This window comes from Strongylocentrotus purpuratus, unplaced genomic scaffold, assembly GCF_000002235.5.
Source record: "Strongylocentrotus purpuratus isolate Spur 01 unplaced genomic scaffold, Spur_5.0 spur5_scaffold_7, whole genome shotgun sequence".
Lineage (NCBI taxonomy): Eukaryota > Metazoa > Echinodermata > Echinoidea > Camarodonta > Strongylocentrotidae > Strongylocentrotus > Strongylocentrotus purpuratus.
Window position 1 is genome coordinate 6,000,439 of NW_022145613.1, and position 72,089 is coordinate 6,072,527.

Below are 72,089 nucleotides of genomic sequence, written 5' to 3' on the forward strand. Positions count from 1 at the left end.
TGGTTAGATTAATGTTTTTGGTTTTTTCCCATTTATGAACCATGTACAAGTAACAAGTAACTGGTCATTATTCTAATTCAGATTCTACCAGACTATACGTTCATCACTATCATCTCCATTAAATATCATCTCCGAAAAGTTGCTGCATTTTTCCTCCCTCTTTATTTTCTTGGAGACCTTCGATTTTCGTTTCCTTTAATTTTTCTGAGCTAACTGAGGCCTCCATTATTTTGATTTAAAACGGAAAACAAAAACTAATCTCGATAATCAACATCAAATGGTGGTCGGTCTGATGAAGGCTCTAGGGAAGACGGACAAAATACTTTTTTTCTTTTTCTTTCTCAGTGCTGACTTTTCATCTTTGGTCTCTCGTTCTTGTAAAACTCTTGACCTTTTTTTCTTTCTGTGCACTTCTCTCGTCCGCAATTAAGTTTTCTCACATTGTAACACTGCCCCTCTCCCTTTCTCTCTCTTTCTTTTTTCTCTATATGAAATGATCTCTTTTTTTCTTCCATACTCCTTTCTCTCTCTCTCTCTCTCTCTCTTACTCTCTCTCATAAATATATATATATTCATTTGTGTATTTCTTCTTTCCTCTTTTTTCTCTTTCACTATGCATGTAGTCTCCTTCTCCTGATCTCTCCATCCTTAGTCTATTCCCCCTCTCACTTTATCTCATCATCCGTCCTCTCTCTCACCCATACTCCCTTTCCACCATACTGATCAATTTCCCACTTGGTGAGGCTATATTTCACCCCCTTCTTGTCATCCTTTATTTTCCACCAATCTTAACGACTCATCAGCGGCAAAACCTAACTAGGTCGGGATAATAAAACAAACAAAAAAAGCGAAAGTTGCAATATACTGCGAAGGTGATATGGTGCGATGCGAGAGAGTGGATAGCGTATGCAATTAAAGTATTACGTAACGAGGCGAATTTTGTTTGCCGAGTCGCTTTGTGAAATACATATATATTATATATGCCCTTCGTACAAAGATAATTAGAGGCTCCGAGTAAGTGCACGCACATCCAATTATTGGAAAGTGCTTTCTGCCCCAGTTCACATGAAAAACATAGAATCTTAACGATCATCAGACACTAAGATAAATCATTGCAGTTTAACAATACTACCTGGTGTTTTATACAACGTTCTCGCATAATTATATTGTTCATTGTAGTAATCACTTTATATATCTTTCGCAAATGAGAATTTGTGTAACAAAGTCATTTCGTTTGGGGGAGGAAGTGAGGGGTGGTGTCGGTCCACCGACGCAGGCCTATTATGTGATGGCTCTAATGATCACACATGATAATTATGTTGATTGTTGAAATTTAGATTTGTGATTCGATTAGTATATTAGAATTATGATATCTTTTCTAATCGCAATATTTTAGAGATCACGAAATAGGCCACGAAATCACCGAAAACACTCTATATTTTGAAAAAATGATATATTAACTCATTCAAACGTGATTATGAAAATAGCGCAAATGTAATTTGAAACAATTTGACGTCTACTATGAAATTGATCATGGCGGTGATGATGAAGATAATAATGACGATAATGATGATTGATTGATTAATGATGATCATGATGATGTTGATTGTAATGATGACGACGACGACGATGATGATGATGGGAATGATGATGATGATTTATTGATGATGATGATGATGAGGGTGATTTATGATGATAATGTTGATGATGATTATGATGAGGACGATGAAAATGAAAATGATGATCGATCAATACTTCGTCCAAACGTAAGGGAAACTTTATGATGGATACATACGAAGATACAAGTAGTTGTAATTTGTTTTATTTGGGCTTTTTAACCATAATTATGTTACATATTGTTAATACTATTTTTTTTCTTCATCTTTATCAATGTCACAACATCTCTTCCGATTCAAGTTTTCAATGTGAAGAGGGCTGCAAGTGATACGGGAGAGGGAGAGAGTATGAGCGCGAAGGAAGAGTTAATGTTTGCAGTCGCATATAGCCGGATCTGTCGCGGCCTTGCGTAACGATTCAGCTCCCTGGCTACTGGTCACCGCCTCGCATCCCCCTAAATCAGGGGTGTCGCTAGAATAATTTAAAAGGGGGAGGGTGTGTTATTCAACATTTTCTGATGAGACGAAATCATTTTTTTTTCCACCAAGCAAGTAAACGATAAGGGTAGTGGAAATAAGTATATCATCATATTCGATATTTTGTCGACAGGTGAAAAGAATAATGAATCATGTCATCTTGAATTGCCGGAAGAGGTTTCAACTTTTATTCTTGAAAATACTTCCCCCTCCCCCCCCCCGGCCTCCGGCCACCCCCCTCTCTCTCTCTCTCTCTCTCTCTCTCTCTCTCTCTCTCTAAAATAAGGGGTATTCTTTATTGATTAGCCGGCATAAATGGGTGGAAATCTTTTATTCAAATTGTACAAATTTGCCATAATTGGTAAACTATTCGCCAATAACACCGCGATCGCAAAGACTTTAAAGAAATCAACAGGACAATTTCAATATCGTGTTCAATGGAAAGTTTGAAATTGCTTGGGGCTACAACCCTCACACCACCATCAGCGACGCCCCTTGTCTCACTCTCGCATCATTCTCTCTCTCCTTCTCATTTCGTTCGCCTGGCGATGGTCGTTGATAAGGAAGACCAGCGTGGCATAATGATGATGATCATCATCTACCGCGCTCAATATTTTGGGGGCTAATTACTTGGGTATATTGAGTTTCCAAGGGCACGATATCATGAAGAGTCTGATGATCTCCAAACAAGGAGGGGCGTAACCAGTATTTTTGTCTTCAATGTAAGGAAAACCCCAAATGTTTGTAATATCATAGCCATCTTCATAATACTTTTATTGACGTATCTTATCTTTGTGCTTTCATCTTCTTCAATTCGTCATCTTTTGTTTTTAATATATTGTGAAATTTACATTTACATGTATATATTTTGTTGTTGTTTAAAATAGTGTAAGTAGACTATAATTCATGCCATTGCTGACCACTTGTTAAGTGAAGAAAGTATTTTGAAGGGCTATTTTGAAGATTGAAAAATACTAAACTTGAGACGTTTATTACCGCAGTTTCGATACGCACTATTCACCAGCATATCTAAATTGCTGTATGAATTTATCAAGATATAAATGTAATCAAAATTATTTTAAGTTCAATTTGAGACCCAAAGTATAGACCTCTAATAGTGAAATGTATAGGTCTACACAAGTAGAGTAAGGCAATTTTAGCACTGAGTCACCCTTTTACACTCAGTCTCTCGGCGCATTGTTCATAAATTCAAAACAGTTTATACACCTGTTTCACCATGGTTTTACCCCTTGACATGATGGACAAATCTTGTTATATACGCAACCAACAAGCTCTAAGACGATATATCTACATTATTCTGTAACAATTCTTTTTAACCAGATTAGTGGAGACGCGTGCCTACTTTGAATAATCCCGTCTTCCGTTGTCGCTGCGCTTTTGTTATACAAAACAAGTTCCTTCGCTGGTTTTCTCCTTTCTTTATAATGACCGAGCTCTTTACTAATTTGCCACGCGCCAGTCGAAGCTACTTAAGATGGACTTAAAATGGTCGGATCCTAAAAACTTGATGATATCGATTTAGGAATCCTTTGTTGGAGAGATGAAAGGATGGGAGACATCTTCTTCTTTTGGGCTTTGGGGGGGGGGGGGAGGAGGCGGAATAGAAAAGAAGCGTAACATCAGGGGACTGTCAAAAGTAACAAAGTGACATTCATAAAAGTTTTTTTAAAACTCTGCTTTCTCCTTTAATATGTCAGATAAATTGAATTGACTCCAAATGCACCATATTCTTATCTTTAAAGAAAATTGAATTTGAAACTAAAATATGTAGGCTATTAAAAGTGCCGAAAATACACATGAACTGTTCAAATGGTTTACAATAAATCTTATCCCTCAATAAACGGTACACAAGGCAAGGGGGAGGGAGGAAACTACGGAGATATATATCAAAATACAGAGACGGGGAGATATAGAGTGAAAAGAAAGAATACGCGGGGGTGGGGTGGGGAGAGGGGGAGATGGAAAGAGAGGGAGAGAATGGAAGGGATAACAAAAGCTGAGACGAGAAGTGAAATTCCAATATTGGCTGAAAGGGAGGACTAAATTGCCACTTGAATGGCACTACGAAAAAGAAGGAAAAAGGACAAGAAGGCCACAAAATTGAAAGAAGGGATGAGATTACGCGAGATGAAGGAGATAATAGCTGTACCTCCTATTAAACAAAATCATCCCCTCCAAATGTTCTTTGGCGGAGCATTAATCGACTCGTCTTCCCCTGAAGACAAAGGCGACACAGCGAGGCGGCGCGTGGCGCTCGATCAAGCGCTATATCATAGCCAGTTTGTCGCTACCCCACTGGGATGCAAATAGGCTCAATTTACAGAAATTGGCTTGTCCCTTACGTAATATGCGTTAATGGGAGAGTACAGTTCCAATGCAGCGTGAGAGTATAATATACATTCGGGCTTCTTTATATTTCTCGGTCCCTTTCTTTCTCACTGCCTCTATTCCACCACACCATTTAAGCATTAGGATCAACCACATACATCACCATCTCAGCACCTTTGTTTATCAGTACAATTCTTTGGTTTCGACTCCCACTCTCTCTCTCTCTCTTTCTCCCTCCTCTATCTCTCTCTTCTTTATTTTCCCCCAAAGCTTTGTTTGTTTAGGAATCTTGCATACTCTCTGTCTCTCATTTTCTCTTTGATTCTCTTTTCCTATTTCAATAATATATTTTCTTTCTTACTAAACATCTCCTTTTACAAACTCTCCCTCTCTCTCTCATTTTCATTATTTAAAAAAACTTTTTACCGTTTGTTTGATGTGGAAATCTTGCATCATCACTGTCTTTCATTTTTTTCTTTCACCTTTTGAAGTACATGTATTAGTTTTCTTTCTTACTAAACTGGACCTCTAGGAAGAACAGAACCATTAAATTAATGGTTCTGAATAGAGCAATCCATCTGTATCATTTTTAAGTAACTTCATGAATCATTATTTTTTAGGGTTATAAAAATTATGTATGTACACACGTTTTTCATAATGTAAATAGAACCAAACCAAACCAAACTATAGCTCCTCACTCGCCTTTCATTCTTACTTTTGCCTCTCTTTCCCTATCCTCTCTCAATATATTCTGCTTTCCCATCTCTTTACCACTTTAAACTTCTGTGAGTACAAAAAACAATGTTTACGCCATATCAGAAGAACATTCAGTTTTAAAAAAGGCCTTTATATCAATCCAAATTGTAACAAAAATGTACAAGATTCTTGTCTTTGTAAACAAACAAAACACAATTTCCAAAATATATACACAAATTGATTGTAATTCATGTTTAGGTAATCCCTTATTTCACTGTCAATCTGTCAATATGTTTGTAATGACCTATATAAAACAAAATTATAACAAGGAGGAATGCAGAACACAAATTTTTCCAAAGAATGAATGTTTTGAAAGAATTGAATATAAATCAACAGTAACACATAATCTCCCACCTCAGTATTTCAGCTGACAAGATGAATTAAATTTTCCCATTGGGATTATATAATTTTCCTCTTAAATTACAATCATTATTCTTCTTTTGAGCCAATTATCTCAATTACTTGTCTACTGGATTATATGCAAGATGAAAGTCAAAAATATACAAAAATTAAGGTATGTAATCCCCTTTATCTGCTACAGTACTCAACAGTAGTTCACAAATTATCATCATTTACTGCTTAGAAGAACCATTTCTTTTACAGATGGTGACCATTTAAATTCTTTGTGTGCTTCCTCAACTTATGATGAAAATTTAGACACTTTCATAATCATAACAAAGTACACAGTTTTCTTTTACTTAGCTGTTCATAATTTTGTGGAATAGTTTTGCATCATACCATTATAATTCTAGATATTAAATTGAAAGCTCATTTACTAAAAACAAGTCAAGAACATACCTGATATAACAATCTGGTTTGAAATTTATTTTTTCAAAATATAATATTTGATTTTTTTTTTTTTTGGGGGGGGGGGATCTTTAACACTATGAAGAAAAAAATAAGAAAAAAGAAAAAAAAAGAAAAAAAAAAAATTTACATGCCACTCAAACTGATTTTGAATACTATAAACTATGACATGAACCTCTTGAAAAATGTAATCAATTGATGGTTAATATTGTGAGAAGCTTCAGCAGATTGATTGAAAACGTAGTGCTGTAAAGAAATCATCTTTGAAAAATAAATGTGGAAGTGCAAAACACACTTTTTAACCTATATGATTTATGACACTGGGGGCAGCAACACCAAAACCAAAGATAGGCATCTCCATTTTGCAATGATACACTTCTATACCAAACATGAAATGCATCTACTCAGAGAGTTATTGTGAAAAGAAACGTATGCACAAGGAAAGCCATGCATAAGTTGGAACAGTGAGGGCAGCATCACACACAAAATAATAACAGGACAAAATTCCATCTACACAGCTACAAAATGATTTGTCAGTTACCTCATCTTTTTTAAAATCATTACCCTGTGGTAGAAGTCTAGTAACATTGTACATGTAAAATGTTTGATAATTGTTTGACATGACCGCTAAGAAAGCATGTGTATGCTTTGTAAGTAGGCAACCAGGGGAAAGATGGCTTCAAGTCCTCTCCGAGGGACATGGTAATGAGGATTAATGCCTAACTAAATGGCACGAGCCTATTGACTTGGTTTCAAACCTGGACCTCCCGGTTACAAGACCAATGCTCTACCACTGAGCCATTGCACCTCCTTCTTTAATCTTTTTTTAAATGTTTGCATGTGTCATATATAAGTCAGTAGAAATGATTTATCCCCTGTGCATGCTTGTATCAAGCGCAACAGTATTACTGATCGTATGTTTGGGTAGGCATAGTCCTGTATGCCAATATCTGAGGGCTTAGCTACATGTATTCATTAAGACTTAATCTTTTTAATATGATTTCAATAGTTCCCAAAGCTCAAATACACAACCACTCACATTTCATACATAGTGAACCGATGAGAATAGCTTCTCACGTAAAATTGTACCATAAACACTCAACATCAACTTATACACACAACAGCATGGGCACTGTAGGATGTTTGTTGCCATTTTGTGACAAAAACATGAGTGTTGTTGACTAACATTTAATTAACATAATTGCACCCCCAAAAATATGTTCACACCACATTTTAACACAAAAAATGACGGACTAGGGTTGAAACCTTAAGCATTACACTACTTTCACAGGTACAGAAAACATTTCATTACAACCTGTCAACAAAGAAGTTTGTTTAAAGAAGCATTTTTTTGCTGTACACCAGCAAGCTTCTTCAGACCCATGTGTGCGCTCCTAAGGTATTTTTACGTAATAATCTTTGAAAAGCACTTTCTTAGTCATAGTTATGAATTAATTATTAGTATTATTATTATTCATGACGTTTGAACTTGATTATTGCCAATTTACGGCTTTGGAAAGATACTTAGTAATCAAAATTGCTTCTCCAGTTACGTTGTGCCCTTTGGAGTTGCATTAGAAGCCACTTGTATATGAACCCCAGGAGCAATATTTCCTCCAACACCGCCTACACCGGTTTTTGAAACAACTACAGGGGCAACACGAGGAACGCTAATAGAGCTTACAGCAGTATTTGTAAAATCGGGCAAACTCATAACTATCTGCTTCGGGCTTGGTGCTGAACCAGGTGCCAGTCTTGGAATCATGATCTGCTTCTTACCGACAGGTTGAAGGTTCTGTACCAGATTGCCGGTCGGGATCGTAGCAGGGGTAAGTTGACCCTGAGAGGGTAAACTGCCAATCATGACTGGCACATTGCCGGCGGTCTGATTAGGTTGTGTTATCTGCGTAACCTTGACCATGTTGCCTCCCTGCTGTGCAGGTGTCAGCTGAATGACGAACTTGCCACCCTGCTGTAGGGGCTGCTGTCCAATCGCCTGGACCAATGAGGACATACCGATCTTGTTTGGTCCCATCTGTAACATGGTAGGAGAGCCCTGATTCTGTATCCCACCGGTGCCACCGGTAGGAGCCTGCATGGTCAGGTTGGTAGGTACCCGCCCCTTTATCCCTGGCTGGTTAGCTCCCACATAAACCACATTGGCTGGCGTGGCCATCTCATTCTTGGGACACGTCACAAACCTCAGAGGCTTCTGACCCTGGTTGATGATCACCGATTGTCCTCCAGGTAGATTCTGACTCATGACAGGCATATTATTCTGTTGTACTGGTGGTCTTGGAATGTACACCTGCAAAGCAATGAAAGACAAAACATAAGTTCCATGTCTCATCAACGAAAGACACTACATGAATGCAACATGTTTTTCTATGACACATGTATATTAAGCCGACATTAAGTGTCGTGGACAGCGAGGTATCCCCAAAAAGAAACAAAGAGTAAGAGAATCATCAAAAGTATAACTTCCCCTTCCCCCACAAGACCCACACATGTTTGATATCAGCACAATATACAACGTAAAATAGACAGCCTGAAACAGAGAGGTAAAATGGCCTGAATCAGTGAATAGCACGAAAAGTGGCATTCCGGAGGCACATGTAATTATGGAAATAATGTTTTGGTCTGTATCAAAGGGAAATTAATTTACACCAGAAAAAGTTGATAAGGACATACCCCTGAATAATTATTATGATCAAACTTCCACTTTTTTCCCAGCATGTATTCATAGATTAGTAAACAACTCAAACACAGGAGAAGCTTTTCAATTTTCTTTATTCATCCTACGGGAACAATAATGACAAACGCATTACAAAATTAAATTTCCTGAATGTAGTCGATTATTAAAAACAAACAGTTGGATCATGCATAATTATTGCTAAGTAGTGACAGGAACACTCTCTTTGTAATAAAATATGTGAAAATTTCTGTCATGAATAATCTTTTTCAGAGAACATGTTCACTGCAATGTAAGTGTGTCATAAGCTCACAGGCAAGTGAACTTGCATCTAAAATCTAAAACTAGAAATGGGGAAAATAAAGACAAAAGTCACCATTTTGGAGGAAGTCTGTGTGTTCATCTTGGGTGCAGTATTAACCAGCTGTTGATTGATTCCTTTGGGCATCCACGCCGCAGAGTAGTTGAATTTTGGACGAGCTGTAAGACTTCCTGAGGGCTGGGTCAAGGTGCGATTGGGCTTGTGTTGGCTAGCAGACCACTGCTGGTTCAAGACCTTGGGGTTATTATTAGATGAGCTTCCAGGAAGCGGTGTATAACCTTTCTTTGGATGAACCATGGTAGGAAGTTCCTGCAAAGAATATAATTTTGTTGGAAAGATTTGTGAAAGGGAATCTTCAGCTTTGGTTTTGAAATTGTAAGCATTCCCTACAACAAGGGAGCATACAAGTGATATTGGAAGTTGTTATCATAGAATGAAATAGTGCATGTAACTGGGACTGAAGTTATCACTCAACGAATAGAAATTCTTCATATGTACACAGTACGGCAGATGGTCCATCGAATCAGGTTCCCTCCAATCTTCTCAAGCTCTTGCACAAAACTTTATTTTACATGTTTCTTTCAGTAATTATATGGACTGTATGACAAGAACCATATAATCGACTGTCCCTTACACAAGGCTCAACACTAGCTTTGATTTGAAGAAGTCATTCTGCTATATCTCTTAATTGATTGATCATTCAAATATGAGGTCATTTACAATAACAGGCCAGTTTCCTTGGAACCACCTTCTGAATAAACCATTTGTAAATTGTCAAACACACATCTCAATTATGTTTTACAGGGCTAATTTTCTTGCCAGCCTGTCCTTTCCTATCATGAGCAGTAATTTAAGGCAAAGCAGGCTATGGATAAAAGAGGTCCACTTTTTAGAATGACTGTGATAGGGCGGGGCTGGGGAGGGAGAGGAAGGCTCACCCCTGGCTTTTAAAGCCAGTCTGTACTAGTTTGGCAAAGAGGGATATGACCATCCAGCGTCGTCACTGACAGGTGGTTATCTCATCAACTCGGCTCTCAATTAACTTAAGAAAAAGAGGATCATGGGGACCAACAGGCACCGCTTAGGCATTGTTTTCTATATAGAGGGAGCAAGTAGCTACAAGTAGTGCAGTGGGGCTTTAACTATTTGTGAAGTTCAAATGATTCATACCTCTGGGGTTGGTTCCCAAGTTGGGTCTCCATCGTCGCTTTCCTCGTCAAAACCATACTCTCGCAGCCAGGCTTGCTCTTCCTCTCTCTTCTTCTTCTTTTTCTTCTTCTTCTTGCGGTAAGGATCAAAGCCCTGATAAGAAAGAGACATAAGGATAGAAAACAAGGAGATGCTAATCGTTGGTAATATCGTACAAAGAGCCCCTTGTAAATAGCCCAGGCCTGGTTTTTTGAAAGCTCCCTCATTTTGTGTCAAATCTGACTTGTTCTCATTTGGAAAGTAGCAAACTATGTGGGACAAACATGCTCATTTCCAATCACACATTGCATAATCCTAAAGTTTGTATATGGTTGTCACTTCATATCACTACTTAGAGTATGGAGCAAGGGAAGCATTCTAAATATAGTGGGAGTGTTGTGGTCGAGTGATGCGAAGGTCGAGGGTCCGAATCACAATACGGCACTAATATCCTATGGCAAGATATTAGCCTACACCTGTTAATCTCCACCCAGGTATTAAAATGGGTACCCAGTAGGATGCGGCCGTCATTGTTGGTCAAACAGTTTTTGAGCGTCAAGTAACGCCTGGCTGGAATGCTCCCCAGGGAGTGGAGATTGTGCACACAGTGTGAGGGCAAGCACTGAATCCAATAACCGGGGTAAAAGTATATGTGTAAAGTGCCTAGAGACGTCCGAGATGTATTAAACTCTATATAAAAGCTGAATATTATTATTGTTATTAATATATAAGAAACATGAAATGGTACCACTAAAATTTATATAAAAAATGCAGATTGTGTTCGATATGTTTTTAAAAATAAATCTCCCCTTTTAATAACATTGCTTATTTCTTTTCTTTTGACAATATTTTCTATGTATGGAAATGTTTGGCATTATTAAAAAAAGGGTATTAAATTTCCTACTTCTTTGTATATATAAAATTTTGTAATACAAATCAAGCAAAAACCATCAGCAGGATACAAATTAAATCAATTCAATGTCCCGTTGTTTCATCCACATTCAGTCCAACTTCATCAAAGATCCAGACTTACCGAGCCAGGATGAACGAAGGGGAAGTTCCCAGATTTCTGCTGGCATTTTCTCTCATGCCTACTCCAGTGCCGTTCCTGACAATCGTAGCTACAGTAGCTTGTGTTCCAGCAACAGAAATAGTTTGCCTCTTGGGAGCAGCTAACACACTGTAAGTATATAGTTATGTTTGTTATTTCAAATATGATTTATATTGACCTTTTTCAAGATTATCAAAGAACAACACCAAACAAAACCAAAAACAACAGGAAATTCTTATTTATATCACTAATAAGTGTACCAACAAAAATTGCAGTTTTAAAGCATTTTATGGAGAACATGACAGAAATTCATGCAAGTCTAAGTTGATGAGAGTCACTCTTTTGTGTAAGGCATCACTCTTCAAATCATTAAACAATAACACAATATACATTTTCTCCCCAAAAAATATTATCTTATCAAAGCTGAACTTCCTTCCAGTGTAACTGTACAAGGATTGGACAAGTACACTGCACTGCCAAGGTATGAAATACATATGTGACAAGGCCTACTCTCATTCACAACAACTTCCAAGTTGAGAGCTACATATAATTGAGCTATGGAAAGCTCCAAAATTGATCTGGAAATCTCAACAGTGCTGTGGATTTAAACAAGAGAACATAATTATAGTCACTCCTAGTTCTGAGCAATATCTCAAGAGAGCTCTTGAAGATGAGAAGGTACATTTTACACTGGACACAATTCAACTGCCTTTTATTCTCACATATCATACAAATTCATTCTCTAGTTACTTTCTTCCTTTCCACTCACCCATTGTTTTCCTTTGGTGGCAAAGATGGCATCTCGTCTCTGCTTGTCGAACCTTCTCTTGACTTTGTTCAGCTTGCAGTCTCGACTGTATTCCATCACTTGGCGGATCTCCGCTGCAGCAAGCTCTAATTATCAACCAAAAAAATCAGGACGGTTACTGCCGTTTCTATTTTACAGCACATCATCAATTTTTTTTAATTCAGCCCATCTCATATATAATGCATATTCTAGACTCTTTGACACAAGCCCTTAAACATTATACTGAAAAAGACAGCACTTATTGTTACTGCATTGTACATGCACAACTTGGAACTACCCACTCCAAGTACCTTGATATTATGTGCAGATTTAAGTGTGCTAATGAGCTTCGGGACATTTCACAAGTTGTCTTTGTCTTGTTCTTCGCGCATTACCACGTGAGATTCCTCAGTTTGTATCCATATGGTAAACAAGGGAATCATCTTTTTTTTAATAGGAAGCAATTTCTTTGACTGGGTAGATGGTTACACTGCGTAAAATCTACATAAAGATGCTAAAAATTACAATGTACAATAAATGTACAAAGCTCATTTAATTTCTTTATCATTTAATTACAAATAGTGAAATTAAGGCCAAATGCAGAGCCCTTTGATGGTGGCAGCAACAGATTCTGCAAACAGAACGAATCTAAACTTACTGTTGCAGTGCAGCAACTCGTTCTCTTGGAGCTCCTGCTTAGCCTTGAGTGAAATGACCTCCCTTTTAAGATCGAGTACAATTTTCTTGAGGTCTTCGCTGGCATCTGCAAGACTCAAATCAAGCTCTTTGAAGGACTTTATGGCATCGTCAACGACCTAGAATGAAGAGAAGCATGTTGGAGATGTTACGGTGTCATCTATAATACAAGTTTTACCATTGCTAGGCTACAAATGCCAAGGGCTTTTTTATGTCAAGGATATAGGGGCAGGGTTAGGGTTCCATGTGCCTTTTTGTTAGGTTTAGGGTAAGGTATACAGCTTGGTCCATATTTGGAGTTCAAAATATGCATAGTTTACGTACTTGACCCAAGGGGGTTGTCACTGAAGAATGTGTCATAAAAACCAGATGTAAATATTGCATGGTACAGACAAACTTACCTTAGTACCAATTTCTCTTTGAAACATGTCTGCAACTTGTATAAATACTGAGGTGTTAGTTGTATACATTGCAATGAATAAAATTGTTTTACCTTGGCAATTAACTTTTTGTAGTCTGGGTCTACTATCACTGGCTTTGGAGTTCCCAGCAACAACTGTTTGGCTGTCTCGGACAAGTTTGCTACTTTATTGCCTTCCGCTCCCGATAGCTTCCTGGCATCCTTGTCACTGCTTTCCTTGCCCTTTGCTTCTTCCTTCTTTGCTTCAGCCCCTGCTGATTTACCAGGGACAGTGTCCTGTATGAGCTCAGGGTGCGCTTCTTTAGGAATCGTTTCCTTCTTGTTGACAGTATCTGCAGGAGAAGCTTCTGAATCCCCACCAGTCTTGGTTTCCTGATCTGCCGACTTCACTTTGGTAGGTGTCCCATCTTGTTTTTTGTTTGGAATCCCAGAGTCCTCTCCTTCATCAATGAGCAACGCTCCATCAGATGAATCATCATCATCAAAGTCCTCGTCACCTCCATCAACATCATCATCATCATCATCATCATCATCATCGTCATCATTTTGACCTTCCCTGCCCTGAGCTGGACCTGTCTCAAATGGTGCGTCTTTCAACTTGCTTGGTCCAACTGATTGGGGCTCATTCTTTATTTCTAACCCAGATGGTTCTTTCGTTGTGGATTCACCTCCAATCTCAGATGTCTTGGTGATGGATGCAGAGGCATCTAACCCTTTCTCTGCCAAGTCTTCATCTATCTTTTTATCGTTGACTGTCTCTTCCTCATTTTTCTTCTCTTCTTCAGTGCGTGCATTTTGTTCCAATATTTTGGATTTAGCCATCTCATTATTTTCCATATTTTCGAAGTCATCATCTCCTTCAATTACCTGCTTAACTAGGTCTTTAGATTCCTTTACCCTTCCATTTTCCTTGTTTTCCATCGAATTTTCTCCTGCATGCTCTTTATCCTCAGTCCCATCATCCATGGCACCAGTGTCATTGGAGGTGTTTGTAACTTGTGTGTCTTCTTTCTCTGCATCTTCATATTCATCAACCTCACTCTCCATCGATTCATCACCTGTCGTATCAGCATCTTCCATTCCATCCTCATCATCTGCATTCTCGTCCTCCATCTCCTCCTCAATACCCAGGGATGCCTTACAAGTGTCAATGGTCTTGCCAAGGTCCAAGAGAAAGGTATCCTTTCTGGGTGTCGATTGATTAGACTTCGCATCATTTTCAGCGATGCTTGAGCTTGATTCAGATGAATTCACATTGGCCTCCAGATCATCAAGGCTAGGAAGGCGGCTGGGAAGGATACTAAAGCCGTCCTTGTTTTTGTCGACAGGTGTCTTTGAGCTTGGAGAATCGAATGATGTATTTGATGCTGCAGATGGTGACTCATGCGACCCTTTGCTACATGTATCTACCCCTCTCAGGGTATCTACAGGACTCGAAGCTTGTAGCTTATCAGAATCTACATCATCTGGCTCGTCAGTTTCCTGGCTATCCTCCTTGACTGAAGACATCCTTGGCACCTTCTCAGGCTGTTGTGAATGTGACTCAGACAATTTTCTTTTCCTACGAATGGATGATTCCTTGTCCTCATGGTCACTGCATTTCTTGTCTGGTGCATCAGTTTGGTCATCTTTTCCCTTCTCCTGTGAATGACTCACATTTTCTTTAGAATCCTCACACGGTTTGTCTTGTATGTCATTCTCTACTTCTTGCTTCACATTTTCCTGAGCATCCCTACATGCATAGCTGTGGTCGAGCTTCTCAGGAGAGAGTAATGTATCTCCTGTTACATCTACCTCACTGTCATCCTCACTCGAGACCTTGGGGTCCGTCTTCATCTCTGCTGTTGTGTCCCCTTTCCCAGCTGCCTTATCATTCTCAATACTTGAAGCGACTGAATCATCCATGTTGTCATCTCCCCCACCATTCATATCTTCCTTCTTCTTAGACTCCTCCTCCCTGTTCTCGATGACGACGATCTTCCCCCTCATTTGAGCATTCCTTCCTGCATCCGTGAGGCTCTTGACCTTCCCGTCAGGCATGACTGCCAGAGAGCTGGTGGTGTAGCGCTTGTTGGGGTCATACGGGGTCAGGTGAGGGGCGTACTTGTAGGGGGTTCCCCGCTTCTCTTCCAGTTTTTTTATGTGGAGCTCTGCCTCCTTGATGGAGGAGTTGAGCCCCGTCAGTCTTTTCTTGGAGGCTGGGAAAGGGATCTTGGTGGAGTATTGGAAGCAGTTGTGAACGGGTATCATGGCTCTGTCGTGCTGTCCAAAGAATCGAGCCTCAAGAAGACCATCTTCTTCCTTCATTGCCTGAGTGAAAGATCACATGAACAAAGATAATGTAATAATGCTATTAAAGGCATCGTTTAACAATGTTAAATCTGAGATGCAAGGCCCTACGTGTTATCAGTGTCTGTGATATGGTGTAATATTGAAGCCCTGAAAAGATTGCGCTTCAAAATGATCATGAAGTGCCTCAAAAATGTAAAAATCTTTGAGTGACTGGTTTTACCATACTCATTTCCCCCAATAAACTGTAGTGTTATAAAAACTGTTGGGAGAACGGTTTTTGAAATTCTGATTTGCGATCATAAATATCTTGATAATCAGACAGGCAATCGGCTTGTAAAAGTCATGGTATTCCTGATTGACCTAAAGGTTTATAATTATGATGCAGCATGAGCTAAATACAGGATTTTGTTTATAATCTTGGAAACACTTACATTATTACAATCCTTCACTATCACCATAATACCCAAACATCCTTCATTTTGAATTTTTTCTTGTTTATTATCGGTTTTCAAATTTATAATCATCACAGTTTATACTATCTTTTCTGTATTGTTGATATACAATGTACCATTACAAAAATCAAGGGTACAATTGGGAGGATGTCAAACAATTTAACAATTATTTCAAAGACATTTTTTTTTTTGGGGGGGGGGGGGGTGGGGGTGGTGGGAATGTACATGTTCCAACTAACACATAATACTCACTTTAGCAGGCCAGAAAGGGAAACCGTGAAGCTTAGCCCACACTAGAGGATGAGGTTTGGTCTGAAAAACAAAAACAAAATCATTTGGTCATTAGGTTAAGACAGTTTAAACTCAAGAATGTTGAGGGAAGTGTAAAGGAGAATTAATCTCTGTTGACAAATACATAATATATAGCTTATGCCCAACTTTTGATTTCTTGAAACTGAAACATATTTTTAGAGAAAGAAGAAAAAAAAATTAACTCTGAATGTTAAGAAGGTTTAGCCTAGTATGTTGAGAGAGAATGTGAAGGTATATTACTTCTGAACTGACAAGCACATAGATGGTACTAAACATATAATTTTAGTTTCTCCTAAATACAAAATGTTTAACAGAACAACATAAATGAACATGGGTCATGGTCATGAAGCAAGTTCTCCTCGGCAGCTTACTAAGTAATTTACACAAGCTCTGCAGAAAGGGAGATGAATATCATTAGTTGTTATCAAGCTAGTCTGGAGTTCTGGTAATGGAAGTGCAAATCTAGAGGAACTGGTATACATCGGGCTGAGGGGAAGAAAAAATATCTACTGAGTACTTACGCAGACTTCTGAAAACCATTGAGGTCGCTTATAGACAGCACCCAGGTAACAGTCTGGACATAGCTCAACCTCAGCCATCTAGGATTAAACAAACAATATACACGCTTTATGGAGCATGAGCCTGTGATATAGAAATTTGGGGCATACTTCTTCAAGTATGTTCCAAAATCATCCGGGATTGGTGTAAAATATTAAGAGTCTCCTTGGAATGGCACAAATATGTGTGTGAAATCTAAATTTTCCTTAGTTTGTATTAACACTCAGTTTAATTGCACAAAAATATACAAATTTTTGTATAATGGGGAGGGGCAAGATTTGAAATTCTGAAACATTCTTGCATTTAATTTTCTATACAGAGTGAACACAATGGGCAGGAATGTTCTTGTTCATAGGAAAATACAGTAACATTTTCAATATAGTGGAGTCTTTTTATGATTTAGCTGAGATATATATCAAACTTACCTCTGTTTCACAAGCCTTTAGTAGAGCTTTAGCAGCATTGCTATACCTATTCCCACCTGCAGAATTGAAAGGAACATGGAGCGTGGTTTAAATAACACATAAAGGAACTTGAAGACAAATGGGTGGATGAGGAGAATTTTTTTTTTTGGGGGGGGGGGGGGGGTGAGAGAGGAAGAGAGGAGACTCTGAGACATTCCAAGAAGCTGGTACTTATTCTAGCAGACATGTAAGTTGTCTAAAAGCACTTTAGGTGGGTTCCTTCACATCATACATGTATCTGTTCTTACATGTCTACGTAAACCAATGATTATGATCAACTTCTTCAATTGTTATAACTATTACATGTACAGTCAAACCTGTCTACAGCGACCACCCAAGGGAAACAAAAAAACGGTCTTTATAGATAGGTGGTCTTTCTAGACAGCTTCCTTTAGTACATGTTTCAATGAGAAACCATTTTCAAGAGAGAAAAACAAATTTGCTTGTTGTAGACAGATGGTCACTAAAGCAGGTTTGAACGTACATTAATCACTACTCTCACACTTACTTCCAAAATAGACGAAGGCATTGTGGACAATCCATTTGGCATCTGCTAGGAAGGCCTCTGTTGAGCCGTAAGATCTACTCTGGACATTCTAAAGATGAGATCGTAAGAAAAGATATACGTGAGTTAATGTATATGAGTGAGGTGGGATGGATGCTGCATCTTCTACTGAATGGAACACTTGTTATATCATATCTCACAGATGAAATGCATCTAGTAGTCTGAAAAGATGATTGGTACTACAAAACTGGAGATATGGCTCGTTATATTCGCGCCTTGTTCCTTTTAGTTTCCGTTTATATTGATCGATTTCGGCTTTCTGTTTCATTCTTGCGTTTTACTCTCTTCAACGCTATTCTCCAATCTAGTAGTCTGTTGAGAGCCAGAAGGACGTTAAGTCTGTGTAAAAGTTTATGAGTTAATGCCTATCTGGCCCTCACCAGAAGTAGTACTTTGTTTTCAGTGACACATCATTCTCACATGAAAAAAGGTACATCCTGTATTTTAATAAAAGGTAAACAAATTCAGATTCTATGGCGTTTAATACCAGTTGTTACAAGTCCCAAGCACTGACTATTCAAGCATGCATGGTAACAATGAATACACTCAGGATCTACCTGAAAATCTGCGCAAAGATGGCATAAAATGATATAGGTCCTACTGAAATACAGTTTCCCAAACGCACATGTGGGACTGCACGTATGTACATGTATGCAGAAAGTATCCTTACACGAGTTAAATATCATTAATGATTGGGACAGTCAAACAACTTGTATTGAAAGAGATAGAATACCTTTTCAATGTCAGACAGATCCACGGGATGATATACAAACTCAAAATTTACCTGAAAATCTGTGCAAAGATGGCATAAAATGATATACGTCCTACTGAAATACAGTCTACCAAACGCACATGTAGGTACACGTATGTACATGTAACTAGACAAGATAGTTAGAAAACTTGTATTGAAAGAGATAGAATACCTTTTCCATGACAGACAGATCCATGGGATGATATACAAACTGTCTGTAGTCTCGAAACTCCCTCAAGTCATCAATAGGAGTGAACAGCAGTGACTAGGGAGAAACAATGACAATTTCAAGGTGAATAATAATAATATTCCAATAATGTCCAATAATAAAGTGCACATTCATAATAAAGGGCATTTTGTAGTATCATTCAGTGCATCTAAAAAGGCTATAATAATTTCAAGAATTCATCCCCAAACTGGAAACTCTGACAAAACATGCACTAAAATACTTACTTAATTTTTCCTATATTTGACAAAAGATGAATAGATCTAGGGAAGTATGGGATGAGCTGCAAAACCTTTATAAGAGAATTTTCAGGTTTATGAATGTTTTATGCATCTTTTGTTGTTTCTTGGTGGGTGGCTGTACTATGCAATATCTATATTATTCAGAAAGTGACATTCACTTGACTCAGAAATGACAAGCACACGTACACAAAAAAGACAAGTCTTCCAATAATAAATAGAAGTATAATCTTGAAATCGCTTACATTTGTGTATCGTTTCATCTTTTCTATAGATGTACGTAGAACCTTTGCCAATTTATCGACAGAGAGCAAAGCCATGGCATTGGACTGTGTTTCCGTACATTCTGCATCTGTGATTTTCTGATGGAGCAAATATGAAGATAACAGAGATAAAATTTACCATAAAAAAAATATATAATGTATTCTTAATTATTAAAAAAAATAATAATTATGGTAAAACATTTGGAAAGCAGCACTGTCAATTGATTAGAACTCATGCAACATATTCATCAAAGATTTAATAATTTAAAGTTGTTCAAGAACCCATTATTATTATTGTTTATCTATTATAACAGAATGTTTACATAAATATTCCATAAGCTGAAAGCTCTCAAAACCTGGGACCACAAACGTTCTTACACAATGATAAATTACGACTGTTGATAACTAGAGTTGCGGTTGATAAAACACCCAAGCCTAGTTGCAGTAGATTACATGTAAGCTCAATTGCATGTCGTTGTAGACAGTGCCCGTGAGGGAAAATAGAGTGATAAACTGCGCTTTTAATAAATTTGAAAGAGTTGAAGTAAGTTCGGTTCGTAAAGGCAAAGGTACATGTAATGTGAGTTGCATAATTCTGAAAATACAATATTTGAGAGAAAGTTCAAGAAAGTTTTGCCCACATAGCAGACCTCATAGGAGTCTTTAGCATACCAAGTGAGTTTATCAAGTTGACAGCCCTACTACAGCTTGGATCAGACGAAGAAAAAGGACATTTGCGGTGTTAAGTTTATCTCAGTATTAAACGTATTGGACAACAAATACCAATAGACCAGTTCATGGTTAGCACATGTCCAAAACGACCCTGAATATCCACAGATCTTCAAAACATGAAGATGTCCCACTTTTTACATTTTGAAATAATCACTCCTACAGTGATGGAGGTGCTACATAAATGGCTTTTGTTTCCCCTTTTCAAAGCATACTTCCCACCTGTGTATCATAGAGTGCACTGCTTGTGCATAAATGAATAATGATTATAATAATAGTCTAATAGTCCACTCCAAATTTTATTAAACCGAAACAGAATTTCTCTTTGCCCAATTGATCTTGAGCCTGGCAGCCACTGAGCAGCGCCAGATCGACATTGCTCTATCCCTTATTGTTGAACGCCAAACAAGGTAGCAACAACTCCCATCTTTTAACGTCTTTTGGTATGACGCGGCCGGGGTTTGAACCCACGACCTCCCAGTTGTCAGGCGGACGCTCTACTGACTGAGCCAACACTCCGGTACATAACTTTCATGAGCATGTATCCAGTATTTTGTCTCTGTGTATTCACAATTTGTTCTGCAATGACCTTTATCTGCTCATGCTCAGATTGCAACCATGAACTGGCTTATTATCTTGGACTTGCCCTTGACACCAAGGGGTCTATATCTTCACCTTCAGTGTGGATTTCTTACCTCACATTCCAGACACACCCAGTCCGGTTGGGGGCAGGGGAGCTTGGCACAGGTGTCGTGGTAGACCCTCGGACAGACGTTACAGTACAAGAAATTACCGTCGCGCCTCTGATTGTGGCACACCCAGCAGTAGAAGTCATTGTGTGGATGCTGAAATAGTGGTTAAAGAAGAGACGGCATTATTTTTATGTTGAAGATAGAGAGGAAATATGTGAATTTATTCAAAGAATCCTCTCAATGTGGCCAATTAGTAACGTAACGTTCACGATGGAGATGAAATATGAATTGATTGAAAGAACATACTAGGGGATGTACAAGTCGAGAGGAAAGGTGCTACGACAAGCATGGTGACCATTATCCATATGGCCACAAATCAGAGAGAACTATCCTCAGAATATATTCCTGTATTAAAGTTGCACAACTCCCTACTTACCCAATTTTTGATGCTCTTTGGAACAGGAACCTTTGTCTTTGATGACCGGATAAAGTCTGCTGCCATCTTTGTTACAGACTGTGGAGAGTTTGCTGCAACATTCGGTGATGCAGGAAGCTTCTTCTTCTTCTTCTTTTTCATCTCTTTTTCTTTATCTAAAAAGAATACATGGTAAGATAGTTAGCAGTATCTGAAACATATAAAAGACATCTTTTTAAATCACAAGTGAAAAGTTATTTTTGATGATCACAACAGTTTCACCAGGCTTTACTTCATAGTCAAAGATGGGGACCACACATTATGCATTTCCAATTTCCCCCTTGAGTATGGATTGTGGGGAAAAAAAGCTTGAACAAGAACTTTGATTTCTCAGCACATCAATTCAATAAGATTCATTGTTCTTTCTTACCTTTTGCTTTAACTGACTCTTCCTCCGCTTGCTTCCTCTTGGCTCTATAAAAAAGTAAAATTGATATGTTATTCTACTTTGGGGAGGGGGCAAGGTTACTAAATATCATAAAAGTTAAAAACATTTTTAAACTACACAGTGTCCATGTCAGCAAGTTACAGATACAAAGTGAATAAATCTAAATCAATATAAATTTTGCGGACACCAGCGCTATACAAGAAGCCATCATCGTCATCAAGGCTGTATGAGCACAAACAGACAAATAATTACTTTTTGTGTGCATCTGTTACAAAAATGGAAGTCTTAATATCAACATTGCATCAAGTTTATTTGAAAAAGGGTGCAATATCAGCACATAGGTGGTGTTGTATTTTAGTGCCATGCTCTTTCAATCAGATGCAATGTACATACCTTTTTTAAGGTTTATCTTTAAAAAAAGCTGGATTTAAAGCTTTCTGTTCAACTTCAGTAGTACAAGTACAAACAAAAAATTGTGCAGTTGCATAATAAAGAAATGATTTTTGTAACAAGTAATTTAAATAAAGGAGAAGTTTTTCATGAAAAAAAAAATCTATCGTACACATTATCATTTCTTCAGGCTATGACTACTGCAAGACACAAACTTATCAACGTCCTCACTTGAAAATTACTCGGCATGGACCTACTTGAGTAGCAGCATGGATGTACTACAAAGATCCATGCTCTCAGTACCGTTCTGTCAAGTTGTTAGAAACCTTTAGACAATTCAAAAAATATTAAATACCAACCCTGCATTCGCCCGATGCGTCCGTCGCAGCGCAAGAGGAAAGTGACCATCGTTGCTAAAATCCATCTTGACCGGAGTACTTTCCATTGTCCTTGCTAAGTTTCTGCTTCAGGCGTTACACCTCACATGCAGGTGACCGCAGAGGACTGAAGAGAACCATCTACAACACAGTGGTCAAAGGGAACACTTCAAGGTCATCCCTCAGTCTGCATGCATCTGCAAATTGAAAATGAAATTACCTGGTAAAAAAATCAAATAAGAGTCATCTGTCAATTTACTGATAAAGCATTCATTCTGAATCCAAACCTAAAGGGAGTGTAGCTTGGTAGATACTGGTTAATGCCATCTACCTTTTATTTTGGACACCCAGACGTAAACGAATGGACTTGATTAACGGTAGTCAGCGACTTAATCTCAACATGGTCAGCATTTGCCAAACAGACCAAAATTCTCCTCACGCCTTGGTTTCACGCGTTTGTGTTGCAAGCACATGATTGCTGCGGTCGTGTCTTCCGTAGTCGTATTATACCCGATTTTGCGATTGGCCCCCCGAGTCAGGGCATGGGAAAGACAAGTAGTCTCGACAGGCTACACTCCTTTTACTTATTCAACATTTCAAAAAAATACATCACATAAACACTTGAATGACTGAGCTGAGCTTCTAAAATTAGCAAATAATGTACATGTAGAAAAAAAACCTACATGTATATGTTGAGTACCAATATGGACGTCGAGAACAAATCATGATAATTTACTATACTAGTATGAATGGAAAAGAAGTACATGGACTGAAAGTAAATCACCAATTACTCAATTAAATTAATCCAACAAAATTAAATTGGTAAATATATAATGAGCCACACCGGCCACCATAGGATGAGCTACAAAATAAGGACTTACATTGTAAATTGTCAAATGTATATAGTATGATTGATCAAAATCATTTAGTTTTGCAATTTGCGCAAATTTGTTTGTAAAACGCACAAATAAAAAACTCTTCTAACATTATACATGTACCGGATATGTAATTCTCAGATTTGCTTGAAAGTTCAAATAAATGTTATCCCACAAATTGTTACCATACGTACGATATACATGTACACTACCGGTATACCATGTACACAAAGCATGGAGATTTTATCTCCATGCACAAAGTATGTATTAAATAATATTATGAAGAATTTGGTGACTTACAGGACCAACGCGTTCTTCAGAGCTCTTCGAACTTCAAGACACCAAAATATCAATAAAATACCACTTTACTAACTCAGTGATTCATTGTCAGTCCCCAGATTATTACCTCAATAGAAGAAGTAGCAATATGGCTATAATACATACATGTATACTCAATGCCTGTACATGTACATGCTCAGGAAACTAGGAAGCACTACTGCACATGCTCAGAAGTCACGGGTCATAGGTCACTGCATTAGCATATATATGGGTTATTCACTACAGTCCCATGCATAAGTTTTTATGTGGTGATCTAGTGTTTTCCTGGGTATTTTAGTGCAGTGTGCAAAATGTGCCTGGTGAATAAGTGCTCATACAATCAGTGAATGGAATAGTCTGCTGGCATACATGTACATGATGTACATATATAAAAACATGTAGCTGACATAAAAAGTATTTTCATATGAACAAGGACATTTTTTTCTTTATTTACTTGCGATTTAGTATTTTTTACTTGGATAGCTTTTTCTCTCGAATTTTCCAGGGCTCCGTTAGTTTTTCTCCGAGCTACATGAAAAATCGCTTCCAACTAGCATAAATTATTTGCTGGTACATTACAAATTATCAGGCAACGATTAAGTTGATTCATCAATTTACATTTAACATGTACTGACTACTGATCCATAGTGATATACGGTACACCATTTTTTCAAATTCTTTTTTTCTCACTTTATTTAGAACTTGCTATCCTTATGAATATCTAATTTCATTATGTTGAATGAATTAAAAAAGACTACTTTAAATGCTACATCATATGTGCAATATAATAGTAGTCAAATAGCACACTTCCATTTAAAATTCCCCCAAAGGTATGCCATTTAACTAAAACTACATATACCTTTAGAAATTTAACCTTTAAAAACTTTCTTATGTTAGACTAGGGTCTACAGTCTACACACACTTGTAATTTGTTTACTTGACTGATTTTGCTCAATATCTTTGAAAGCAACTTTTATTTCATTAAAAAATGTAATAGAATATATATAACTGATATTCATCATTAATGATTGCTAATATCCATCTTGATGCCTAATTATGATACTTGACATAAAATTTAAAAAAAAAACATTTGTATCAACAAGAATACTTAGTATTATTACAATTTAAAAAAAAAATCTTTATTGTATTTGTTCTTTTTTTTTATTTGTATATTTGAAAAATCTTCATCATTTAGCCTATGAAAACCTTTCAAACTTAAATGCATATTTTACCTAATAAAGATGTTGGGGTCTACACAAGCGCGTACGCATAATTTTTCTTTAAGGGGTGGAGGGGGGGGGGGGGGGGGGTTAACACTTTCAAATCGGGCCGAAAATTTTGCAACCTCTCAGGGGGTAAGAGCACATTTTTTTTTTTGGTCCAAAAAATTTTCTTTAAGGGGTGGGGGGGGGGGGTAAGGTCACATTTTTAGGTCATTGTTCAGCATATTCATTTTTGTATTTATTTTTTTTAATTTAATTAAAAATAAAATTAAAAAAAAAAATTAAAAAGAAGAGGGGGGGGGGGGGGGAGGGGTTTCCTTCTCCAAAACACACACATACAAAATAATAAGGGGGGGGGGGTAACCCCAACCTCCCACCCCTGCATACGCGCTGGGTCTACATGTAGGGCAGGAAGATGAAGAAGAGGAATTGGCATTTCAAGAAGTTAAGAATATGAAGAGAAGGAAGAGGGAGGAGGGAAAAGGAGAATTTAGAAGGAAAAAAGGAAGGAAGGGATCAAGAAAGAAAGAAGACTATGAAATTGATGATGAGGATGAACAGGATGAATAATTTATATAGAATCTATGAAGAAACTAAGAATAAGAACCTGACTGACAAAGAAGAAGGGAAGAAGGAGGAGAAGAAGAAGACGAAGGAATTATTATAGTGGGAATAGACTAGACCTCTATAGTGATATTATTGATATTATTATACAATTTGCAGTTGGGATTAGATTTATCATTTAGTAATTTGTTACAAACAGCAAGCATTATCTTCTGAATGAACATGTGATGATGGAAAGCAGTGGTTTAGTACTTCCTAGTTTTAGTGGCTTAGATCTAGAGTCTACTTCAAATAATTTGGTCATCTCGTCAGGTTTGGGGACTCGTTAGTCAATTTTTGTGTAAAAAACATGCCCTTTATTCAAGATATTAGAAATAGCAGAGGTAATTTTTATGAAATACTTCCCTTTCATCTACAAATAGCCTGGTCTCGTCCAATTTACTCAACACCGACAGTGACACTTTGTGAAAACCTACAAGCAAATCTACAAAAGAAGCTCCGTTGGAGCCAGGCTCCCTGGAGTTAAAGTTTATCATATGGTTAATTATGGTTTCTACAACAACTGGGATGGGAGCTCCGTCAATGTTGGAGAATAACTATAAATGTAGCTTCGAGTTTACAATGCAATGTGACTTAAAATTATTTTACAGTCCGACTCGCACTCAGAGTCAGACGGACTAGTGTATCACTATCATCAGTATCACTCACTGACTCAGACAGTATCAATCATTTACTTTCTCAATCTCACTAATGTTTCTCACTAACACTTTATGCTTTCAATACCATTAGATCTATACCAATACCAATAACATAGCCTATATAATTTAGTGTTAGACATACTTACCGATAACCGCAATGCCATAAGTCTAAAGGCAATAAATTTGTTTCTCAGACAACACAACAAGATTCATCAGTCCTTATTCAGCCGATCGTCCCGCCGGTCCTGCCCCGTACCAGGTCACTCTAATGTCGCCGAGAACTAGGTGTGCATTCAGAACTTACACATGTTGCCTTGATGTCAACTTTATTTTTTCCCCGCTGAATTTAGCGCCATCTTGAGACGACTATAAAAAAAGAGTCGTCTGCTGGAGTTTTCGATGTGAGGTCAGTACACACAAAAATGGAAAAATCCATATTTTCCAGTTCTGTGATAATACATTCAATCAAAGAATCCCTAAAATATGCGATGATTTGGTGATAATTATGTTCATCAATCAAATGTCCCTTTGTGGAAAGGAGGAAGACCCAGGAACGCAACATTCAAGGGAAAATACTGACTATTACATGTAACATGGGGAAGATTAAACTTTGATCAACCTTTTACAAATTACATTTATTACATTCCGTATTTGAGTTTGAACTTTTAACCAGGTGCGGCGCTTTCAGGGGGGGGGGGCACAGTGTTCCCACTTTATAAACTACCCCCAAAGAATCCCATTTTTACATAGGAAAAGTGCCCCCTTTTTTACATAGGAGAGTTCCCCTATTACTTTGTAAAAGTGCCCCTTCCCCTTTTCACTTCTGAAAAGTGCCCCTTTTATTTTGACACGTGCCCTTTTTTCTTCGACAAGTTCCTACTTTCCTTTGCAATAGATGCCCCTTAATTGTCATTCATTTAAGTGCCCCTTTTTATCTCTAGGTAAATGACCATTTTTGTTTACGAGAAGTTACTCCTTTTCACTTCAGATAAGTGCCCCCTTCACCTCCGATAATTGCCCCTTTTCAAATATGAGAGATGCTCGTTTTTCTTAATATGAGCCACTTCCCCTTTTCATGAAAGCCCCCTTTCACCTCCGATAAACGCCCCTATTAAAATCTGATCGGTGCCCCTTTTTTCAACAAATGCACATTTCCTTTTTATAAGTGCCCCCTTTTCCATTCGCATAAGTGGCCTTTTCATATTTGGTCAGTGCCCCCTTTCACCTTTGATAATTTCCCTTCTAACAATTATACGCGTCTCTTTTCCTCTCTCATAACGGACCTATTCCTTTTCACCTCTAAATGCCCCTATAAAAATCTGATGGGTGCCCCTTTTCTATCGACAAATGCCCATTTTCCAATGTCATAAGTGCCTTTTTCATCCCTGGTGAGTGCTTCTTTTCAGGTGTAAGAAGCAGTGGCGGATCCAGGGGGGGGGGCCCGGGGGGCCCGGGCCCCCCCCCCTTGAGAAAAAAATCATGTAAAATCACGTGATTTTTACCTTTTTTGGGGGTTGGGCCCCCCCCCCCCCTGGCGCTCAAGGGGGGGGGGGTGCAAATAGAAATTTTTTTGAGGATCAAAAAAAAAAAAATGTGCTCACTACAAATATTGAAATCATCCCTGATAATGTTATCACAATGTACAAAATAGGGGTATATGTACCAATGTCTAAAAAAAATGTATATTTTCGCCTTGAGATTTTCCTTTGCAGGATACCTTTTTTTTTCTTCCAGAAAGTGCCCTCTTTTTAGGAGCCCCCCCCCCCCCACTTTGGAAGTCGAATGTGAACACTTTTCATCTCGCAGCTCAGTCGAACAGGATACTTTTGGGCAATGTATAGCATACATTAATAGGGGGTAGGAGGATACTTTCTAGGAGGATATATCTTGCATTGGCTTTCGGAATCACCGACCCTCTATAGATCTAAGTCGCTATTTGAAATTTGCATTCCACACAATCAAGCCTGTATCTAAATTACAAGACCAATAAAGCACGTCTTTACAGGTTGTTATACTGTCCGAGGGAGCGGACCAAAAGATGTTTAATTTTGAAATGCTGAAAATATGCATTCTAGAGTATCATGACGCGGAAAAAGCTTCGCCCTTAGTTGATTAAGAATGAACAAAACAAGCTTTAATAAAACCTGCATGGTAACCATTTTTCTTGGTGGGGTTTGTGAACATTAAACAAAATCTGCGTGCTTCTAAAAGCCCTTGTAGTTCTTTCTGAAATAGAGAGGAAGATGGAGAGGGAAACGTAGAGAGAGAGAGAGAGAGAGGGGGGGGGGGGGAGAATGAGAGAGAGAGAGAGAGAGAGAGAGAGAGAGAGAGAGAGAGAGAGGAGAGGGTGGGGCTTGCTTGAATTGTGAGTGAGCTGATGTGGTCCCGGGACTCGGATAAAAAAAATCAGTGTTTCGTTCTGACAATCCACTGCTACTACTTTATTTTCGTTAAGTTCATGATTATATTATTCGACCTTGCAATATAATTGGGGGGGGGGGCGAGGGGTACTTAAATTTGGTTTGCAGCTGCAGCGGGGTCATTGTAGGGGAAAAAGGGAAATGATTTTTTGATGAAAAAGCAGAATAATTTAAATTATATTTGCATTTACAATTATTTGTAACATAGGTCCATGGGTATCGGAGATAATTATTTTATTCTGAATTAAATAATAAACCCTGTCTAAGGCCAATAATATTATCTTAAAGTGGGGCCATTTCCCAACATAAAAATATACCCAGAAATAGCGACAAATAATTCCAGCGCACACACTAAGAAAAAATGGTGCAACTATGCACCTTTAGGGGTTCAAACCGATGCAACAATAGCAGCACCTTTAGGGGTTAAATCCTGCACCCTTTCAAAAGGTGCAATCCTGCACCCTTCAAAAGGGTGCCAGCTTGAACCTTTTGGGGGAAATGTTAGTACCCTTTATGGTTCAATCCTGCACCTTTAGGGGTGCAAACCGATGCAACAATAGCAGCACCTTTAGGGGTTAAATCCTGCACCCTTTAGGAGGGTGCCAGAATGCACCTTTTAGGAGACATGTTAGTACCCTTTATGCTCCTTTAGGGGTGCAAACCGATGCAATAGCAGCACCTTATTAAAGGGGTTCAATCCTGCACCCTTTAAAAGGTGCAATCCTGCACCCATCATCGAGGAATACTCGTGACATTTGCTCGTACACATATACATATTAAACATGCATGATGTTTCTTGGTTAGTATATTGCTAAAACGTGAATGTAATTGTAACATGATCAGACAAAATAATCTATTGGTTAATGATTGCCGAAGGAAAATACAAATCACAAAATTGATGTGCATTGTCATAATTTGCTTAACAGATCATATGATAAATGTATTTTTATGTGAACACGTGAAAAGTAATCATGAATATGCATGCAATATGCAAACTTTTATTTTGCACCTTTTGGGGTTTTTAGGGTTCATTTTTGTGGGAAGGGTGCAAAATCTTATATTGCACCCTTTTTTGAACCCCTTTTCCTTCAATAGGGTTCATTTTTATGTAAAGGGTGCAAACTCTTATTTTGCACCCTTTTTTGCACCCTTTTTTCTTAGAGTGCAGCTGAATATATTTTGAATAAAAGCTGCGCTATATAAATTCATTATTATTATTATTATTATTATTATAATCCTGTCGGAGAATTATGACGATGACAATGATGATGACGATTCTCGCAGCAGTGGAGTAATAAACAACCCATTTTGAAAACGATATAGAATCTATAACATTTTATAAGATCTGTCTTTCAGCTCCCCCCTCCCCGAAAATCTGTAACAAAAATGATTTTTCTCGCGCTTCACGAGACCCCAAGAGCTCTCCGAGACGGAAATTACTTTTCTTACACACATGGATAAAGTGTGTGTATGCCGCGATAAGTCTACGTGTAATAACTCTGGACTTCCCGGCTTGGTGCTGAGAGCTGCCCGACCGACCCCGCTAGCTAGCTTGCTAGCGCTCGGGATCGTACGTGTATATTGTACGTGTACCCTGCATCTCGCGAGCTTGCTGAACGTAGACGTGGCGTACTCCGACAACGGATTTTACAGATAAAATCATGGCGATTCGTCGACGAAACGGCAGCACTAAGAATCCTCCTATCTTCAGTCATGAGTTCATCATCCAGAATCATGCCGACATCGTTTCCTGTCTCGCAATGGTCATTCTTGTTGGCCTTATGTTTCAGGTAACTGATCGTAAAAATAACCAGCTGTCTGCAACTTGTAAGCTCACTAACTGTAACACAGTAGGCCTATTGCAATGCAATGTAATGCAATGCCAATATGCTAACAGTGTAATGACTACTAAGACTAGACAGTCAATGGTTTCGATTTTTCATTTTATGAATGATTGCTGAGAATCCTGAGATGATATACAGTTTTGAGTTTTGTCACCAGGTTTTTATTGGTAACATAGATAATTTAGTTCTGCATATACTTCAAGGCATGACTTCATAATGACCTTGTATTTGGATATTTTCAAGCCCAGAAAGGCAGAACTGCGAAGATTCTGACACTTTTTTTGGTTGAGTGATTTACTCATGACATCAATTTTCTGCTATTTGAAAATAAAATAGTTGATCAGTGTTGTTTTATAATTGTGTCAGTATCACGTCACCTTTTAATTTACCTGTTCTTACTCTTAGTCTTAGCTTGGTAATGACTTTGATTGAGTGAGCTGAGAACATGTCAGTATTGCATTGCCTATTGCCAGCATATTGATATTGCATTGAAAAATTTAATTAGAACTTTGAAGAGCTGTTAATGTTATTGTTAATGAAAATGTCTTTTCTCTTGAATTTGATAGTTTTGAACCAATACTATTTTTGCATGTTTTTGCAATGTTTTGACCCAATCAAAGATTCTGGTCAGTTGTGCCAATAATTTTGGGTGCGTGTTTAATCTATTTTTTTTATGCTGCACGTTGATTTATTGAATATTGTATTTTTTTTTTTAAGAGTCCTCAAAAAAGTACCTAAAAATGAATGCACTTCTGTGTCTTTGCAGGAAAAGCAAAAAATTATACACATTGTCATCGACTCATAAAGATATGACTGTTCATTCCTGTTGCATTATTTAGAGTAGATCAAACAGCTAGCAATAACATTTTAATTTTATACATGGAATTAAGCAATACATGCAAGATACTGAAATTTACAACACATTGAAAAGTTTAAATCTGTTTAAAAAAAAAAGTTTTAATGTGCCCATGATTTGTGTCAAGGGTCAACAAACTTTTATTGGGAGAGTTGCAGCATGCAGCATGGGTATAATGAGACACTGGGATAATACACTATATTAAGAAACTGACAAAAACTCTCATTTTAGAGGTTTAAAACAATTTTCTTAAATATTGCATGCTGTCAGATTATTTGTGAAAACTGTCACTTTTCACTCATGAATTTGGTCAAAGTAGAACGTTTAAGATAAAAATCTGTAAATTATTTACACGAGGGTCATGGGAATTAGGGGAAAATGTCACTTAAAATTGGGGTAAATGTTTTTTTCTGGCAATGACATATATAACAAAAGATCTAAGGAAAAGAAAGGCTCCCACTGCATGTCTTTCAACGGGTCTCAAATTTTTCACAATATCCTTAGAAGTTGAATTGACTCCCTTATAAAGAAGGTTTATGTATGTAGTGTTGATTTGGGTTTATTGATAAGTAAATACAATAATTGCTTTTAATTTCTTTTTTGTATGAATTTCATTCTCAGTTTTTTCTCACACTTTTATTGATATATAGGTGACCACCCCCCTGGCCTCCATGTTTGTGATTATGCAATACAACATCACCAGCAACACTACTACAGAAGGTGAATAATGTATTACATTTTGATACTTAAAGGGACTTTGTAACATTGTTCAGATGAGAGATAGTTGGCTAAGGTAGTGACTTCAATGCTAGATGTACAATTAAAGATAATCTGAAAATTTGAGTGTAAACGGACCATTATTCATGGTAAAAATTGAGAAAAACTGATCTGATCGATTCCTTATTCTCCCAACTATATTATTACAATTTAATTACATTTTAGGTGAATGGAAATCGTCACAAAGCAATGAAATGGCTCTACATTCCATTCCAGACATTTAAGTGTTGACAGATTTTTATAGCCTGTTTTATGTCTTTTTTTCATGGAAAATCAGTTGGGAAAATTGAAAAATAGTTGGGAGAATTTACTGTTAATCACTGTTAGAGGGTGTCATACATCGACTCCTTCAAAGAAAATCATAGATATCTTCGTGGTTTGAGAATTTTTTCAGGATTTTTTGCATGTCAGAGGGTTAGTACAGTAGAAGGAATATAGTAAGTAACATTTTATACAAAAACTAAGCAATTTTTTCATCAACCTTCAACCAAGTCACTTTAATATGGATAATGATACTGATATTAATGACAATAATAGTTAAATTTGTTTTAGTCTTCAAGACCTAATCTCAGCATTCACTGTAAGTGTCTTTCTTTATTGGTACAGCTATCCAATCAAAAACATTTGATGAGATTTCATTCTTTAGACATTCAGTCCAGGGTGTGAGTGTGTGTTTTATAAATTACATATTAATCTGCAAACGAAGAAGAGAAGTTATTATCTATTTTCAAATTAAAGAATTGAGTAGGAAAGAAAATAATCATCATTTGCTTTAGTTGCTACAAAAAGTATGTTAACCCTGATATTTAATTTGGTGTTAAAGTCTTGTCCTTCTCAAGAGCATGTGCTGTACAGTGTAGCTGAAACTGTTCATTTTATTTTCCATTTTCAGCCGGAGAGACTGTAGTCGAGGAAGAGACTCGCTACATGCATGGATCCAGGGACTCCTTCTGTATTGCATTCTACTTCCTGATCAGTATCGTTCTTCATGCTGTTGTTCAGGAGTACATCCTAGATGTAAGTATTGGGAGCCATTTTGAGGAGGGGGGGGGGGGGGGGCTACTATTTGCCATGGGCAACTCAACAATATTTAATTTAATTCAACATGCTAGTATGAAATATACAGTGCAGTTGTCCAAGGACTGAAAGTGCATTGTTTACACTAAGAGTGACATCAGTGTATTGCTAAAGGATGGCAGGGCAACCTGTTGTTGGTAACCCATCGCAAAATTATAGAAATTAATAGATAGAGCCTGAAGCTAACTTGCTAAGATAGGTCAAGTGCTCATCGGCAGCCAAATTAAATTTGGTCTCTCAAACTGTTTGTTTGAAGGGGCAAAATGCATGTGGTCCATATTGCTTCATGTGGACCCCTAGGAAAAAACAATTAGCCTGGAGTTTGATAATGGAGCATCTAATTAAACAAGCTCATTTGAAAATTCAACATGATGTGAGATTTATATAGGGAATATTCAAGGTTCACTTTTGAAGGTTAAATTCATTGATTTTTTTTCTATCATATAAATAGTTTTTTTTAAAGAAAGTGTTAAATATATAGATTTTCACCTATACCATTAAAGAAATAAAGGAAACTACAAAAAAAGTTTGTGCAAATATTGTGGGGCATATTGTACACAATAAACATAATTTAGATTGATGTAAATGTTAAGGATGTATGTGTGCGGCAAAACGCCAAAAATAATGTGTTTCTCGTCCGGACTTTTTATAAAAAGGAGGAGGCAGGGTATTACTAAATCACTATTTTTTCCAAGATGGCTGCCATGCTAATCATAGCCGGCTAAGCCTATTTATTCACAGATATTGTGCTGTGTGAGTATACTGATGCAATGTATGACAACAAAAATGACTTGTATCACTTTAGAAGTTACATGTATTTAAACAAAATGTATATCACAGGCTTTTTTGGGGTGGCTTTTTGTCTCTTTTTTTTTTGGGGGGGGGGGCTGCTTTTTTTCTTCAAAATAGTAGATAGTAAAAAAAAAAATGAGACAGGCAGGGGACCAAAAAACACTTTATTTTTGTCCTTATTATTATTATTACTGTTATCGAAGACAAAAACTAGAGGGAAATAAATTGTATCTCTAATAAACATTTTTGTTGAAATCTTTCCAAAAAAAAAGCTATATAATATATAGTGTGCTTTCATCTTTATTTGAAAATGTTAATGGATTCCCAGAAGAGCATAAACATTAATTGACCACTGTCTCTACATGTGTGGGTGTCACTAGGTTCTTTTATAGTAACTCCAAGCTGATTGGTACAGGTGAGCTACCTGGTTATTACTGCGGTTGTTACCCTGAGGGCTAATTACAAAAACCAGAGGACATTTGCTAAATGCTAATAATGCTAATGACTGAGTTGGCAATCCATATTCCATCTGATAAATTAATATTACTTCAATTCTCTCCCATGGCTTCTTTTAACTCTATGTTTATATAAATCATAAAATAGAAATGAGATGAAAAATTTCATAAACAATACATAATGAGATGGCTGATGGGGCGTATCTATAATACTGATATTTCTTTCATAGCAGTACAATCACTAAATGGGTTAAAAACTCATTCTGGCTTGAAGTCAGATTATATGAACATTATGCAATTGGGCTCTTAATCCATTCAACATTAGTTGCAATTCCACAAATGGTAATAATGGTAAAGGAAAGTTGTAATCTACTTCGCAATCTTTTCTCAACAGTGGTTAATGTGACTTACCCAGCTTTTACATGTAAAAGGATTGATTTCCTTGAATTGCAAAGTGCATGATTCCTAAGACAAGCTAGGAAGTATGTATGTGGTAACATGAAAGGGCAGTGTACTTCATACATGAAACATAAGTGTAGGTGACTGGCTGACTGCATGATGTACATGTACTTATGAGGTGCAGTTCTGTGTGGCATGAAAAATCATAATCAATGAAATGTACATTCTTGATATTTTCTTTTGATATTTCTTGATGATCATTTGAATTTAATTTTAAAGTGTTAATTATATTTTTAAATATCAAGCTGACCTTTAGTATGGGAGGGGGGTGGGGGGTTGTGCTAGTCTCTGTAGATAAAGGAAATTAGAATGAAGACCGTTATACTTACATGTATGTCTTTTTTATCCATGTACTGAACTGTGACATGCTGGCTGATACATACGGTACACTGGGAGGGAACTGGCAGAAGCCAACGTGGCTCTTTCTTTTGCTAGATGCTGAGAAGTAGTTGAATGATGACTCAAAATTTCAATGGTTACCTTCATACTAACAATATATCTTACTGTATATATGTATTTACTGTGAAATTGAGGCTTGACCAACACTCTATAGAACCTTTTGTGTATTTATGATTATCCTTTTACCTGAAAATTTCAAGTGACTGGTTTATTTATGTACATTTCAGCAACTTTTTTAAAATGTAGAAAATATAAGTGCCATTAAGCTGACTAGTCACCTAGGTTGTGTTTTAACCCACAAAAACTTTCATAACTTTTTTTTTTTTTCTTCAGAAACTGAACCGCAAGCTGCACCTGTCAAAGGTCAAGCATTCAAAGTTCAACGAGTCAGGTCAGCTGGTGACCTTTTACCTGTTCTCGATCTTTTGGGGCATGGACATTATGATGAAGGTGAGCTTAAAACAGTGTTGTGGTCTAGTGGATAAGTATCAGGACTGTGAACCACAAGGTACAGGGTTCAAATCCCTGCTGCAACACTGATGTCCTTGGCAAAGCATTAATCTATATTTGCCGGTTGTAGTGAGTGAGTACTTGGTAGGATTTATTCCTTAAATATACTGAATACTACAGTTGCCAAAGCTAAAGCAGAGGTAATAATATTCAAAGTGCAAGCGCATAGAGATGTTATATCATAATGCACTGTTACCACTGTACAAAAACGGCATATTTTTAGTATTTGTTTCATAGGGATAACAAAATATTTGGCCTTCACACTCACAGAGTTTGTTGTTCTCATGTAGCAGTATGCTATAAACTTGTAAAGCTAACAGGATATGATATGTATCAAAGTTCAAAGAGTACAAAATGATTGTCAGGTTCTACACTTTCTATGGAGCCTATTGTCTGTTTGTTATCATAATGAGATAATGAGATGTATGGTTCTGCTCGTACTGCATAAAGTCAATTACATAAAATTGGGGTGTATGTCACCTTTACTGTCATATTCATTGTAGAGTCATAAACCAAATTTGTGGCAATTACATAGACAGAATTCTTCATCAGTTTGTGTTCATTTTCATTGATTTATTACAGGAAGGATTCACTCAGAACTTGTCTAACTTATGGGAAGGCTACCCTCATGTTCTACTCTCTTTCAGATCCAAATTTTACTTCATCATTCAGGTTAGTAGAGCACAGCAAAGTGTATCATTTTTCGCCGAATAGGTCAAATATGTAAATCTGTGTAACAAAAATTACCCTTTTTTTTTAATCCATGGGAGATCAGATGTTGATGCGAAATCCCTAGAGACTTATATTGTAATTCTTCCTTATTTTTTATAGGTTAATTTATATCATCTCCTGCAAATTTCCCCCATCTTCATGGATCATTCAGGGCACAAAGTTCAAACTCGATACTCATGTAATGGATTACTTCATTGTAGAGAGATGAAATAAAGAGTTTTATGACTTATTAACTGAAAGATCAAAGATTTAATTTAAATGGACATCCATTTGTTTGTATTCTTGTCATGGCATTGTTCAAACACAAAGAACCATGCTTCAATATCTTTTGAATAATGGTACCTGTGGCATTACTATGAAGTATGATTTTAGTATATCAGAGGGTTACAGTTCCAAGGGCACTACAGATAAACCATGAACAAAATGTCAGGGAGCTTATAAAGCCCCTCTGCACTAGTCTGGCCAGGAGGGATTAGACCTCCATGCATCGGACAGGTCGTTATCTCATCAAATCAGCTCTCAATTAACATAAGAAAAAGAGGATCATGGGTGACCAATGGTCACTGATTAGGCATTGTTGGCTATATAGAGGGTGCACGTAGCTACAAGTAGTGCAGTCCCACTTTAGTTTAAAGATGTTGAGGTAATAAGTCCCTTTTGGAAATAGAATAAAGATTCAGTCCAAGAGGTTATGTGAAGCAGTATTATGTGGAGCAGTATTATGTGAACGATGACAATTGTAGATAATTTCTTTTTAATTACTCATCGGTAAAGATAATATGGATCAATGATTTAAGAGTTGATTGATAAGCAGCTTAAGAATATATATATTATTGAAAAGGATGATCCATTTTTCTTTCTTCGATAACCAAGCATTGATTGTCCTTCAAACTGTAATGGATGAGTGTTCTTTCCAAGTCAAATTGATAAACAAAATTCTTCTAATTTCATGTCCATAATCTCTACAGATTTTAGGGCTGTTTTACTATTTATTCTTTGAATGTAAAAGGGAATTGGTTAATTTCCATTGAAATAATCAATAAAGTTGTTATGACTTGCTATTCTCTTTCAGATTGCCTACTGGATCCATGCTTTTCCAGAATTGTATTTCCAGAAAGTTAAAAAGGTGAGTTTGGTCTTCTTGCATTGGATAGTAAAGTGATAAAAATGTCAAATGATTTTGATGATAAAATAAATTTGGTTGACATTATTCAGATGTTAAATTTGATGACGACATGTCAGTAGTTCTCTCTTTCCAAATCTGGGAGAAGTAAAATGTGCAAAAATGCACACGTGAAGACAGCTATGAAACTGCCTTGGGTTATCAGTGCCTAAATAAAGTCTAGGTCTTGTCAGGAGAGACACTTACAATTAAAATTAGATAGATAGATCAAAACCTAGTTACATTCCTTACTATATTGCCAATTAATTTGGTGAGTTATTACAACCCTGTTTACTAAATTCACTAATTCTCATTGGCTTCATACAGATACCATACGTTTCCTGTCTCATAGGCAGTTTTTTGATAATCAAACTTGACTATTAGTGCATATGTGCAGAGCTGCCAACCTCTGAAACCAAAATCAGTAATCTGAAAGCTAAAAATCAGTAATTTTGGATGGAAATCAGTAATTTCAAGCGCGGCGCTTTCAACATCAAGAAGACTGCATTTGCACGTACATTGTAGAGCTGCACACAACACCACAACACAAACTACTAGTACCATGGTAATAGCATCACTCTGAATGACAGGACTTGAAGTAAAAACAAGAACATTCTGTTTATAACATCATTTTAAGTGCTATAAAAAAAACAATGGTTATTAGAGGATTGATGTATCATTACCCTGTTTCACTTACGTGTGTATATTCACTTCAGGTTTTTACAATTGCAATTTTACTGTCAGGGAAGGCATTTTTGACAAGTTGTGAAAGGTGGTCTGCTGCTGAAAACGCGATGTTGTGCTCTATCAAAAATTGAGTAAACTTCACTTCGGCGTTCGTGACAGAATTGTCCTTTGCGACGAAAAACTGGGCGATGTCATGACTGCGGGAATTGGAACTTGCCTCCGCCGCTGCAGTCCGGTGCTTCACCGACTTCAGATGTACCTGGATATCGTTCGAACCGCCATGACCAATTCCAAAATCGGATGAGCAATGTGTACAACAGGCACTGTTTGTATTCCTTTTCGACGGAACAATGCATGACCATTTCACCTGAGAAGGTTTGCAGTTTTTTAGAACGCTTCTTCGATGAAGTTGAAGTCATTTTTCTCCGTCGGTTACTCGAAGTTTGACGCGACCACGGCCGACCTGCTGCACATGCGGTAGTGTAACACTCGGCCAATGCATATTTCGCCCAGATAAATATCGTGCCACTTGTTTCAGCACATCCACCATGCATGCGCTTTCGTATCGGTCAAAACTTTGTGTGTCAGCTCATTCAAAATTTATTCGTGTATCATATTTTGTTATCAACAATGAAAAGGGGTATATGAATAAAATGAAATGAATAAACATGATCCAACAAATAATGTGAAATAAAACACAATGACAATAATTGTTGAATATAAATTCAAGTTTAATCAAGGAAGTACATTCATTTTCCTTATGACAATTATCATCATCATCATCATCATCATCATCATCATCATCTTCATCATTAGTCGAGTCGTACTTTTATTATCATAACAATGAGAACCCATCACTAAGGGGAAAAAAATTGTAGACCTGCTATAAACTACACATGGACATGGTACCGTACGGGTTGGTTTGCAAGGTGGCTAAATGGACTTGGGACGAGTTTGCCGTCTCCCCGATATATATTGCATGCTGAAAGCTAGCACACGCAGCCCATATAGGCAGGGCGGTGTGCATATCTTTCGATGGTAGCTACATGTGTGTGCAGTGGTCGTGGCTGAGGCGCGGATGATATTTCCGTGCGCTCAAAAGTTAACCACCGGGCCGAGGCCCGGGAAGTATCGCGATCATTACCGCTAAAACACTCGCATATGCATAATGCATGTGTTAATACATAGGCATGTCCAGAAATCGGGGAATCCGTAATTTTTGAAGGGGTTTCCGTGCTTCCGTAATTGCCGTTGATTTCCGTACCAATTACGGAAAATCCGTACTAGTTGGCAGCTCTGTATGTGTTTGCTTGAGCTAGGAAATCCTATACTCACTTGTAGTTGAGAGTACATGTAGTTTCTCAGTTGATTTACTTATCCCTCGGCTATTTTATTTTGTACTCTACGAACAACTAATATCAATCTATATCTGTTTGTGTAATTACAGGAAGAAATTGGTCCCAGGATCCAATACGCCGCCTTCTATTTATTCTTTGTGGTTTCTGCCTACCTTCTAAAGTAAGTATTACAGATTCTTTTCCTGTACTTGAATTAGTCATAAATCAACCAATAAGCACTGTAGAAAGTCACAAGAGAAAAAGTAACCCCTTAGGAAGTCTTATGCAATTGTGCGATAACAAGATTCAAGTAGAATAATTGTTTAGTGTGAAAGAAAAAGTAATTTTCCATTTTCGAAACCCTATATGAAATACAATTGTCTGCTTCATGACAGAGATTCATTTTGAAAGGAAGATTTCACTGTAATTGCGGGAGTATAAAAAGGGCATATCCAAATCAGTCTTTTCCCAAGGGAGATTTGAGTTGGTCTAGTGGTACAGTCAGTTCCCTCTTTTTGCCTACAAACTGATTCAGGTCGCACACAGGTTCGAAACTCTTTCAGATGGTGGCGTTAAAGATTGGCTTCCAGACGTAAATACACGTCTGTCAAAACCCACTCCAGCAAAGCATAGAGAGTCAATGCTAATGCGTATTGACCTCTAGCACTGCACTACGTGTTAATATGCAGCATTTGCACACATGTATAGTCATTACACTTATTATACACAAATGCACACCATCCTGCCGATCGGCAAGTATGACAGTAGACTTACAATTTGAATTTTTAAATTATTCTTTCTATTATCGGTAAGTTAAACAAATTGTATTTTACTGCTATTTAGGTGTCATTAATTGTCACTAAAGTATTGATTTTGAGTAAAATCAGTTGAATTTGGTACAGTAGTGTGTAAAATGTTGAGAATCAATAGCACAGCTTGTAATACACAGCCAGGATAGTATAAATGCAGCTATGTGTGGTCAAAACCCAATTACACACACACAACCACTCACCAACTGGCACTTCTCTTGTACCATATGTTCTTTTTATGTTTGTTTTTTCATCATTAGTTTGACGAGGCTTGGGATGATGTGCATTGTGATACATTACATAGCAGAGCTGACTTTCCATGTTGCCAGACTTTTGTACTTCAGTGAAAAAACAGAACTATCAGCACCTTGGTAAGTGTTTATTGATATACAGTTGACAACTTAATTATTCATACCCCTTGTAAATTTGATGTTTGCTCTGGTTCATAATGTTATGAACTAGAGCAAAATAACACTAAGTTCCTATAGGAACTCTATTTATTCAGATTGTCATATCTCAGCCAATACTCAATATATTAAATTGATTTTCAACATTTGGACATTATTTTTTATGCTATTTCGGAAAGTGAAGTGAAAATTGAGAAATTCTAAAAATAGACTTTTGATGACGTCACACTTCACCACTCACAGCTTTGGCCACTACAACAGGTATGAGTGTATATCACTTGCATGTATGAGTAAGATACAGATCACCCCTATGAATTATGGCCCTGCAGTGACTTTACCCATGCCCACTGCCAAAGTGCTTGCCAAGAAAGATTAGAAAGTGAGGTTTCTGTGCTTGCTTGTATGATGCTCCATACACAGTGGGAGATTTGACTGGAAGTATCTTTTAAGCATGTTCTATTATTGTCTTCCCCATGCACTCTTTATTTACCCCTGTCTGTCCATCGTTCATTTCCTCTTTCTATCTCTTATTCACACCTTTGTGCATTTCCTGATGTCACTTATTTCCCTTCCTCCTGCCCCCCACCCCTTTCCCCCCTCCCCCTGTGGTACAGTGACACAAATCTCAGCTGCACATACTGTATAATTGCAGCATAGTACAGTCAAACTTGTCTATAGGGACTGCTCAAGGGAAACACAAAAATATGTAGACAGATAGTCTTTGTAGAAAGGTTCTTTTGTACATGTTTCAATTAGTAACCATTTTCAAGGGAAACCAAAATGTGGTCTTTGTAGACAGGTGGTCACTAAAGCAGGTTTGACTGTATCTCCAGCTTCTCCGCCATCTGATTCAATGATCCATTCTCTTGTCTTTTCACAGCTTCACATTATGGGCCATACTGTTCCTTCTGGTTCGACTCATGACTATCTCACTCACGACACTCACAGTGTGGTTTGGATTAGGCAAGGTAGAAACCCAGGGCCTTGATATCTCTAATGGAAACTTCAATTCTCCTTTTTCAAGGTGAGTCATTGTGAGCATGTCCGATGATGATGATGATGATGAGGATGAGGATGATGGTGGTGAGGTTCTATGATAATGATGATAATGATGATGATGATAACAAAGATGATAAGGCTGGTGATGAGGATGAGGGTGGTGATGAGGATGAGGGTGAAGATAATAATGATGATGATGAAGATGATGATAATGGGGACGACGATGATGATGATGACAAAGATGATGTTGGTGATTGGGACGATGGTAACGATGACAGATGATGGTGATGATGATGATGATGATGATGATGATGATGATGATGATGATGTTGATGATGATGATAATGATAATGATAATGATGGTGATGAGGATGAGGATGATGATGATGGTGATGATGATGATGATGATGGTGATAATGATGATGATGATGATGATGATGATGATGATGATGATGATGATGATGATGATAATGATAATGATAATGATGGTGATGAGGATGAGGATGATGGTGATGAGGTTCCATGATAATGATAATGACGAAGATGATGTTGGTGATGATGATGATGATGATGATGACAGAGATGATGGTGATGATGATGATGATGATGATGATGATGATGGTGATTACAGTGATGATAATGATGCAGAGGACCATGGTGATAGGAAAGATGATGATGAAGGGGCTGGTGATTTGGGCTGATGTTGGTGATGATAAAGATGATGAGGATAATGGTGAAAACATGAAGGTGATTTTGGTGTAATGAATTTATTGACAAAGCAGGAGCAACTACCAGTGACCAGACCATCTCTCTCAACTACCTATGAAGTTACCAGGCTCGTTTTTTGGCATTTTTATTGAGTATTCAGGCTTGAAATCCTGGCAGAAACACTATTGCGATACAACACAACATCAATATGATATTTAGCCTGTTATCTCAGAGCTTTGATTGATTTGTTTTTCTTTAATTTCTTGAATTAGACTGACCATCTTGACAGCAGTGTGCCTTTTCCAGGCGTGGCTAATCTTCAACTTCCTCATGTTCCAGCTGCGCAGACGTCGTGAAGCCCAGCTGGCCACCGCAAAGCCCCAGCGCAAGATGGCTCCTACTAAGACAAAGGAGAAGAAGAAGAAAGAAGAGGGTAAGTTATGAGCCCATCCTCTATATGTCTTAAAGCCCCACTGCACTACTTAAAGCTACTTGCGCCCTCTATATAGCAAACAATGCCGAAGCGGTCCCCCATGGTCCCCTTTTTCTGATGTTAATTGAGGGCTGAGTTGATGAGATAACCACCTGTCCCGTGACCTTGCTGGGTGGTCTAATCCCTCCTGGCAAACTAGTACAGATAAGCTTTAACTCCAGATCAAAACAGCTTAAAATTAATTAAACAATAAACAAAACAAAAAGAAGAGGGTGCAGCATAGAATGTTACAGACTATTACAGGTTTGTTTTTTCTTTTCCAAAAGACTTAAAAAATCAGCCTCCCCATTTAATGCCTTCCTCTTTAAAATTGGCAACAACTATTTTGTTCTCCTTCTTTGTTGCATTCTGTGTTGGAAAAGAAGCTGTAAGAACAGATTTTATGTGACTGTATTTGAAGTTTCGATACTTTTGTTTGTTTGTGTGTTTGCAGAGTATGAGAATGAAATAGTACATATTCACAAAATTCTTTTGTAATGATGAAATGATCATTTTCTTGATTGAAAACAGGGTAAATATATTATTAGATATAATTAGCCAACTTTCACCTTCTTCTTCAATTATCCTTACAGGCCATTTGAAAGTTTCAAAATGTATAGCTTTCCTTAAAGGTTTAGTAAATTTATACATATGCATGCAGGAACTCCACATTAAAACTAGGGGGAAGTATACTGATAGACAACGTGCATGTCATTGGATACCCCCCTCGATGTAATGATAGCTTCATTTTCAAATTTGAATTAACGTGCTCATAATTTGTCAATCATCTTTCCCTTTCCTTCTTTTACAGTGCGAGCAATCGAAGGAGGTGAGCAACCTGATGCCCTCACAGCTTCCCCTGTTGCGTCTGACTCCCCCCACTCAGAAAATGGAAGTGTCCGGGCAAGGACCAAGCCTAAGAAGAAATAAGTCCTCTTCTTCTTCAGCCCATTGGGTGATTGCCTAGCAACAGTTTCCATCAATTCAGCCTTGCTTATCATCTTCATGTTCATGCAGCCTTCCAAATCGTGTGAGCGTCAGTTCAAGAAAAAAGTGTGGGAGGAGTGGGAGAAAAAGAAAGATTTAATTAACCATTTTCCATTCTTTGTCATTGGTCTTTTACCGTCATCTTATAACACATCTTTTCAAGTGTTCTCCATTTATCATTCTCAAAATCCTTCTAGTTCTTGATATAGTTATCTTTCGAGTAGTTTCCATAGTGTTATCATTCAACTCTGCACTTAAAGAGCTTTTTTGTAACTCTTTCATTTAGTAGGCTTGTTGTTTTTAAATTAATCACATTTCCTTCATTTCTCAATATTTACAATTTACGTTTTTTCATCCTTCCTGACTTTTGAGCACAAAAAGAGGCCTTGGCCACCTGATATTACATTTCATTTTGTTTTTCAATGCTTTTTTTTAATAGAATTATAAAAAAATACTTGATTTAACTTAACCATTTCAAGTTTGGTTTTGCAATGTTAAAGTTAAACATATTAATGTTGATTTTATTATTTGATGAAGTGCTGAAAGAGCAAACATTATTTTCTAGGGATTTTGTTTTTATTGTGCAGAAACCATATTCCCACTGAAAAGTTATAAGAAATTATTTTATTTACATCCTCTCTTCAAATTAATCATTTCAAATTTTGTTTTACATTTTCGTTCTTTTCTCCTATTTATGCATATAGTCAGTGTTATCTATGGCAAGAAAAAGATTGCAAATAGAGGGATACATCTGGCCAAAATGGAATTTATTTTTATTTACAAAAACAAGAGTAAAAGATGGAGATAGATTTCATGTATTTTTCAGTGTTGAAGTTATGTCTAAAATTTGTTTTCAAGTTTGCGTATAAAGATGATATGCATGTAGATATTTCAGCATTTAATGTAATACACTCATATATCATAGATGTAGACCAGGCCTGATGTAGACATTCCTTTTTTCTGTCATTATAGTATTATGGGTCGTATTGGAAATATGACATCATTTGCATGCTTCACATTAATTTGAATAATTAAATATGCATGTTGTATAAAAATTTAGTCTCTTACATTAATTTACAGTAACATGTAATTTGAGTAGAGTTTGTAAACGTAGTGCACCTGTATTATTACTGAAACTCTGATATATTGTCAAAGAGAGAGTTACGTTCATGCATACTTACAGGTTCTCACCATTACATAACACACTCCCACATGTGTGCAACTCAAGAAAGTAAAATGTGAAAGGTAGATACCCGCAGTCTGGGGTTTACAAGAGCAATAGATATTTCAGTGCCTACCTTCACTGTTTAAGAAAGCTTAGTCCTCCTAAACTGTTACCATAGGGTACTGCACTGGGAATTCATTCAATTTCATCAATCATGAATAATTTCTGCAGAGAACCTTAAGTTTGTAAGTTGTATAACTGAATATTCCCTTGTCATAACTAGAAAAATAGATAAAAACAGAAAGAAAATGATTTCATACTCCTCTACCTAACCACTGTATATTCTGCCTGTGGTATTTAATGTCGGTGAACCACGCAGTCACTATAAAAGTTCCACATATTCATGTACATTAAAGAAGTCTCTTATAGTCTACTAAGTAGACTATTAAATATTTGTTGTCAAGTTTTCTTGCCTGGTTGATATGTTGAATTGCAGATACCACTAAAAACTGGATAATTATGATCTTTACCATGTTTTTTTGATTTAGAAAAGTGAAAATAATATAATCAGATAGGAATGAAAGACCAGTTACGTAGGTGGAGGATTTTTTTAATTTTATGAGTAAGTATGAACATAGTTAAAAAAGAACCCACTTCTGACATAATTTGATATACCGGTATGTATTATACATAATGTTGTCCTAATCCCAGTGGAAACATCAGTTATTTATTTCTGATTGCAAAGTGTGCTAAATTTTGAGACGTAACAACTCCTTGGCTTCGACTACCCTTATTATATGACTTTGAATAGTTGCATTCACTTCACCACAATCTTATCGATGGGCTAAGCAGTTTACTCTGTAAATTGTTAAAAAAATGTTCAGAATTTTTACCAAACCTAAGCTCCCACAGTTAAGCTGATAGTTGTAAGGGTCCTAATACTTTAAAGGAATGGAGTTTTCCTTTGTCATGTAGGGATGTTGTCACAGACACTCACCTGGTCAAGAACATGATATAGTTACCAAAGATAGATTTCAAATGTTTAGACCGACTGGTAACTCCATACATTTGATGGTATCATTGTAAGTCTTTTCATTTTGTTTCGTTTCGTTCAGCCCAAGATCTTACTTTTGTGTTTACAAATATAGTGCTGATATTTAAGTTACATGTTCTTAGTACATTGTACATGTAGTGAACAGTGAAATAGAATTACAATGTATTTCATGTAAAATATAAATGGACCAAATATTGACCCTTGTGGGAAGCCATGAATTTAGTCGTGGTCAGGTCATGTGTGCAAATGGTTTGCAAATATTATTGAAAAACGAATGTAGGAGAATGACTAGACTAAGATTTTGTTTTATTGAAAATTGTATTTATTTGAAAATCATATGAAGCCTAGGTTGCTTTCATTGAAGCTAGTAAATTAATCAAATTTATTCATATAGAATGCATATCGTGTTAATATAGAGAGTTAAATTTTGCATCAGACTTAGATTTGTTTATCAAGACAGGCTTTTTTAGAGGTCAGGAATTATTTAGCACTTACCAAGTGCTAAGGTTGAGTTGATAATATGCAAAATGACTACTAACTACTGCACATAACAATTTTAACCGCTGCATGTGAATGATTTTGATGCTGTCTCATACACATATTGTAATGTAAAGTTCTTATTTTGTCTTTTACCTTTTCTTCAGAATTTTTATCATTCTTCAACACATCTTGTTTTTTGCTGATATAGCGTATACTGGTACTGGTATGTTAATCATTAACATTGAAATCGGGTTTAATCAAAGTTTCCTGTAAACTTGTTTTTTTCTGTTGTATTTTCCCCCTCATCAATGCAACTCTGGTAACTGTTTCTTGAGTTGATATCAGTTATGCATGCCTAACATTGATACTTATGCATTGATCAGTGAATTAAAGAAAATGATTGAGATATTTCTTTTGGTTAGATTTGTATTGATATTAATCCCTTGCTTACAGGAACCAAGTGGTCCCTGTATGAAGCTTATGGGAGTGAGATTCAGTTGTCAACTGGTGAATCAGAGCCTTGTTCCCATTTGCCGCAGTAATTGCCACTCCAAAAAAGAAGAATCGTGTTCGAATAGCAAATTTGGGTAAAAACTAGAGGCTGGGTGAAACAAAGGCCCTTAAGCATACCGTACTCTGTTTTGCAGGTTTCTTATGTGCTTCACTTTTAAGTGATTTTATTTTGTTTCAGCCGTTTTCTTTAAGTGGTTTACTGAGTCACGTCTGAACAAGGCTTGGAGGAGATGCAGGCATGGTCAGGTGATAGTATGAGACAAAAGAAATTTAATTAAAGATCTAGTTTTGATAAAGAATGTATTTGTAGAAAAGAGTCACAAAGCTAATTTCGGTTGTACTGTTTATTAGGGATTGTTGGTATATTAATTTGTATGTAGATATGCATGTGGTTTAAAAAGTATTATGTAATTGATGTTCTCCAAGGAATGCATTTTCCTTTCTGTTTTGTCTATAGTTCATGAGTATTACTATGAACGTTCATGGTTACATGTATCAAAACAATTCTTTTTCTCCAGCCTATGTATTTTCTTTGACTTTTGCTTCTAAATAAAAGTAAACACTTTAAAGTTCACTTGCACGTTGTGTGTTAATGTGGTCAGGATTGCGTTTTGTTATTATGTCAAGGATATCTGTTCCCCCTGCTGATGTGAATTGTGAAGGAAGTAAGGTACGAGAGAAGGTACGAGAGAAGGTACTTAAAAGAAGTCAATGGTAATCCTGCAAACTAAATGAACAACTAACATAATAATACATATACAACTAAATTATTCATATCCCTTGTAAATTTTTTGTTGTTGTAATTCAAGAATGAAAGGTGTACTGGGGAATTATGGCCTTTGTTGAATACTTTTAGATGTATGCTTTATGTCACATTCACAAGAAACGTATGTCTGGACAAATCAATTTGTCCCTTACGGTACTTCTCTCTCTCTCTGTAAGTGCCATATCGATTGACTTTGGCGATCATGCTGTTCCACAACAACCCTCGGTTCCTAGCCTTCTCTATTAGCATCACTCCCAGTTCTTTCACTCCTCTCTCATCCAACAATTTCTGCAGACTGTCCATCACTTACTTACAAAACTTGGTAAGGGAATGAATAATTTAGTTGTGAACTGTATATGGTAATTGTCATAGATATTTGATATGAAACTATTCATAGAACAAGAGATACACAAACCTATCATTCACAACAGGGTTATTGCTCTTTGGGCTCTTAGCACATGCATATGGGCTTACTTCGAATCATTGGGTCGGGTTGGGTGGTCATGTTTTGTGAAAACATGCCCCTTTTTTTTTACTCAAATTGTCAGTTTGAATTAATTCTAGTTGAGGTAAGAAACAATAAATGGGACCACCATCAACAAATTCTCAAATGCATAACACAAAAAAGAAGTTAATTTGATAAAAAAACTTTATTAAATGAATTTTCATACACATCTATGCATAATTATGCACACATACATGGACATACACAAGGTGAATACAAATGCAAATACAAAATTGACCTTCATATCAAATGTGGTACTCATTGATGGTAAATAACACTGGAATTAAATGGGAAAATGAGAAGGATCAAAAACACATTTCCTGAAGATTTTGATTCTTCTTTAATGCTTTCAAGTCATACCTGATTCTGTTAGGGCTATTGGAAGACTATAGGCTGAACTGAACTTGAAACGAATTAATTATTTATCATTAAGGTATTTAGCAGCCCCCTCCCTCAAAGACTTTGGTAAACATATACTACAGTAGTTTGTATTTGAACTCTTTACTAAGACTGAGGTTAGGTTTCATAAGTCTTAAGGTAGCTTGGCGAAATGGAGTGGCACGAAAAGACGAGTCCGGGACCCGTTTCACAAAGCCTTTTTTCAATGAAAAATCAGTCATAAATATGCTGATGACCAATCAGAAGCAAGGATTTCAGTAGCTTATAACAAAAACTGTCATTTGTCACTGATGACAAGTTTTGTGAAATGGGGCCCTGGAAAGCAAAGTCTATAACAGTTAGTGATGTGACGTATGTAAATTAAGAATTCTTTTTGGGAGGACACATCTGAATGAAAGTTACGCTAACATTAAGCCTCATTGACATGGTACATGTATATATGTGCAACTAGCAAGTCAATATCCTAACGATGTGGTTCTAACTCTGTGTGTGAGAGAATTATGATTTTCAATAATTATGAAGTTTGCATTCTGGATGATTTCTTTTGTGCCCTTACATATCGGTAAGCTTTAATTTGTTTTAATTAAGTTGATTCATTATTCCATAAAAATCACATTACAAGAACACACTAAGTTGCCTTGCATTAATACTATTGTAAGGAATGATTTCACATGAGTATACTTCATGCACCAGATAGAAAATAAGTCAACATACAGTGTATTTTAAGTTGTAATCCTCATCTTCACAAATGGCATAAGGCATGAAAATAATTTTAAATATGAAAACATCCAAATTGAACATAAATGATTGCTTGAAAATATGGTTCACACACTTATATTTATTTAAAAAGACATATAATACTAAACCAAAAAGTACCATATTTTATCAATGACTTTTATAAATGCATACATAATTTCCTTATCTATTCCTTACATTATCTTCAGTATAATTGCATTCTCACAAATGAGGGGGCACCAGATTTAAAATTATCATAAATTTTTTAAAGAAAAAGACTTTAAAAAAAGATTGAAATCAATTTACGTAATCATAACATGAATTTTGCATCAATTAATGGCACTGACAGATGATAAATGAATAACATATCATTCATAATGTTTACTGTCTTATAACAAAGATTAAATACATATATATATATATATATATCAATTTAAAAAAAAGCATCATTTGTCTATCATTCTCTCAATGATATGTTACACAAAAGCATTACAACCTTTCATATCCTGTAAAAATATCAAAAAGGGCTTTCAAAGTGCAATGTTCAATTTCCTGAAAAATTGATTATAAACCTGGCAATGTCATTTTGCTAGCGACATTGTTTTTAATTTGAAATTGTATAGAAAGGAGCCATCTGGTGAATTTGTAATGAAGGAGCAACCGTAATACCAATTTCATACAGAAAAAGATTACAGAGATACTGGTATTCCAAAGATTTGATTTTGGTAATGGCTGTTTGTCTCAATGACATATGTTACACAAAAGTAACCTTCCACATCCTGTAAAAATATCAAAAAGAGCTATCAGTACCGGTATGCAATATTCAATTTTCTGAGAAATTGATTATAATCCTGGCAATGCCAATTTGCTACTGAGTTTGTAATTTAAATTGTATAGAAAAAAGCCATCTGGTGAGCTAGTAATGATCATTCGAAGGACATGTAACATCTACATTGCCCTTGATTCAATTGCTTGAAAAGTCTTGCATGGTGATCGTATATCAGATTATTCAAAATTCAATCTCCAAAATTTAATTTGGGTTTACTAAACCTTCTGACAATGCTGTCCCACCTCCTCCCAACATCATTGCAAATAACTGGGACTTAACAGTTTTCTCATCTGTGATCCAAACAAGACTAAAGAAAGACCTCAAGACTTGCTTTATCCATCAGGTTTTCTTTCTTCTCTTCATTTTATTACAATACATACAGTGTATATAACGTCTAGTTTCAACATCTTCAAATGCAGTATCAATATGGAGATTGAGGATTACATCTGTTTTGATCAGCTCAGATCTCTGTCGATAGTCAGCCCTCTCTCATCTTCTAAAAGAGTCTCCACTCGTGTTCTCTGCAAGGAAAAAACAAAAACAACAGACAAATAAACACATAAATGAAATTAATTACATGATTTATATCAACTACAATTATATGGGTGCAAGAATGCAAATGTCCTAGAAATCTATTACAAAGTAATCAATGGGAAAACTAATACTGGGTTAACAGGGACCTCTTGCATATGGTCTGTTCAAAGCCAGGAGGGCTTTAAATTCTTCTTAAAGTATAGGAGTTAACACTATCGGCTCTCAGTACGTGATATAGAGTCAAACCTGCTTTAGTGACCACCTGTCTACAAAGACCACCTGTACAAAGGCTACATTTGTTGTTTCCCTTGAAAATGGATTCTCATTGATTCATGTACTAAAGGAACCTGTCTACAAAGACCACCTGTATACAAAGGCCACTTTTTGTGTTTCCCTTGGGTGGTCGCTATAGACAGGTTTGACTGTATTTACATATTTTCATACTTATGATTAGTTATGAAAGATGCTAATGAGCATTACTCCCAAAATAAAATTCAACTGGTTTTCAACCAATTTCCCACCAAACAGAATCATGCATCTAGGCCTTGCAATTGATGTTTGGGATTATCGTTGATTGCATTTCTCTGCATAAATTACAAAGCCCCAGAACGTTTAGTTACATGAGATAGAGTGGATATATACCTCTAGCTTATCCAGTGTATCTGATGGACTATTCTTGTCTGGTACATGTGGGACCATGGCTTGTAGTCTGACTGCTTTGATGGCAGATGGTTGGCAAGATATTAGATGTTTTACTTCTTGAGCCTGCATGGTGGTAAAACAATTGACAGAGATTTGAAGAAAAAAATGAATATGTGATTCATGGATCGATGGGAGCAGACAGACAGACAAGAGAGAGAGAGAGAGAGAGAGAGAGAGAGAGAGAGAGAGTGAGAGAGGGGAAGAAAAAAAAGCAAGAGAAAGAGAGAGGTCAGGGAAGAAAAAAAGAGAAAGAAAGAGAGAGAGAGAGGAAGAAAAAAAAGGAGAGAAAGAGATAGAGAGAGTACATAATTTGCAGAAAAAGCAATCATAGTCACAATCTTCGTTATAATTTCATAATCAATTTACTAATACAACTGTTCCTCTTCTCTTCCATTTATATTGAAAAAAAATTGCCTTGCCTATATAATGACTATCCACTGTAGACATACTGAAATAATCAAGTAGTTCATAAACCAGTATAAACTTGTTTATGAACTACTTGATCATTTTAGTTTGTCTACTAAATGATTTGAGGAAACAACAATTTTCAATAAATATTCATTTCAGTGACCTTTTGAAATTTCAGCATGGCAGGCAATGTTCACTCCTGTCTGCTCATGCTTACTGATTAATGTTAATTGCATTCCTCCTTGTTTACAAATTTTAGCCAAGAAATCACTCTTCACTTCTTTCATGTAGATTTCTGTAATTTATGATTGTAAATTTCACTATTGTTTTATACACATACCTACAGTGTACATTTCACAGCTGCTAGTGTAAATTACCCACAAGTATTTCCTGTGTAATCTACAACCTGTCAATCACAGATGCCTTGCTTGAAACATGACCTCATTCTTCCGTGAACTTTATTCAGAAATCAGCAATTCTGTAATATTTTAGTAATTCAAATTTGGATATGAATAATAGGAAATGTATAAGTGAGAAATTAAATGCATTTCCAAGCTTTTTGCACCCAATTCCCAACTGATAGACATTTCTTTCTGGCTCTTTATGTAAAATTAAAGTACATGTAGATATATTTCCCATTTATAGCACAATCCAGAGTCATAAAATTTCAGTAAAATACACTTTAAATTTTCAAAATAAATACCTTTAAATATATAATTACATTACTAGAGTAGAGTCATGGTGATTATTTCAACAGGAGTACCATAAGCCCGCAAAATACACTGTTAGCCATAAAAAATAAATATATTCACTGCTACCACCATACCATCCCATCAATTGTAGTAAAAAAAAATAAAATTAAAAACTTACTCTGTTGGCTTGGTATCTTAGTCTCATGACCCGTAATCTGTTCCTAGCTTCAGCAGCTCTGTGGGAAGATACGTATAGAAGATATTACAGTCACATTATTTTAATCAAGCAGTTTACTGAATACAGAATATAAAGATACAGAATTTTGATTTGAAGGTGATGCAAAAGTAAAAATATAAAATACAAAGATTTGTTAGAAAATGAAGAAGAAAAAAAAGCTGGATGCAAAAGAATGTCCAAAACATGTACACTGAAATAAAGATATGAGGTAATAACTAACATGTAACTTTCAAAAATTTAGTGAATATGTAGTAACAGAGCACAATGAATATTATTTTTCCAGGCCTAAAATTTGAACCAAAATATAAACTATGAAAACATACAGGACTTCATCATGACAGAAACTAAAGATAGAAGAGGATTTGGTAGGAAAGGGGAAGAAGAAAGAACTTTGGCTGAACACAAATATAAAGATACAATACATCCAAGAGAAATGTAAGAAGGGGAGAGAAAGAGGCAAACAAATGTAAAGGCCTAGAATATATGAGGAAGAATATATTAACAGGTGAACATTTATTGACAAAAAAGCATGGAAAAGGAAAGTGGGAGAAGTACAAGAAAGAGGATGAAAGGGAAAAGATAAAAAATGAACAGAACACAAATTTTGAGGAAGAAACTCACAAAACACCTGAAACAAAGAGATATTTAGCATACATGTTAGAGGAAGAAGATGAGAAGACTACTCACTTGAGTTGCCCAATCAACTGATTGTGTTTATCCTTCTCCATATCAACTTGATTTTCTGTTCTTGTTTCTTCCACCTCTTTCTTGCTTATATCTAGAACCCTCTTCTTGGAGCTGGCTATGGCTTCTGTCGCTTCTTTTGGTGGATCTTCATACTAGATAGTAAAGAAACATGAAATTAATAAATTACATCAATAATACAAATATATATATATATATATCTAGGCCTACATGTATATCAATGATTGACAATATCATTTGTTAACTTACTGTAATTGTATAATTCTAGAAACATATATTCATATCTTTTTGCATCATATATTACATATTGGATATATCATAAAAAATTTTAATGACGAATTGAATATAACCAATTTCAAAACAATGTAAGTTGATCATTTGTACAGAACACTGTCACTCATATGGTTACAAAGTACATGTATATTGGGATAACCTGAATAAGATTAAGAGCATTTAAAAAAAAACACTTATGCATGGGCCTATGAACTTGGTCAGGATTGATATAAAAAAGTAAGTAAAAGTATGTTTGGAAGAGTTTATTATCATCTATGATCACCATCATATTGCACAATACTAACATTGACATGTATGGAAATCTGCTTTAAAAAAATAGAACTCACCCCCAAAAAGAATGCATTCTAAATTAAAATTCTCAAATTAGATCAATGGAATATATTACTTTTGGCTTTCAATATTACACAAGTGCAATAAAATATTTCATTCTTTAAAAGACTCACTGCTAAATATTTGCTCCTTTGAGTTGGATGCATTGCATTTAATTCCCGTTGACTCAGCTTCTTGCGGTTCTGATATTTGAATCCACCGCTCTTCATGCTGATTCCATCATCCTTATCCTGTAAAAGGTAGAAACAGAAGTATCTATAAAATAATCACTGAGAACATTACTGCTGGATATGATTTAGGTCTACATAAACTTATCAAATGCAGACCAATGTCAATGCAAGTTAAAACATTTTTTTTTCTTCACCAAACATACGAATCATGAACTCTGAAATGGAAGAAAAAAGGATCGAGGTCAAGGTGCAATAAAAAGAAGAAGCTCTGAATGAGTGTGGCCCGCACTTGCTAACAAACACTGAAACAGATGAAAAGCCATAAGGATTTAGATCTATTACAAGTCTGCAAAACTTACCAAGACACCCCAGTCGAAGAAGCCAATCAAAGAAGAACAAATATTTTGGTCAGGCCCAGGGCTTGAACTTACTCTAGTTTGAACCTTGGCTTAAGTTAAGTTTGATTTACTCTCAGTCTCACTCTCAGTCTCACATCACACTTTCACTTTCAATTTCACAGATTTATGAGTATCAAAAAATTTAGACATGTCTTCACAAAAAACAAGTAATGAAGTATATCCATAGCGCCAGCCATGTATTTTTATGTTTTTGATTATTTGCAGTTAAATTTCATTTACCACATTACCAGTCAATCATTTCCTATAGACTTCTACTTCTAGTATTATTAGATTTGAAAGTAAAACAGACGTTACTTAATTTCATGTACACTGCACAGCTAGGCCTACTAGTACAGGCAAAGCAAAGCTGACCATGGCCAGCGCGGCGCGCAGTTCAGCGTCGCGTCAGGCAACATTTTACAATTAGGGTCTAGTACATTCAACTTCACTATCAAAGTTCAACCTACCTTTTCACCCATTTTTATTTAATTCTTGAAATGAATGGTTAACCAGCTCCTGCCCAAGAGTGCTATGCAGAATAATCTGAAAGTGATATGGAAGTTGTCAATGACAGTCACTCTTCCCTTCCCTAAAATAAATCAAACGCCTCACAATACTCGTACGTACACGTCGTGTACTGTTTATGCGTCGCGTTGGCAGCATACAATCGTAGACGTGATCAGCATTTAAAAAAGATATATCATGTTTTCATTAAAAATTAAAATACAAGAAAGTTGTAAAAGAAATTAAAAATATCAAAAATCAAATTAAATATATTAATTATATAATATAAATTTACATTTTATGTAACTAAACAGGAATATAATGTAAAGGTTATATGAAAGTAGCTAAACGTCTAATATAACGTCTAATTTTATCGATAATTATTGTGATCGGTTATGGGTATGTCAGGTGATACATTCGCTCCGGACCAGTGCACAGTACAAGCCCATGTGATCAGTGCAAAGTGCGAATTCACTGTGTACAAACATGATAACCTAGCTCCTGAATTAACTGCGAGGCCTGGCCGGCCTGGCCTGATCATTTGACTAAAAACTCTGCTCTTGTGACAGTCATGACATGAGTCTTGTGTTGTAATGTTAACTATCGTGCTTCCATGGTAAAGATGATGGATGGAGCTAGTGAAACCACGCCACTGCATTCTGAGGTAATTTGCTTTTATTAATATGATTATGATGAAGGGGAATCAAGTCAAATGGTTGTTGTTGTTCTTTTAGTTTTAACGGCATGTATCATTCCAAAACAAGTCAAATGGTTGTTGTTGTTCTTTTAGTTTTAACGGCATGTATCATTCCAAAACAAGTCAAATGGTTGTTGTTGTTCTTTTAGTTTTAACGGCATGTGTCATTCGGTTGTGCAGATGTGAGCGGGGAAGATATGAGTTGGTCTATACAGAAATAACTGTCTGATATGGGTCATTTCTTTAATAAAACTGACATTTGTTGACATTCCCCAAATACAGACTGTACTACAGAGGTCTCGCACCGAGGAGGTAATCTGGCCAATCCTGCTACCACTTACGGTGACAGAGCTTTCTCCCCCGATTTTCACTATTTAGATCTAATTTTCTGATTTATAAATCAGATATAGATCTAAATTAGGTAGATGGGATTGTATTGTTCTCCTATTTACACTGAATATTTAAAATTGACCTATTAATACAAATGCGAATTGTATGGACTTACTTATATGATTTATCCAATTTTTTTCTCTGAACCGTTAAATGTACCGTTCATCCATTCAAACTAGTAATCTATGACATCACCCGGCAGATATATTTCCGGGTCAAGCTACAAAAACATAGCGAATGGCTAATCAGAGCACTCGTTTCGTATTGGGTTTATGAATATTCATATATCACTGGGTTGACTCGTACGTAGCTATTGGACGTTCTAAAAGAAAAAATGAATATTCATTAATTAAAACTAAGGCTGTGCACAACAGTGTAATGAGGTACCCGAGTACACTCCTAGGCTTACAAGCGAATACTCAAATATTCGGACGCCATGTTTTTTAATAATTTTTTTAAATTTAAAAAAAAAAAAAAAAAAAAAAAATTATTTTTTGATTTTTTTCTTTTATTTCTTATTTTGCCACCACCATTCCACTGGTGCAGTATCCTAGTATCGCCAAAAATGCATGCAATTTTGCTTTGAGTTGCAGTTGAAGGCGCCGATTTAATAATAATAATAACAGTAAACAATGCTGTTTTGAAAACCAAAGATGGCAGAATAATCCATTGTCCTCCAAGTCCAAATAGAAATCCGGACATTTGGTCCCAGTTTCTGAGTGGTGAGTTTGACAGTGCTTGAGTTGGGAAACATTTTGACCGACGGTACCATGCCAGCGGCCTGGACATTTTTTTTTTTTTTTGTGGCCGAATATTCGGGTACGAGAAATCGTACCCGAGTAGTTGTCAACTGTGCGGGTACTCGAGCATTCGACTACCCGTCGCAGCCTTAATTAAAACCAAGATGGTTGACAACGAATCATGTCGACTACAAGACTTTCTCAGATTAATCATTAATTTAGGATCTTAATGAGCAAGCTATCGTAAGTCAAAGCCATATTTGTTTGTTATTTTTTATATTTTTATAAGCCTATTTTAATATTGCAGCAAAAGTGCATTTATGAGGATGTAAAGAGTGAAAATCTCGTTGCATATCTCATTTATCGCGGTCCTGCCGAACCGAACCGAACCGAGCCATTTGTTCCACTAGTACGGCCATACTTCAGTCTATGTATAGAGGTAGTCAGAGGAGCCAGATGCAATCTCAGCGGAACGACCGTCGATATCAGAGACTGAAGCTTTCGGTCTAGAGTTGGTCTAGCACTTACTTAGTCTTACTCTTACTCTTAGTCATGTTAGCAGCACGTTCACATAAGCAGGGCTCCCACTTAGCCGAGTTGGAACCTCGAGTTGTGGCGAGCTAGCGCGATCTTATGGCAAGCCGTTTTATTATTAATTGATATCAATAAATCAATTCTTGTTATCAAGAAATAATTTTATGTTGTAAAGCAATGGTAATTCTTGATATCAAGAATTCTATTTCATTATCAGGAATTCGATTTCGTGATATCAAGAATTGAATTCTTGATATCAAGAAATATGTTTTAATGATAGAACTGCTTGCCATAAGATCGCGCCAGCTCGCCACAACTCGAGGCTCCAACTCGGCTAAGTGTGAGCCCTGCTTTAGACTTAGACTTGGTCAGCTCTCCGTCTTTGCCTAAAAATACAATTAGACAAACTGGGTCGGGTAACCCCGGCACGTAGAACTTTGCGCTAGGTGCACTGAGATCACGATCACTCACTTTCTCTCTTTCTCTCAGCCAATGAGCTGTTCAAATTTAAGTGAGAGAGGGCGCCCTATTTACGTAAGTTCACGTGCAATGCCAATATGTAACATTACATAACGCACCGACATGTCATGCTTTAAACAGGTGACGCACACTCAGCATAGGTACAAACATAAAATAGAAAAATTAACGAACATTTCAGTACAACTTGCAAGTTTGTACCTTAAATATGACGAAAATGAGAAGGACACTGAAAAAATCGTACAAAATAGAAGATTTGACTGGAATATCATGATTTTGGTATCAGATCAACTGAAATATTGCAAGCTATCTTTTCGCACTAATATCTTATAACATAGAGCCTATGGGAGCCAGCGATAGCCAATCTGAAGGGCCCATGTCTAGGCTAGTAGTGCGGTATGGTATCTAATCCCGTAGGATTTTTTTGCCAAAGTTGATTTTTTTTTGTTTTGTTGCTGTTTTGGCTTCAAAAGGGTCCCAATTGGCCCAAAATGATGGGGTTCAAATTTTCAGACCCCTCCTTCATTTTCTGGGGGGTCCATATTGGGCGCCAAAATGGCTTATATAACGCGCAATAGGGAAATTTGGTGTCTTCTGGAAAATTTGAACCCCATCAATTTCTGATAGCTTGGACCCCAATGAATCCAAAAATGCAAAAAAAAAAAAAATCAACTTTGGCACAAAATTCCTACAGGAGCTGTTTCAGTGACATACCGTACCACACTATGTGTGCCAACTTACGAAAATGAGGCTGGGACGGGATTAACGAAATACACATGCATAAAATGTAAGCTAAAGTTCTGCGTGCCCGGCCTGGCTTGAAATACTGAGCCGCATCTTATGTATGGGGCAATTCCACGGTAACGGAAGGACACTCAGACAAGATTTTTGAACTTCAGGTTCATACTAAAAGAACTGTTTTATTAGTATAAGATGTGAAACAGTACAGATATAATACCTATATAAGTGCCTTTAATTCTCCACCCAAAAATTGTCATTATAGTTAAGTAGTTTAAGAATGTGCATATTAATTATCTCGGTAACGGAAGGACATAAAAATGGACATGGTTTTTCCAGTTAATTAGTGTTTATCCAAACTTTGTGAAGTTGATGAAGCTTTCCACTTGACTGAAACACATTTTGTTCCCCATAGTTTAATACATACTAATAAAACATTTCTTTTAGTATGAACCTGAAGTTCAAAAATCTTGTCTGAGTGTCCTTCCGTTACCGTGGAATTGCCCTATGGTGACTTTAAACTTTGATTAAAGCATATAAAAGCCTAGAGGCTAAAAGGCACTAGTTCAGAACTGTGTCACAGTGTGACCACACATTGGACCCGTGACTACTAATACTATAACATACCAAAAATCAACTAAATCTTCAACAATTGTTCAGAAAATGGTTATGATTTAAAAGTGATTATCTTTCTTGCCTGTTTTGTGTCAATTTTTAAATCTTTGCCTATATATATTTTATTTTTTCAGAGTCGTGACGAAGCTCGGAACAAGGTTAATCCAGGTGGTACCTTCAAAACCACCTTTGGTACCGTGCTAACATGTATTGGGTGTATGGTAGGAACTGGCAATATTTGGCGCTTCCCGAGGATCCTAGCAAACAACAGCGGCGATGAAGGCGAGTATAACAAGACTTCCTAAAAAAGAAATCTTTATATTTTACATTTGTAAGACAAAATAAAAAGAAAGAAGAAAGTTATACAGTGGTAGGCTGTTTGACTAAAAGTTAAATTCTAATGTGGCCAAATGGTAATGTGACTTTTCGAATTCCAAAAATTACAGATTTTAGTGCTTGTACTTCTTAAATAGCATTATGATTCAGCTTTGTCAGTTGTAAGATATTCTTCTGATTTGGCTCATGTATCATGTAATTCATAATGGGAGAAATGCGCAATGGCAGAAACATGGACATGGAGAAATTTTTCGTTTTGAAAAGCGTAAACATGCTGAAATCTGGTGATTTCAAATGACCAGCAAATAGTGAACCTTGACTAGTAAATCAATATTAGGGACTTTTAAATTTGCACGACGAGAACGTGGACTGCAACGTACGTGTGACCTCCTTGATGTCCTTTTAGGCACTGCCAGTGCTTAAAAGGACGTCACATGATTGTGACTGCCAGTGCCTTAAAAGGACGTAACACATCCACGTCCACGCAAATCTAAAAGTCCCTATTGGGAAGAGAGGAAAGAGAGGAAGACCAAGATGTCGTTGAATGATATGGTAACATGGGCACTGGGCAGATCTAGGGGGGGGGGGGGGGGCGGAGGCGGGGGGTTAGGGGGTTTAACATTTTTGCGCAGACTCAGGCGGCTGGTGAATATTAAAGCGGGAGATGCTGGAGAGGAGGACCACTAATTTTTTAAATTTTTTTTTCAACTCTCACTTTCACCTATCCCAGATAACCCTAAGTTTTGTGTTGCTGCTTTATATGTAGATGATAATGCATGATTACAATAAATAGAGAGAGAGAGAGAGAGAGAGAGAGAGAACCACCATCATTATGCAATGGTTCAGGGTTTGTGTAATGTACGTTTGAAGCCATTTCTTAGCGTCTCAACCCTAAAAAAATAGCGAAACTATTTTTGAGGAAAAGCATTATACTGAACTGAATAAAGAATAATAACTTTATATTGGCTCATACTAATACTGATACGGGATAAAGACAATGTGGTATCGGCACAGTAAGATCGGGTATTTGTATGGAGGTATTCCAAAATGACGTTCTGATAATCAACATTTTGTTCTGTTATCAAATGTATATACGCATAATACAACTGATCTTTGTGATTTCTTAACGTGACATAGCTTCTTCTCTCCCTGCAAACAAAAAAGAAAACAAGGTTATTTAATAAAAGGATCATGGGACAAAATGATCATTGTGATTCAAATTGATGCAAGGATTTGTTTGAATAAGCAATCCTTTTCACAAGAATCTTCTTTGTAAAAACAACTTTAAAAAAATCTCAGCCATGCAATTCTGCCACTGTGTTGAAAGATCACTTTCACACTAGGAGAAGTGTATTCTTTAATGAGTATTTTAAATTGAATGGAACGTCTCAACTCGGTGAGCATGGCTGAGATTTGTAAAAGTTGTTTTTACAAAGAAGATTCTGGTGAATAGCAGTGCTTATTGAAACAAATATTCGCATCAATTTGAATCACAATCATTATTTGTTGCTTAATCCCTTTTAATGACCTTGTTTTCTTTCTCGTTTGCAAGGGGAGAAGAAGATACATGTATGTCATAGTGTGGTACGGTATGTCACTGAAACAGCTCCCGTAGGACTTTTGTGCAAATTTTGTTTGCATTTTTGCATTTTTGGATTCATTGGGGTCCAAGCTATCAGAAATTGATGGGGTTAAAATTTTCCAGAATACACCAAATTTCTCTATTGTGCTCTATATAAGCCATTTTGGCGCCCAATATGGACCCCCCAGGAAATGAAGGAGGGGTCTGAAAATATGAACCCCATAGTTTTTGGCCAATTGGGACCCTTTTGAAGCCAAAACAGCAAATCAACTTTGGCAAAAAAATCATACAGAATTACATACCATACCGCACTACATCATAAAGATCAGTGTTGTATGCGTATATATATTATATACACAGGCCCCGTGGAACGTTTATCAAAGTGGGGGGCTAAAGTATTTACGATCAGGTTGAGGGTAGCGAGCGTGAATTGGAGTGGGGAGTTCAGGGGGTGGAGCCCCCGGAGGCTCAGGGGTTTTAGGCATTTAATTACGGTTAGAGAAGCACATATATTTTGATGCTGCATTTATGTCACTGGCAGGTCAGGGGAGGGGGGGGGGATTTTTTTTTTGTTAGGGTTAAATTTACGTTATTATCCTATTTTTTACCGGTTTGGGAGGCTAGGAGTGGGGGGCTGGGCCGTTAGATTCGGCCTGTGGCTCCGCGCCTGTACACAAAACAGTTAAGAAAGAATGTAAAGGTTGCTCTGAATAATGAGGAGGAAATAATGTGCACAACGGGAAGAGATCGAGAGAATGTCATCACGGGATGAAAGTCAGTAACAGCTATGTAGCTTGTAAATTTGTAAGATGGAAAATGCTGATAAAAATGATAATGATGAAAGAGCAAATAATTGAGGAGTATCATAGGTACCAATTCAATGGAAATTTGTACAAAAAAGAGCCCCCGTCAGTACTAAAAGAGCCCCCTTGGACAAAAAATTAATTTGAGCCCTGGCTATGACATACCGTATGGCTATGACATTGAAATATGGCTAGCTCCATATGATATATGTATAAAGTTTGTGTACATGTACATACATGAACATTATCTCTCTTGTGATATTTAGATGTGCCATATTCATTTTAGCACACTGATAATTTCAATATGAAGAGCTTTTAGTGTGTTGCTTTGCCTGACGCTGTTTATTCTTTTTTTTTTGTCCTTGAAAATACTATGGAATTAAAGATTGTGTAATATTGAATTCTTTTTGCTTTAAAGTAGACAAACGAAGAATCAAAAGTGTTTTGAATTGATGCAAAAATATCATTGCGAAGGGGAAGCCTTACTGATCAAATACAGCAACTCTCCTCTTTAAAATATGTTTGGGGCCCGCAGTAATCAACTCTCAAAAATGTTAGTTCCGAGATTCAGATTTTCTGCCTTCAGCGGTCCTTTGTAGAGCGTCAATATTTGTGACGTCACACACGAGACACGGCTGGCTAGCTGCAGACTAGTACATGCGCGACTCCGGTAGGCGGCCGGTACTGAGCTGTTTGTCCAGTGTGTGACGTCACTATTTGGCTTACGTTCAGGGGCGTTCGGGGGTCTAAGAAGGGTCTTGAAAAATTGCATTTTACGCCTTTCCATGATATCAATATGATTTCTCAGCAAATTATTCGTTTTTTTCAAGAGAAAATCTTTCCATCCGTATGTAATTTGTTCTAATTATCAGTTGTAGTGAATTTATCTTTGTGTAGCTCCTTTAAACACTTGTTTGATCCAGATTGCATATTACTGTAAAGTAATTGAACCCAATGGGACCAATAGAAACCAATAGAAACCTTCATTTATGTTAGCCTGCCTTTTCGATTAGCATGCTAAAATTAACCTGCAATACGTATCTCATGAATATTCATTATTACTTTACACGTCTCACAGAAAAATACATTTATCATGATTATGACTGCATTTTAGTTAAGTAAATTATGACAATTAATGTACATATCAACTTTGTGATTGTATTTTTCTTTGGAAATTATTGACCAATAGATTATTTGTCTGATCACACTTACATTCACGTTTTAGCAATAGATATATTGATTATACGATTACTAACCAATTAGAAATAGCATGTATGTTTTCTATATATAGGTGTGTGAGCCTGTACTTTTACAAAAGTCAATCTTGTATTAACTTCAAATGATCTTTGTGATGGAGTTAGTCTAAATGCAATTGAGATTAGAATATTCCTATTGGTGGACACTTGCAAATATTGATTATGATGTATCAATTTATCCCTCGTTCCTCTACCGAGTCGATATACCAATAGAAGTCTTGTACTGATAGTGATGGCAATCAAATATTTTCATTTTTGTTAGCCTGCATTTTAGATTAGCATGCTAAAATTAACCTGCATAACTTACATATTTCAGCGTTTTTGCAGGCTAACAAAGCAGGTTAATTTGCATACTAAAAAAGCAGGGCAATTTTGCAGGCTAATTGAGCAGGTTAAAATGATTTTGCAGGCTAAAATAAGCCTGCTTTTAAAATGTACAGGCTAAATTAAGCCTGCCTAATTTGCATATTTCGGCGTTTTTGCAGGTCAGTGCTTGCTAAGGAATTAGCCTGCTTTTTAGCAGCTAAGCAGGCTTGATGCAGGCTAGAAGCAGGCCTGCCTTTTCGTTAAGGGACGTATATTTGTTTGTTTGATTGATTTTATTTCTGCGTTCAAATAACAAATACAAGGTTATACAAATGTATGGTCATGGTACTGTGATATATCGGAGACTTCAAGCAAAGATCGTTCAATAGTTAAAACCATCAACTTGTAGACGCTATGAATATGACTGACAAAGAAAACGGACAAAATATACAGTTCCTCAGGTAGACAAAGGAACATCCCTTCACTGCTATTATGTGAAAATGTGTAGAACAGGTGTCACATGCATATTCACCTTTTTACATAATAGCAGTGAAAGGATGTTCCTTTGTCTACCCGAGGAACTGTATATTTTGTCCGCTTTCTTTGTTCGTCATGTTCATAGTGAGAAGAAATTGCAAGTCATCCATTATCTGTTAACAGGCCTTGTATCTACATAAAGAATGTGCCATCAATGAGTGGAGTCATTCAAAAAAGCTATTGAGTCTACAGATTTGTGTACACATGAACACAATGGAGAGAATTGGTTTGTGTACTCTGGCTTATCACCAGCACAGACACACTTGTTAAATGATGATTGTACCCAGAATGGAAGAGTAAATAAAGATATTAACCTACATACAATGCACATGTAAATCTAGGGTTACTGGTAGGTGGCATAGCAGTTGGATATTTCTGCATGCTGTGATGATCCAAAAGAATGAGATAGATTGTAAAATATATTTCATTTGATATTAAATGTTCAATACCGATTAGTTAGAGAGTGTGGTACAGGATCAATCCCTGAAGTATATGTAGAAGTTCTTTCTATCATCTTCAAAACTAAACTGCATTTGATAGCATGGAAATAATATTAAAAAAATAATAATCCCCCTCCCCCCAAACAAAACAGAAAAACAAAAAAACAAACCAAACCAAACCAAACCAAACCAAACCAAACCAAATAGTAACCAGTCATTTTCTCTCTTTTCCTCCCCTCAGGTTGTCTGCAGTTTCTGCTGGTTTGGTTATTGTTCCTGTTTTTCTGGTCCATACCAATAATCTTGATCGAGTATGGTACAGGACGCTACACCAAGAAGGCCACCATAGCCTCATTTCAGGAGTTAGCAGGGCCTAAAAGTGCCTGGGCAGGAGGCTGGATCGGAGTCATCAGCGTAGGAATAAGGTCAGAATTTATTACATTCGACTGACTTATAATGTACATTGCAAGCCTCAAGATATCCAATCCAATCCAATCCAATCCAATCCAATCCAATCCAGGAATTTATAAAGCGCCAATATCTACATGTAGTTGCCTAATCAAAGGCGCTGATGAGACTGAAAAACTACCAAAAATGTCTGTTCATGATTCTAATTGGGAAAGACAAAAAAGCTGTGACTAATTGTAAGCAATTTGAAATAGGTACATGTACTTCCGGGATGCACAGGGGTACATACATCCCCCCACCCACAAACGCACACTCACGCAGAAGAAGAAAAAATAAGAGAAAAAGAAAGTAAATTCCGATCAAATTTTGTACATACATTACTTTGCTTTGAAGTTGATATGAAACTCTCTCTCCCCCACCCCCTTCCCCCATTACCTGTTTATTAAAAAAAAAAGGTTAGTCATGCAACTGGCTTTATCTATTTTCAGGTCATCTTAAAGGTACTATCAGATTAGATCGGATTTCTCGTCTCAATTAGTGGTCTTCATATGCACTGTATTTCAATTCCTTGTCATAGTACCATGGTTTTATTCATTGCTCATTTCTCTTTCTTCCATTTCACCCCCAATCCCAAATCTCCTGATGTACAGTGGGTACTACTCTGTGATAGTGGGCTGGTGCATCTATTATCTCTTCTATTACATAGGCCATGCTCTTCCAGAAGACTATGCTGCAAGTAGCTCAACCTTTCAAAGCTTTGCAAATGTGAGTATCGATTTGTAGGGCAGCAGAACCAAAGTAGGAAATGTCAGCAAAACTGCATTATTATTATTTGTATTTGCTGGAAGGGAATTGTCAATTTTTTACCATTTTAAATTCTAAACTTTTTTTATCAAGCATAAGTCAAAGCTTTGCAAATTTCAGATGTACTAATAAGTTGATGAGAATAGAATATAAGAGTGCAGCATAAAAGGGACTGAATGCATTTCTCCTTTATAACATCTATACAACATTTAATTTTTTATTTTATTGATTAATCAATTTGATTGATTTACTTATTTATTATTTTTCAATGCGTGTATATTGTATGGTGCAATTTTGGAATTTTCTTTGATCAGCCAATTTTAGTCATTCTATCTTAAACTAATATTTCTCATAAAAGGGGTTTTGAGATTTATTTCGGATGTCAGTAAGGCTCATTAAAAAAAAATTGAAATTGACTACATCTGACAGGAAGTTCTGCAGTAATTGCACAATAAAGGGAAATCCTGTTAATAAATGAATTCATATACAGTGTAGTGCCTAGGCTACCTACCATGCATCGTGTGACACTACCAAAGAGTAGACCAATAAAGATTAGAAATTTAGGAATACTTTGTACTTTGCTCTGTGTGGCTGTGCCCTATTCAATCCTTCCCTGTACCTCTGGGTGTGCCTGTGTATGCTGTGAAATGAACTGATATTCTTTATTCAAAAAGATTGTTATTATTCAATTTCATTTTTACTGTTTTCCTTTTCAAAGGAAACGAATGCTTCCTTTAAAGCAGAAAAGTCCATGAACTACTATCCCAGCACATGACTTTACATTTGTTGGCAAGCTGAACTTGTCATATGATAACATTGTTGACACCTATCTAAGGTCATAATATACATGTAGATTCTGTGTAAAGCTTTTGGTTTGTTCTAACAGATAAAACCATTGGCTGAGAGCTGGAACGATGGCAAATGATATGTTGGTGCTCCAGCATTCTTGCCCTTCTGGCTCTCAGCAAACAATATGAAAAAAAAAAATTATGATCTGATTCTAAAAGGAATAAATAACAAACTGGCAATCAGTATATTGATGAAATAAATTGATGAAGTAAGTAGCATGTGAAAATATCTTTCGATTTTAATATGCAGTACCGGTACATGTTTATACCATGTAGATTTCAGTCTGCCATATTGGTTCAGTGTGATATACAGTGTGAGTCACAAAAAAGTTTACACCTAGAAAATTGCTAATTATTTCAAAAATCATCTATTAACAGTAAATTATTAAACATCTTATGAAAGAATCATTTGGTATCTTTTTTGTGTGGTATATATTCAGGCTTGGATGAAGAGGAGGCATTGTTTGCGTAGGTGCAAAATTTGACTTGCGCCAAAGTTGCTTATGTGATGTTGGAATAAAACAATTGTGGTTCGGGTATTAATTCGGTCTTTGCAGATCCAAACAACATCCCTAACAAAATTAATCATGCCACACTTATCAAATATTGAATATCAACGAACATTTTGTGAGCGCGTGTGAGTGTGTGTGTGACTTTGCTTCTGCAAAAAGCATATGCAGTGCATTTCATTTGAAACATTCAATTCATTATCTCACTCCACTAATCCCAACATAATACATACTGTAGGCATCACTTTGGCGCAAGTCGATTTTTGCACTCTCGTAAACAATGCCTCCTGTTCATCCAAGCGTGAATATATACCACACAAAAATGATACCAAATGATTCGGGATAAAACACTCTTTCATAAGATGTATATTAATTTACTGTTCATAGACGATTTTTAAAATAATTAGCAATTTTCTAGGTGTAAACTTTTTTTTTACTCACACGGTAGTATGTTTGAGGATAATAACTTGAATTTGACTACTTATGTTATAATGAAAACACATTAATTCTGTTTCTGGTCCAGTTTCCACAGTTAGGACGAATTTTCCAGCACTGGTAAAGAACATGCGCTATTATAATGACTGTCATTTATGAATGTGTAGTGTGGTAATGTGATGTGTTGTATGTGTATCTGGCTCAAGTGGTTGTATTTGGATTCCATGACATTTTCTCCGGCGACAATTGCTCCGCTGTAAATTTCATACACTAATCGAATGGCTAACTTCAACCCTGGATTCAACACTATACCCTACCCTAAACCTAACCCTAAACCTAACATAAAACCCTATTGAAACCCTAACCCTAACCCTACATCTTAGACGAAATAAAGCCCGGAGCAATTGTCGCAGGAGCAAATGTCGTGTCACCTGTATTTGATATTACTGCATGAATATGAACACCATTGTTGAATTCATTTCTTGATAATTAATTTTTGCAAAGGATCAGGGGAGGAGGAGGGGGAGGGGGGCATCTAAAGGTAGAATAATTTGTTATTTTCATGTGATGGCAGCATCTCTAGACCCTGTTTCATAAAACTTACCACTGATGGTAACTTTGCCATCAAAATTGTACCAATGCAACATCCAATCAAATCAAGGTTTCCGTGGAAGTTACCATAATGGCTAAATACATGTTTGCTGGTACAGAATGTCTGTGACAGCATGTCAGTTGATGATGATACATTGCTAAATGTACTTTATGGACAAGGTTCATTTCACATTCCAGATCTTTAAAATATAGAACATCATGGAATTCCCAAAGGAGAAATCCACAACATTCCATGTCTCAAGAACCTGTCTTGCCCCCTGGGTATAGTGGAAATTAGAAACTAGAATTGACAAGAGAAATACAAGTATTAGATATTTGAGGTGGTTAATAACTAATTTGTTCTTAAACCCTTTATGTAAATGCACTTAAAGAAATTAACATTTGACTAAATCTTACTCATTGAAAATGGAGTTGGGTCTTGAACATCCTTGAACGTCCATGTATCACATGTTTTTGTAGATGTTCTATATACATAAGTGTTATCTTCATTTTCATCATTTGTTTTGTTGCCAGTCACGCATGTAGATAAATGGGATATAGATGTGTAAAGTACAGATATCATTATTTACCAAGTACTTGATGTTTATAGTAGGCTGTTAAGTGTAATATATAGGGCTTGACAATTGGTTTGTTAGCATTGAGAACTTCATTGTATTTTAAATGTATAACAAGAGCAAGAACTTTTATGAGTTCGCATTTTATGTATGTGTACATGTATTTACCACCCTTTTCTCTGTCTTTCCCTCCACTTTTTGTGTACATTCTTTCCATGCTCCTCTCTCTCTCTCGCTTCTCCAATTTCCCATTTTCAAGTTTTACATCTTCTCTCTCTCTTTCTCACTATTCATGCTTCACTTATCCCGTTTCCCTTTTCCTATTCCTTCTTCCCTCTTGCTCATTCCATTCATTACCGTTCTTCTATTTCACCTTTCTTTCATTCTATATTCCCTTTACATTCTTTATATATTTCCTCTTTCCTGGCTTCTCTCTTGTCTCACACATTTCCCTCTTTATGCCTCTCTCCCCCTCTCTCCCCTCTTCTCTCTCTCTCTCTCCCTCTCTCTCTCCCCCCTCTCTCTCTCTCTCTCTCTCCCTCTCTCTCTCTCTCTCTCTCTCTCTCCCTCTCTCTCTCTCTCTCTCCCTCTCTTTTTCTTTTTATCACTCTCCATACCCACTGTCATTATTCTGTCCACACCTACACCGTCAACTCTCTTCCTCTTTCTCTCTTCCTCTCTCTCTCTCTCTCTGTCTTTTTCTTTTTTTGTTGTTCTCTCTCTCTCTCTCTCTCTCTCTCTCTCTCTCTCTCTATCCATCTACTGGTATCTATCTCTCTATCTATCTCCCTCTCCCTTTCATATACTCCCTCCTTATTTCCCCTTCTTTTTCATTTGCTTCTTCCTGCTTTGTATTACCTCTAATACAATTCTATAAGCTGTGCGTGTATTTCTCTCTCTCTGTCTTTTTCTTTTTTTTGTGTTGTTCTCTCTCTCTCTCTCTCTCTCTCTCTCTCTCCATCTACCGGTATCTATCTCTCTATCTATCTCCCTATCCCGTTCATATACTCCCTCCTTATTTACCCTTCTCTTTCATTTGCTTCTTCCTGCTTTGTATTACCTCTAATACAATTCTATAAGCTGTGCATGTATTTCATGTTTGTATTGTTTTGGATGGAATTGTAGGTGCATGTATAGAGCAGTTCTAAGATTCATAAGGTTCATAAAGTTCATTGTTATTGTTCATGATTTGAGCATTAGAAATAGACACATGTATGTTCATTCTGTAAGCTTACCATCATACCTTTTGTTTTCATAGCCAAGTTGAAGTAGAAGACCTTGTACTATATTGTAAAGAGAGCAAGTATATACATGTGTATGTAGCTGATAGCAATGTGTGTTGCTCTCAACACACCATTTACTCTTCAAACTGTGAATGATACTAGTCATCGCATTCCTTTTTGTAACATGTATGTTGTGCCACTCAGACTCTTTTTTTTTCTTCTCTTGTATTATTATTATACATGTAGATCTCCTATTAGTCCTATCTTTTCTTTGAGGTTGCTTTCTCTTTATCATTCCCTTCCCATCTGCTCCCCTATTGACTATTCAAGTTCAAACCTAAGTTCTCTCTCTACTATGCTCCTTTTCTCTCCCTTTTATTCTCTTTCTCTGTCTCTCTTTCCTTCACATCTTACTTTCTTTCTTGTTTTTCCATTTACTCTCTCTATCTGTCGTTCATCCTCTTTCTCTCTCTCTCTGCCTGCCTGCCTCTATGTTCCTCTCTCTCTTTCTGCCTTTTCTAACCATACTTCATTTTTTCTCTCACCAGGAATCCGCCATGCCAGTACTGTTTCATACCATTGCCATCGTGTTAGCAGCACTTACCGTCCTGTGGGGGGTCAAAAGCATTGAGGTGGTCAGTTCAATCATCGTATCCATCTTCCTCCTCCTCCTCCTCATCTGCTTCATCTGGAGTTTGACGTTGCCCAACGCGAGTGACGGCATCCAATTCTTGTTCACGCCTGATTGGGGTTAGTCTTAGAGTAGAGGAATACCCTCATCTTCATACTGTCTTTTTCATCATACTAGCAGTTAGGCCTAAACAAAAAGATGTTGTATTGCCATTTAGGTGCCAAAACATGGGTCGGTCGGTCGGAAATCTTCTTCTTTTTTTTTCTTCATTCTTCCTCCTCTTTGGGCTGATATTTCTAAGTTTTGGATGCTTTAATAATTTTTCGCTAAAAAATGGTAAAACAATTTAATTTTTTAAAGCTGACTGTAGATTTCGATGTTTTTGGGTCGTCGCAAAGGGCAATACAACATCTTTTTTTTCTTCAGGCCTTATGTCCCGTTCAAGTTGACTAGGCTGGTAGAGGTGTCGTGATCTAGTGGTTACATCACCGGACTGGGGTCACAAGGTTCCCGGTTCAAGTCCCACCACAGCACTGATGTCCTTTGGCAAGACATTAATCTACATTAGCCGCTCTCTACCCAGGTGTTAAATGGGTACCTGGTTCGTTGCAAATGTTCATGGTGGTTGGATTGGCATGTGTGCGCTTGTAAAATGGCACCTTTCCAGAATACTGCCCAGGGAGCAGAACATGTGCACTCTCATGTGTGGATTACCAATTGAATCCAATGACAAAGGAAAAATATAATTACAATGTAAAGCATTAAAAACATAGTATTAAGCGCTATATAGATGTGACTATTATTATCTGATATTAGCTCCTGGCTTGGGTTACTTACAATAGTATCTTAGTTTACAATTTACAATGAAGGTTTATAGTAAGGGGTGGGTATAGCATCGTATATTGATTATTATATCCCTAATCGTAAGATTGTTGCATTAGGTGTGTACACAACAAGAAAAAGAATAGTTTTACTGTGAAAGATGTTTCCTGCCGACTAGATCGGAATAGTTCATTTTTTATTGATGACGTCACGCAGAGTACCTTTTTTCCCTAGGGAAAAAAGGTACTATGCGTGACGTCACAATAAAAAACGCATATTCCTGAACTATACGTTTTCTAAGCGAGCGCGTACATGATTTCAAATGCCTCCGCGCTGTCCACTCTCGCAGTGTCACGGCGCTCAAGCCATAATGCAATTTACGCTGTGGGATAACTGCACTACACTAGCGCCAGCTAAACATAATTATTTTACATCCTTCAATGTTTCAATTGAGCCGTGGAATTTTCTT

At 36.7% G+C, this 72,089-nt stretch overlaps 4 protein-coding genes across 8 annotated transcripts in view; 2 read left to right on the forward strand and 2 right to left on the reverse strand.

Moving 5' to 3' along the window:
- Window positions 1-6,114: 6,114 nt before the first annotated feature.
- Window positions 6,115-26,241, reverse strand: LOC581151 (protein kinase C-binding protein 1). 5 transcript variants are annotated; one of them, XM_030974072.1, is made up of 18 exons: window positions 26,160-26,241; window positions 22,318-22,555; window positions 21,551-21,594; window positions 21,142-21,296; window positions 20,709-20,858; window positions 19,267-19,383; window positions 18,729-18,821; window positions 17,749-17,836; window positions 17,202-17,257; window positions 16,740-16,817; window positions 16,159-16,218; window positions 13,235-15,472; window positions 12,704-12,860; window positions 12,028-12,152; window positions 11,241-11,387; window positions 10,190-10,321; window positions 9,074-9,328; window positions 6,115-8,313 (listed from the first exon to the last, which is right to left on the reverse strand). In XM_030974072.1, the coding sequence occupies exons 2-18, from the start codon at window positions 22,401-22,403 to the stop codon at window positions 7,555-7,557; spliced, it is 4,740 nt and encodes a 1,579-aa protein (XP_030829932.1). In that variant the 5' UTR covers window positions 22,404-22,555; window positions 26,160-26,241; the 3' UTR covers window positions 6,115-7,554. The 5 variants fall into 5 exon arrangements, with proteins under 5 accessions (XP_030829932.1, XP_030829930.1, XP_030829933.1 ...); XM_030974070.1 differs by having other exon boundaries at window positions 22,318-22,532; window positions 26,160-26,233; XM_030974073.1 differs by lacking the exon at window positions 26,160-26,241 and adding an exon at window positions 23,655-23,745 and having other exon boundaries at window positions 22,318-22,532.
- Window positions 26,242-29,886: 3,645 nt separating this feature from the next.
- LOC594187 (translocating chain-associated membrane protein 1-like 1) lies at window positions 29,887-47,688 on the forward strand. Its single transcript, XM_030973821.1, has 11 exons — window positions 29,887-30,223; window positions 31,784-31,853; window positions 32,803-32,927; window positions 35,426-35,542; window positions 36,185-36,274; window positions 37,407-37,460; window positions 39,631-39,701; window positions 40,590-40,700; window positions 41,617-41,760; window positions 42,716-42,876; window positions 43,727-47,688. The coding sequence occupies exons 1-11, from the start codon at window positions 30,095-30,097 to the stop codon at window positions 43,843-43,845; spliced, it is 1,191 nt and encodes a 396-aa protein (XP_030829681.1). The 5' UTR covers window positions 29,887-30,094; the 3' UTR covers window positions 43,846-47,688.
- Window positions 47,689-50,683: 2,995 nt separating this feature from the next.
- LOC100888691 (protein LKAAEAR1) lies at window positions 50,684-55,461 on the reverse strand. The gene is made up of 6 exons (XM_011669023.2): window positions 55,287-55,461; window positions 54,365-54,481; window positions 53,610-53,761; window positions 52,863-52,920; window positions 51,525-51,647; window positions 50,684-50,869 (listed from the first exon to the last, which is right to left on the reverse strand). Exons 1-6 carry the CDS (start codon window positions 55,296-55,298, stop codon window positions 50,804-50,806), a joined length of 528 nt encoding a protein of 175 aa, XP_011667325.1. The 5' UTR covers window positions 55,299-55,461; the 3' UTR covers window positions 50,684-50,803.
- Window positions 55,462-55,759: 298 nt separating this feature from the next.
- The window catches only part of LOC754651 (uncharacterized sodium-dependent transporter HI_0736), a 25,761-nt gene continuing 9,431 nt past the window's right edge, over window positions 55,760-72,089 (forward strand). Inside the window, exons 1-5 of the mRNA XM_030973983.1 lie at window positions 55,760-55,987; window positions 59,649-59,796; window positions 65,016-65,199; window positions 65,833-65,947; window positions 70,716-70,917. Of these exons, the coding sequence (XP_030829843.1) occupies window positions 55,937-55,987; window positions 59,649-59,796; window positions 65,016-65,199; window positions 65,833-65,947; window positions 70,716-70,917 (700 nt within the window). The 5' untranslated portion in view covers window positions 55,760-55,936. The remainder of the gene's footprint in view (window positions 55,988-59,648; window positions 59,797-65,015; window positions 65,200-65,832; window positions 65,948-70,715; window positions 70,918-72,089) is intronic.

Bases quoted from the DNA above. Each gene is read 5' to 3' on its own strand.
- LOC581151 (XM_030974072.1), bottom strand. From the start codon at position 22,403: ATGGAAAGTACTCCGGTCAAGATGGATTTTAGCAACGATGGTCACTTT. The intron at 21,595-22,317 runs GTTGGTATTTAA...ACTTTTTTATAG, and splicing joins ACGCATCGGGCGAATGCAGG to AGCCAAGAGGAAGCAAGCGG. The intron at 16,818-17,201 runs GTAAGTTTGATA...GTTTAATCCTAG, and splicing joins TAAAGGCTTGTGAAACAGAG to ATGGCTGAGGTTGAGCTATG.
- LOC594187 (XM_030973821.1), top strand. From the start codon at position 30,095: ATGGCGATTCGTCGACGAAACGGCAGCACTAAGAATCCTCCTATCTTC. The intron at 31,854-32,802 runs GTGAATAATGTA...TTCCATTTTCAG, and splicing joins CAGCAACACTACTACAGAAG to CCGGAGAGACTGTAGTCGAG. The intron at 41,761-42,715 runs GTGAGTCATTGT...TTCTTGAATTAG, and splicing joins TTCAATTCTCCTTTTTCAAG to ACTGACCATCTTGACAGCAG.
- LOC100888691 (XM_011669023.2), bottom strand. The intron at 52,921-53,609 runs GTGAGTAGTCTT...ATCTTCCCACAG, and splicing joins CAGTTGATTGGGCAACTCAA to AGCTGCTGAAGCTAGGAACA. The intron at 51,648-52,862 runs GTAAGTTTTTAA...ACCACCATGCAG, and splicing joins TAAGATACCAAGCCAACAGA to GCTCAAGAAGTAAAACATCT.